Source organism: Leptosomus discolor, chromosome 12 (assembly GCF_034619465.1).
Source record: "Leptosomus discolor isolate bLepDis1 chromosome 12, bLepDis1.hap2, whole genome shotgun sequence".
NCBI classification, from domain to species: Eukaryota; Metazoa; Chordata; class Aves; order Leptosomiformes; family Leptosomidae; genus Leptosomus; species Leptosomus discolor.
In genome coordinates this window covers 7995626-8067424 of record NC_141402.1, presented here as the reverse complement: position 1 = coordinate 8067424, position 71799 = coordinate 7995626, and the positions used below count along the sequence as shown (strand labels likewise).

General features: G+C 39.2%; 2 protein-coding genes and 1 non-coding gene across 4 annotated transcripts; 2 read left to right on the top strand and 1 right to left on the bottom strand.

Moving 5' to 3' along the window:
* Positions 1 to 17791: 17791 nt before the first annotated feature.
* On the top strand, positions 17792 to 30179 carry EIF4G2 (eukaryotic translation initiation factor 4 gamma 2). The gene is made up of 22 exons (XM_086472464.1): positions 17792 to 17938; positions 20100 to 20164; positions 20323 to 20388; positions 20794 to 20919; positions 21302 to 21404; positions 22076 to 22207; positions 22301 to 22367; positions 22447 to 22598; positions 23035 to 23145; positions 23740 to 23823; positions 23904 to 24002; positions 24250 to 24391; positions 24482 to 24642; positions 25067 to 25180; positions 25952 to 26077; positions 26298 to 26402; positions 26484 to 26699; positions 27011 to 27269; positions 27494 to 27698; positions 28150 to 28361; positions 28480 to 28601; positions 28901 to 30179. The coding sequence occupies exons 1-22, from the start codon at positions 17792 to 17794 to the stop codon at positions 28964 to 28966; spliced, it is 2880 nt and encodes a 959-aa protein (XP_086328590.1). The 3' UTR covers positions 28967 to 30179.
* LOC147414609 (small nucleolar RNA SNORD97) lies at positions 25222 to 25379 on the top strand. Its single transcript, XR_015183861.1, has one exon. It is a non-coding gene; the product is annotated as a small nucleolar RNA SNORD97 (small nucleolar RNA).
* Positions 30180 to 47786: 17607 nt separating the features above from the next.
* CTR9 (CTR9 component of Paf1/RNA polymerase II complex) lies at positions 47787 to 69125 on the bottom strand. 2 transcript variants are annotated; one of them, XM_086471946.1, is made up of 25 exons: positions 69048 to 69125; positions 66892 to 66990; positions 66063 to 66302; positions 65513 to 65630; positions 64785 to 64874; positions 63326 to 63474; positions 60612 to 60719; positions 60074 to 60181; positions 59734 to 59970; positions 58800 to 58889; positions 58567 to 58695; positions 58280 to 58463; positions 57173 to 57261; positions 56722 to 56907; positions 56454 to 56541; positions 56056 to 56204; positions 53716 to 53832; positions 53393 to 53538; positions 51792 to 51863; positions 51151 to 51286; positions 50464 to 50610; positions 49884 to 50041; positions 49500 to 49596; positions 49074 to 49186; positions 47787 to 48820 (listed from the first exon to the last, which is right to left on the bottom strand). In XM_086471946.1, the coding sequence occupies exons 1-25, from the start codon at positions 69090 to 69092 to the stop codon at positions 48412 to 48414; spliced, it is 3504 nt and encodes a 1167-aa protein (XP_086328072.1). In that variant the 5' UTR covers positions 69093 to 69125; the 3' UTR covers positions 47787 to 48411. The 2 variants fall into 2 exon arrangements, with proteins under 2 accessions (XP_086328072.1, XP_086328073.1); XM_086471947.1 differs by lacking the exon at positions 51792 to 51863.
* Positions 69126 to 71799: the final 2674 nt, after the last annotated feature.

The following is a 71799-nucleotide window of genomic DNA, read 5'->3' as shown; positions in this document are numbered from 1 at the left end:
GGGAGAAGGTACTAATTCCCTACAATCTGTCTAAATATGTTACCAAACCATCCAGTCAATGGAAGCATCTACATGAGTGTTCAACTTAAGATCAGGAGTACACTTTTGAAGTGAATCTCCTGTTCATTCCCTCTTACCTTGTTTCACACAGCACAGATCAGAGAGTACAGATGGATAACCCCCAAATGAAACAAAGGGGAAAGATGCACTCTACAGAGCATCTAAGGTGTTCCAACAACTAATGGACTTTCAGTTCACAGGAGCAAACTGCAGCTAGTTCAAAGCAGATGCCCTTCATTCCCCGCCTCACATATAATGTGGATGTCAGGTTCTCAGCACCAACTATAGATTGGCTCTCACTGCACAATACTAGTTGCTAATGTAGGCATGGACAATGTTAACTCAGGGCAGTGGAGAGGCTGGAGCCAAATTTTGCACAGGAGGATGTATTTCCTTCTTCCATCTCAGCTTTCCTCTTAATAAAATTTCCTTTGATGAAATTATTTTAAAAATAGATCTTTTTGTTTGTATAGGTGGAATGGATGCAAGTTAGATTCACGTATGTCAGGAAGTTCAAGATGGAAACTCCAAGTTCTATCAATCACAGCCTGGCGTGTTACATGCATGTACATGTGGTTTACATAGTTCTTTTTATCATGTTTAGAATCTTCTATCATGTTTATCCTGTGACTCCAACATATTTTACCTGAAGTTTAAAAGCCTATATACTTATTTCAGAATATTTTGTGGCAAACAGCTTCATGTCTCCATTGAAGCACTGTAAAAAAATGCAAGGTTGGAAATCACAGCTATCTAAATCAGTGAGAGAGAACTAAGAAATCTGATAGATTAATAAAATGCATGTATCTAGTCTGGATATGAACTCAAGATTGAGATGAGTTTTGCTATTTTTGAAGCAGCAGCATGAAAAGGCTGAGGAGGGTGGATGAACTAGCTCTATCAGAAGACTGAATTGTTTTTTGAAAATAATCCAAATTTTTCTGTCAAACAAAATGAAAAAGAAATGTACTAGAATAGAATAGAATAGAATAGAATAGAATAGAATAGAATAGAATAGAATAGAATAGAATAGAACAGAATAGACAATTTCAGTTGGAAGGGACCTACAACGATCATCTAGTCCAACTATCCGGCCCCTTCAGGGCTGAACAAAAGTTAAAGCATGGCATTAAGGGCATTGTCCAAATGTCTCTTAAACACTGACAGGCTTGGGGCATCAACTACCTCTCTAGGAAGCCTGTTCCAATTATATCTTCACAGAATCTTAGTCCATAGAAAATGTAGATACAAGTTTTTATAATCTAGAGATTTGGTGGTGTAGGTTAAGAAAAGTGTCCTATAGGAAACCAAAACCAACAGGGTTTTTTTAGTGAAATCAAGATAAAGTCACAAAAATATAGGATTTTTTTATGGCATAAAGTATAAAAATATCATTAACGTTGCAGGTGTTATTTGTAATTATTTAATAATATTGTTTTCATGCTTTCATCTAACATCTTAGAATTAGCTACTCTGCAACAGAAATCTCCTATTACAGGGAAAAAAAAATAAATGGCTAGAATCAGTAAGAGAAAATAGCCAGTGTATAAGTATAATGTAATACTATATTAAGAACAGTATTTATAGTAGATACAGCTTGCTTGGACGTAGCAACTTGGGATTTAAACCAAAATCTATAACTGTACAAACAATATGAAATACAACAACAATATTTTGTGGATATTGGACAGATTAGTGGATTCCTAATGGGAGGATGCAAGCCTTTCTTTAACCTGAAAGCTATTTGGCGGCTCATATGGAATATACATGCGTTGGTTTACATCTGAGATGATCCTTGAGGTCCCTTCCAACCTGATATTCTGTGATTCTATGATCACAACAGCCAGCATTAACTGTCACCTATCTTTGCAGTTCAAGGACGGGCTGATTGCTGCATAGGTATGCAAGAGTGAGATACTGTCTCCTCTTTAGAAGCGCTCTCTTCACTTTAAATTGGCAGAAATGGAGGGAGAAACTTACACTATTTCCATGCTCTGTGTCCTCTGCTACACAGTCTGCCTTCTTTGTGCACTCAGAAAACTGATACATGATGACCACAAATTGTCACGTGGGCCAGCCTGAGCCATCACTGCCGCCAGCACACCATGAGTGCCCACTCAGCCCCATCAGCCTGTGTTTCCTCCCAGTCATGAAAACCAACAATATCTCTTGCAGTACAAACACCTGAGTCTATGCGTACTTCCAAGAGGGCAAGACTGGGAGGGCTTTGGCATCTCCCTTCCAATCCCCCACATCCTCAGCACAGCTGACAGCACCACTAAAATACTACGTATAGTGCAGACCTACAGTTTTTCTCCATCTCCTCAACTGTACTTGTCAGATTGCCTCAGTTCCTCAATACAGCAAGTGAGATTGAAGAGGTGAGAAAAGCAGTGGTGCTGTGTGAGAAATGCAAATAACAGCAGTGCTATGACAGCAAAGCAGAAAAAAGGGTTTACACCCTACCTCCACCTGAAGCGCCATTCCATGGGATCACCCACAGCATGCGATCATTTCTAATTTTAAATGCTATATTTTCTAACATGAGTCAGTTACCAATCTATTTCTGATCTGAACAGGAAGGATAGCGGAACAACTTTAATCACAGCTGAACCAAAATTAGAACAGAAAATGGATCAGTTTATATTAACTAACTTTAGGTGTACCTATATGAATCAGTCAGAATAAAAAAGAGTACCCATAAGCTCCTTCTGTAGATACTGAGGATCAGAAGTTGGTTCAAAGTGTACTTCAAAACACAGAACTGCATATTGGAAAGGGCCTGTTCTCTCCACAGCTTTTACTTAGAAAGCTGGCTAAGTAATTTAGCCAGCTAAATTAAGTGATCATCCAAGGGGTGGTGACAGTGGCATGTCTAAGCAATTCCTGCAAGATTCACCTCTCCATCACCTTGGTTTCATTATGGTGTTTGTGCAGATCCAAGCACGCTGAGGCCCCAACAGAGATGTGAGCTTCTGAACACCTGTACAGAAGAGGGCAGCAAGTTGAATGTGAGTCAGCAATGCACTTCTGCAGTGATGATGGCAAACCACGTACCCAAGTACATTAGCACATGCATAGCTAGCATACTGGGGGAAGCTGTTATTCCCCTTTGCTCTGCACTTCTGAGGCCACATCCAGACTACCCTTTACTGGAATATTTTGCACTCAATATAGGAAAGAGAAAGACAAACTGGAAGGAGTCCAGAGGCAGCCTCCCCCAATGGCTAGGAGACTGCAGCACATCACATGAGCTGTGACTAGGAGAACTGAGTTTGTTTAGCAAGTAAAAAAAAAAAGGCTGCAAGGAACCCAAATGCAGTTTTCTACCAGCTAGAGAGCAGTTACAGAAGAGACAAAAGCAGACTCTTCCCAGAAGTGTGCAGGGGAACAAAAGGCAATTCTGACTGTGCACAAGGAAAAGAATCTTCACCATGAGAGTGGCTAAGCACTGCAGCAAGACCCTGGAGAGGCTGTGTGAACTCCATCGGCGAAGATTTTCAAAACTGCACAGGACAAGGCCCTGAACCTCTGAAATCAACCATGCCTTGAGCAGGACTGTGAACTAGAAGACCTCCACACATCCCTTCTGACTTTAATTCTACAATTCTAAAACTGATGACTCACACATCACGCATACAAATATACATGTTAAATGCATGACATGAAGTGGTTAAAAATCAATATAAAATAGTTTACAAATAAAGGTCATGACAATGTTTGACATCAGAAGCCTTTTTCTCCATGGCAGAACGCTGATACTCTAGCTACAAAAATGCCTCTGAAGAAAATAAGAATAAATCCTTAGTAATAAGACTGTAATGTTATTGAGGACATCTTACTGTTAGATCTACAAAGCAAGATGGATGGCACTGGAAATGCAATCAAGCACCAAGATGGCAGATATGAACTCACTAAAATATTAAATGTACAAGCTTTTTTAAAACTGCAGAAAGACTGCTACCTGTACAATCTGCCGAAGCCCTGCTGTTGCTTTTTCAAACTAACTCATCCATCTCACAGTTCCTTTGGAAAACTTGCAAACAGAGAATTATAGTAACCAAAATCTTACAGAGACATTAACAAATATACGGAGGTATCCTGATATAAAAAGATATAGATTGTAGTGGTTAATGTATAAATAGCTCTTCTTTTAACAGCCCAAAAGACAGAGTAATTTTCAGCACCAAGGCTGCCCTTAAAGCTAGTTGTGTGAGGGAAACACATCTAAAAAGGGGGAGGGAAAAATCTGTCTTTTTCCAAGCTGTTTTGACTATTAACAACTCAGTTTCAAGATAAATTCAATATGCATAATATATGCAGCATGGTTACATTTGGCATTTACAGCTGCACTTAGGTAATTTTATAGATGTATATATAGATATGCATAGGGTCAGGCATGGATACAGCAAACTGCTTAATACAAAGATGAAGAGGCCTTGTTTGGTTACCTAGCAATAAGATCTGACTCCTGGAAGCTAACAAATACTAATCACAGAACGGAATAGAATTATTTAATGTATCTAACGTATCATACAAAAAGGAACGTAAGGCTATTGAAGAAAGGGAAATGCTAGGCCAGGAAAAATCAATTGTCTCCAGTGAAATCTGTTCACGAAATACGTGATACAAAGGAACTACAATATCCAAATCAAAGAATGCTTCAGTCTGTTCACTCTGTCAATATCTTTCACCGTTCTCCTTCCTTTAGCAGAAAGTTTAATTCCACCTTAGCTAATGGATCTGGCTTTTGAATTGCTGTGTTTAACTTTGCCCAGCCCCCTCAATAGTGTTCGGAAGTTGGAGAGAGAGAGAGATCTAAAAATTGAACCAGATGAACATGATGGCATTTCTCTTCTTGGAAAACACAGTATGACACTAATGGAAAGTTTGATGACATTTACTACACCGGTGGAGAGGCAAAAGTCCACACTTGTGTTTTATTTGTTATGAATTGCACTGATGCCTTTTAACACATTTATAAGGTCTCTTCTCTCAGTTCTTTCAATATTACAAATGTTTTTCTCTCAGTACTTCAGAGGTAGAGGTCACAAGCCAAGGACAGGTAGCATACTACAAGTCCAGCACAGATTAGAAGTACATACTTCTTGGAGCAGTACTGACATTGATCTTTTTCCCTTTTAATCTAAATTTAAATAGATTAGTCTACATTAAAACTGGGAAAACCAAGGCCACTGGATAGTATTCCAGCATTATAAGCAGTGTGGATCTGTAATGCACTATTCATGCATTATTTAAACTTGAAAGAGGACACGTGACTCCTCTTTCTGCTATTTCCAACCTTTCTTTAAAATATTATTCTTTAACAAAGCCTTTAAAACAGTACTTTCCAAGAGCTGCTCCTGTTGGAGCTATCACTTAACAGTATTCCATCTGCTTGGGACAGAAACAGTCATCAAATTTCTCTCGTACGTCCTGGTACACCCGCACAAATCTAGAGTAACTCCACAGATTTCCTGTGTGACGCACTTACTCAGGGTTGGTCTACACAAGGAAGTAAACGTAAAGGAAAACTAGCCTCAATTCAAAGCACAGTACCAACTCTGAATTAACCAGTATAAACATTCTTACCACACAGAAAGCAAAGACAGCTTTTCCCACTCTGAACATGGATTAAACTACTTTGAACAAAGACAATCCTAGTAAAACCCAAAGCTGTAATCACATCCACAATGCAGAGCTTTACAAAAATAAATTTTCAGTATCAGAAGCAGCATGTCTTCCATCTAGTGATTTACATCCTGCTTCTCAAACGTTCCTGAATTTAATTTAGGGGTAGTTTTAGATACTGTTCACAGCTTTCCATTTTGGCATGAAAATACCCTTTCACTGTCCATAACGTACATTTGTGCCAAATAGCCCATAACTTCGTACTTAAACAGCACTAATTTTTCCACAAAGACAATGCCTTTATTTCTTAATCTTCCTTCCCAAGTTGCGGAGACTGCTACACAGGCTAATTAACTACATCTTGATTTGGTCTTGTATTGTGGCTCCGTTATCCTTGTTACAACAGTGTGAAACACCCTTAAATGGCACATAAATTACATTTACTACATGAAAGGTCTTAATAAAACAGGAATTTACATTACTGATTTTTCTATGTTGTTCAACCACTATAGTGATAAAAACTACACAAATACCTAAAAAAGCAGAAGCAGGTAAAAATGAAGGACACACAAGTGAAGATTTTGACGTATGAATCATGGTACGTAATTCAACCAGTGTTAATTTACTGAGTTACAAATTGATTGGCTGTTTCATTACAGTACTTTCTGTATAACAGCAATTTACAGATTCCTAATAATTGAATCGCCTATGCTCCTACCACCTATATGCTAAAAAAGTTAACAGTACTTATATGCACACATCCCTTAGAAGACACTTCCTGTTCACAAAGATCTGTGAATAAAGAATAGATGGTCTGAGATGAAAAGCATTGTTCCTAGGTCTTTCTACACACATCTGCAATTTTGAGACTGTACAAAAATGTGCAGTCAAGCTTTTCAACCCATCTCTCTCACAGATCCCCAGAACAATCTGGCACTAGAGAAATCCATGTGGTCAACATAAAAAAACCCATAATCTCATTGGAAAAAAACTGTAGAGGTAGTAGAGACAGAGTTGGCTCTGATCTCTTGTTGATCCTCACAAGTTTCATACACATTCTGTGGTATAAACAGTGATTTCAGAGAGTTTCTGAAAAAGAACAAATTGGATAGAAACCTCGAAGGCAGAAGTAATTAGTTTCCTCACTTGGGGCAATGCTGTAACCTTTGAATCTGTTCTGCTATCTAAGTACAGAATCCAACTTTTTTCCCTATGTCATAAGAAATAATACCTTGAGCCAGTCACGTGCACCTGTAATTTGAGCTCTGCTCTTCACTCAATTTTTTTTATTTTGATCTCTCTCAAGAAGTCACAAGAAATCTAACCTATTGTTTGAACTCTTAATTCACTGTGAAAGTAGTACACTTTGTGAAGTACCCCACTGTCACATTTCCACATCACTATTGGCTTAAACAATATTCAAAGACCTGTGCCCAATTACATAGCAAAGATCATGTCTAATTTGTAAGATGAACGGAAAGGAACTGGTATTTATGAACACAAATGTCACAGAGGTGACAATTTTGCTTCCTGTATAAGAATGAACAGTTTGAAACATCAGTGCAAACCCTTTTAAGATCAGCTCTAGCAAGACTGAGGCGTGAGATTTTCTGACATCAGTTTTGTTTGTTTACCTTCCAGTAAAGTTTCTAGCTGCAAAAGCTTCTTTTGAATCCCAAGGTTCACTGATTCTGAGACCTTGCTGGCCTAGAGTATAAATACTGAAGGATTTTTTTCTTTTCTCTTTTTCCTGATAGCTGGCTAAACCTCAAAGGAAACAATGTATGCTTCTTAGTAATATTTACAGGGATTGAAAAGAAATAAATCCCATTTCATCAGATATAATAGTTAGATAATGTTCTTGATACTAATTCACATCTGAAAACATAAATACCATGGTGATGTTCTGCATTTCTTTAAAGAAGGCTGAAGACTTCTTTTAGATCCTTTCTGCCTAAAACATATAAATCAATGAAATAGCAGTTTGAGTAAAGGAGCAATAACTGACTGATGAAATTTTGCCACACCAACTAGGATGTGTTTTCTGTTGAAACATAATTGATCTTGATAAAGACTTGTAACTTGTGAAACCCATCTGCCCTGCAAAGATTTGTGGAAAAAATTCACTATCAGAATGGAGGAAGTCACCAATAAGTTTAATGTATGAGCAGCACAAGTATCAGCTCTATCCTCCTGCTGTATCCTCCTCAGAATTTCTGCAGTTCTGGGCAATCACTGGACCTGAACATGAATTACAGTTTCTTTTAAAGACTTTTTGTTCTTATTTCCAGTGAAAAGTGACAACAAACTCCAGCAAGTATAGTTACATTTCCTGTTCTGCTTTCACACAGGTGCTCAAGATAGGGTAAAGAGGCTGCACTGAACTAAACAAGATTAGACTCCAACCTTTGGAGGGCCTATGCAACTTCGATAAGAGGAGAGAAAGGACTTCACAAGAAGCATCCAAAACATAGCTGCTAGAAGGTAGAATACATGCCCAGTTGGGTTGGGGTTTTTTGCCTGTATTCCATCTGAAGTTTCTGTAGCAGCTACAATACAATTTGGGCAGCATGAAGTTTGTTGCAGATAAAAATCTGTCTTCTCTAACCTGGCCTCTACTGCTTTGCAACTTTTGCTAACATCATAAAGAAAAAACAGCAGAGAGCACTCTGCACCCGAAGTTCACCTCCAGTCAACTGAAATGGAGTATACTGTTCTTGGCATCTTTCTTTGCCTTGCCTCTTCATGTTGTACTGCTGCTACCTATTAATGGAGTGCAAAGCAATCATCAGTCCTGTTAAGCGTAGTCTTCTTAAAGAAAGTATCTTTTCTGCGAGTGACCCTCTTGGCAATGCATTATCTGTAGATAAAGTAGTGTGTTAAACAGGAAGAGTATAATGTTGATTGATTACAAGCACAGGGACAGATAATCTCTTATCCATAATATAATCTAGCTTTGTACTAGTTCTTCTTCATCTTAGTCAATTGATATGACTACACCTGTTGCCTACCAAGCTTCATTATCTATTCCCTGGAAAATGCTTATATTGAAGAAATTAATGGTTCTTGCTAGGAAAATACAGAGGTTAAGGATGGCACCCAAATCTGCTGTCAAAGAAACAAATGTGCATTATACTTTTACTATTAAAGGAAGGGCACAAATATGAAAACTAGGAAACTGCTTCTTTTGTTTATGAAGAAAATGTAAGTCAGGAAAAGACAAAAAAGACAAAATAAAAATGCAGTTTATGCTAAATAAAGCACAAATGATCTTTTTTCCATTTTTAGTACACTGAAACATTGTAGCCTATGTCACTAATATTTGTGCAGGAGCAACGTACTATTTGTTTTCCCTTTTGCAAATGTTAGTGCCACCAAACTAAGCATATTTGTTTCTGTACATATTCTACTTGAAATCAATCCCTTATGACTTCTGATTGTTATGAAAAGTGAAACTGGGAAACACGGCACAGAGTACTGAACAAGGAAAAGAGTTTTATAAAGACTCACAGAATATAGCTATTGTTTCACTCCACTTGAAAGGCAGACAGCTTTAGTCCTTACTTACCTATATGAGGTGAACTGCTTTGCTTAAATCCTTGGACTTTTCTCTGTGGCTTCTAGGTAGGTATACACAGGAAAAGTAATCTTAGTTATCTTTTTAAATTACCAGTTAAACTGCACTTCTAATCAGACATTCTTACGGCTCAAAATTAATTTAGTTTAACTGGGTTTTTTTAATTTACTTAGAAAGTGTTGTAATAATTTAATTGAAGACACCTGTCTGAAAGTATCCACGTTCTAATTTTAATTAATCCATGAACTCTGTGCCTTTGGACTCATCTTCCAGTGTGTTCTCTTGCTGACACATCCTCAGTCTTGTACTTTTCCTATTCATCACAGTGCTATCATGATTCTATATCTGTTTGGCTAACAGAGACAATCTGAGTATATTTGCAATGTGGTTGCTGGAAGCAAGATGAATCGGGAGCTGGCTAAGAATCTATTTATTACTTAAGAAAATCAGGACCAAGGCAGAGGAGGACAAGTGTAACGAACACCAGAAAGCTTTTACCAAGCTAACTGAGGATGGAAATACCCATTGGCAGGGCAGTTTTGACACCATTTGTATGTTTTGACTTCTCTAGGTACTTTAGCCCACTAGAGGAGTAAGAAGCTGTGCTCTTACTGAAGTTTTCTAGCTTCTAATCTGCAAAGGTGGACAAACCAAACTGCCTCCTTTAATCAGAACAGGCTTTAAACTTAAATTACTAACTCCTATTTTTCTTAAGCTTTTCCACCAATGTTACTTAGGAAACAACAGTAATAAATCTGTTATCTTCTAATGGAGCTTGATGAAAATGAGAGTTAGTATATTTGAGGCAAGCACCCTATAGCTCTGCTCTCAGGTAATTCTCTGAGAGCTGCTGCATTCAATAAATGAGTCAATAAATTATACAATATGGATAAAATGCAGAGTCAAATCCAACCCTGAGAAAACTAATATTAAGTCAGTATTACAAGGCTATGTCCTTTTGTGTTTGTTTAGGGCCTAAACAGAGTTGTACTTGCTAAAAATACAGCACTAAGAGTTCATAGAAGGAATAAAGGCTTTTGATTAGCCCAACAGTGGTTTTTATGGCACTCACGTAAATACTTCAATCCCAGCAAGCTCAGCTCTGACAGTCTCTGAATAATGGCTGAAACCAGAAATTATCTAGGAACACAATCTCTAGAAAATGTTGCAATTCAAACCAGTATCATCTCAATGTAGGAATCCAGCTATTTACATCTGAAATAAACACGTGTCTGTGGGCAGATGTGTTAACTTGGATTCACTGTAGGTGGGACTTCTGTTTTGGACACACAACATGTAAATGCTAAGCCTGAAAGCCTTGCAAAATTAAAATAATTTCATCAAACCATTTATACTAACCAGAATAGCTACCTTGTATGAAATTACGCTCACTTGTATTTTTTCCCTTAAAACAACCACAATAAAAACCAAAACCAATCAAACAAAAAATCCAGAAACAAACCCACTTCCTCTTCACCAAGGAAATCCAGGAAAAAATGCCCCTGTTGGAGATTCTTCTGATTACAGGTATTTTACAATAAGCATACAAACAGCTCACCTCCCCCTCCATTCCCCCATTCACCTTGCAACCCTTCATGAGATTGCTTACCAATCAAGGTGAGCAATCAAGGCCATACTAGCTCAGAACTTGCAAAAGAACTAAGTTTTCATAATCTTTTCTTTTCATACATTCCATTTTTACTCAAAAGTGCACAAGAGAGAATCCAGAGAAATGGGATCATGTTATTCAAATACATCTCTGAAGTCCTTTTTACCTTTTGTTAATGATTATTCATTTCCTAAGTTCACTAAACTCGTGAAGGTGGCTAACGGGAAATAATTCTGTGGTGCTGAAATGGCTTGTATTGCCCCAGAGAATTAAATATTTTCAATCTGGAGAACACATTTAACATTTTCATAGAATCATAGAATAGTTTGGGTTGGAAGGGACCTTTAAAGGTCATCTAGTCCAACCCCCCTGCAGGGAAATCTTCAACTAGATCAGGTTGCTCAGAGCCCCGTCAAACCTGACCTTGGATGTTTCCAGGGATGGGGCTTCTACCACCTCTCTGGGCAGCCTATTGTAGTCTCTCACCACCCTCATTGTAAAAAATTTCTTCTTTATACCTAGTCTGAATCTGCCCTTTTAGTTTAAAACCATTACCCCTTGTCCTATTGCTATAGGCCCTACTAAAAAGTCTGCCCTCATCTTTTTTAGAAGCCCCCTTTAAATATCGAAAGGCCATAATAAAGTCTCCCCAGAGCCTTCTCTTCTTCAGGCTAAACAACCTCAACTCTCTCAGCCTTTCCTCACAAGAGACATGTTTCATCCTTCTGATCATTTTTGTGGCCCTCCTCTGGACCTGTTTGTTTTACTGTATGACATAAAATTCATGTCACATGAAGCCAGAAATACCTCCTGGTTAGTAAAAGCTAGCTTCAGAGTCAGATCTAGCTTTTTTTTTTTAACATCTGAGAGTCTTCAGGTGTTTGTCCTGATTTAGGTCATGTTCTGATAGTGGTTTCAGTTCTCTTCCCCCATCTCTTTTCCCAAAGTAGGTATAAGCAACAATTTGAGTATAAATGGGAAAAAGCCTCCTTTATGCAACTTCTTTAGAAACCAACCTGATTTCACCAAAATAGGAAAAAAATACATAATTTCAATGAGTAGCTGCACTTGCTTTAAATGGATTAAGGACTACAGAATGCCAACATAAAAATACTCCACAGAAATGCAAAACAATTTTAACACACTGTAAGTAGACTGGATTTAATAAAGGCAACCACAGGTCAAACAATGAAAACGCTGTTTATTGTAATCTAATGACTTAATGTTCTTGAACCTATTTAAAAATACAGGTTTGTAATAACATGCTCATATGCACAAGTAATCATCTTTTTATATTAAGGAAAGGTTTTGAACTTTTCAGACAGTTAACAAGGGAAAACAGCACTTTACTGACTTCCAAAAGGTTAATATGGATTTATAAGTATTTGCCTGATTTCCCTGTATTTTTGCTTCCTCTTGATGACTAAAAATGCTAAGTAGCTTTTCGTCACCCTTTTTCTAGCTCAAGTGGATCTTTGATCTCTAAATAACAGAAAATCCGGCCCTTACAGAAACCTAACAGAGTATTAATGCTCCCTCCCTGGAAGTGTTCAAGGCCAGGCTGGATGTGGCTTTGAGCAACCTGGTCTAGTGGAAGGTGTCCCTGCCCATGGCAGGGGGGTTGGAACTAGATAGTCTTTAAGGTCCCTTCCAACCCAAACCATTCTGTGATTCTATGACTCTATCCTTTGTCATCAATAGAAATTACATTAACAGCAACCATCGATAATGTGAATATTACCTTCAACTGTAAGAAGATACGATACATTTCTGCCCATGGAAAAGTAAGTCAGAGAGCAAGGAATAGCTCACTACATTCAACAAAAGCCCTTTTCTACAAACAACTAGAAGTATATACATGATCTGTGGTGCATTCCTAGTGTTGCCTACACACGCAAACCATGACACAGCGTTTTCTGCAATGAAAAATATAAATTATTTTGATAACACCAAGTGCAGCGTTTTAATAACAGTAATTTCCTATCCATGCTTCTGAGTTCATCAATAATATATTTTCATAAAGATAAGAGTAATGCAATGCAGCTGTAGGACACTCTGATGCTCTTCCAACTCAATCAACTGTAATTTGTGTTTAGCTCCAGTAGCTGTTTACGAATATGGTAAGCAATTCATATACAAGATGACTGCCACAAAACCACCTAAGCAGGCAGACTACAATGGAATCAAGCCAATACATTTTACAACTCATACAAGGATTACTACTTCTTAAACACTGTACAATTAAACACAGAACTCACTAAGACATGATATCGGAAAGGCCTAAAAGGTGTCAAAATGACACATTGACATAGAAAATTGAAATACTAGTAACCATAAAAATCACAAATTATAGACATGCTTTAAGGTAATTCAAACAGGAAGTGAGAGTGGTTAGGAGAAAGAAAAGCTCTTCTCTTGGCAAATAGTGAAAATGATAAATTTTAAAGCTTTCTTACTTTACGGTAAAGCTGGTGCTAACCAATGTCAGAAAGAGAACATCATAGTACAGCACACTCACTCTGCTGATGCTAAAGAATATGAACAAAGTCTGTCATTTTAGAAGACTAGAGAACATAAAAATTTTGCATCTTACATGTTTCATTGAACTAGACCTGCTGAGAAGACAGTCACTGTCAGCTTGGGTTTTGTTTGTGGTTTGTTGGGTTTTTTTCTTAAACAATTCTGGGAATACGTATACAATCTTCCTCTTTGAAAGTGATGATGATTATGCATTAGTACAATTACATTGGCTAAGAATATCCACTGTTCTAAATAGGACTCTGAATGCAAAGCCAGCTGTACTGTTACGGGTACTGCCTCACTTTTCTTAGTTGCCTGTATAAACATTTACTGATGAAGTATCAATATTTCTGACACTTAAGTATTCCAGGCAGTTTTCACCGGCTCACACTATAAAGTCACACCCCAAATATCCTTCCAAATTTCTGACAAAGAACCACCATAAGAGTCCTGTGCAAATGTAACTGCCAGACAGCAATCCAGCAAGTCTTCACAGTCTTAAACAAAGAATAAGACTTTTAATATATTTTTTAAAGAGATCTAATAAAGTATAAAGGCCTGGTTCAGGAAATCCAGATGCTAAGTTGAGGCATAAGGAACATTTCAGAAGATAAATGGATGAAAGCAAAATCATTAATTTGATTAGATAGAAGACTCACTGAAATCTACTGCAAAGGATTTTCCAAAGAAAGGGAAGAGAAGCGACCACCCAAGCAGTTAGAAGTCCACCACCGTTTAAAAGGGTCGGAATGCTCTTGCCTCAGTGAGTAATGTTAAATCAGCCTCACTAAAAGTCATCTCCACAGATATTCAGAAGTTTAATATCAATATATAATCTGCAAATTAAAATCCTGTAGAGAACAACCACAAAGCCTTCTGCAACACCTTCACACCATCCATGCTACATTGTACAAATTAGACACATAACCAATATATTAGTGCATTTTTCCAAAAGACAGTGCAAACAATTCTTGGAATAGTACATCTGCACAGTATAAATAGGTTTGCTGTTAAGAGCAGCTTCAATAGAAGTGCCAAAAAATTGTTTAAATGAAAAATATAAGCGTGTTTTTCAGTTTGGGTTTGTTTGTTTTTTTTTTCCCCAGGCCTTTTTTCTATAGTACAGCTCTCCCTGAGATAGACTTCTATCACAGGAAAAACTATGAGTACATTTGGTTAAATGTTCATGCCAGCTGCTTTATTCATGGGGTGCATCAGGAACTATACATACATGGCTTTGGAGAAAAATGAGGCTCACTTGAAAAGGCAGGCAGAAAAGCTGTTTGGAAAGTAAGAAGGTGCAGGAGGCAATTATATTGGTGGTATTAGCATGGAGTAACGAGGGTGTGAATTTTCAGTAAATTACTTTGCAGCAATTCTTTACATGGATGCTTTGGTTCATATTATATGCATGTCTATACTACATTAATGGGAGACTGCATAAAACCCAACCTAGCTAGATCCACAACCAGTACAGTGATGAGATGCAATGTTTACTGGAGATGGTACAGTACCACACTGCTACCTCTACCCTGTCATCAGCACTCCCTCTGGAATCTCCACCCAGCAGCAGGGCTCAGCTTTGTAATCACTGCAATGCAACCTATTACACAGGATAAGTCATGGTGATTCCAGCTCAGCAATAGCAAGGAAAACCTCCCAGTTCTGCAAAGCTCCTTTCCCACATTTTGTGGGTTGTTTCAGTAGACGACAGCAGCCAGTCCAGGTTCTGAGCTGTGCCATATGTGCAGCAAGAGGCATTCCTCTTCCTCTCAGCCAGATGCTGCATCTGTGGTAGCAGCTCCTGTTTCTGTGCCACACAGCCTGCAACACAGTAAGTTGCTCATGATACTTTACAGACAACCATCTCCTCCAAATAACCAGTGGCAGTGCACTCAAGTTGGAATTATGCATAGATTCTGCAAGTTCAGACTTGCAGAAACAAATCCAGAACCACCACTATGTCACTTGTAAAAAAGCTTATTTGAATTCAAGCATCACTGCTGTTCAGGGCAAGTGGAAGAGAGAAAGGGGGAAAATACAAATGCAGGGGGCAGTTTCCTTCCACTGAACCTGATAGCTACTAAATTCCATTTTTAATTTTTTTTTTGGTGAAGTCAAGGGGACAAATTGAAAAAATTCTTTAGGTAAATTTGTTACTGAATAATCATATAAATAATTGGGCTGCTACATTCTCAGACATGAATAATGCTGTCTTCAACATTAGTTTATGGAATTTAATAAGTAGGTGAGATGTATAAAACAGAAGACATTTCACAATCTTTTTTGTCCTCTGTACTACAGTTCATTGCCTTCATCAATTGTACTGGTGCAGCTGGTCTATGAGGCTGATAAAGTGTGGCACAGACACGGAGGAAAGCTATGAGCAGCCAAGCACAGAAACTTTCTTGTTCCCACCTGCCAAAGTCAGCATGAGCTACAGAATAGCATATATCCTGCTGGTCTTAATATAATGCAGGATTGAGTCCTAAAAAACCAATCACAGTCTTAAGAAAATAGTGATATTCATTGCTATTCTCTTACTGACCAAATGTTGGGTTTTATCCTGTTGTTATGGTAATATATATTTTATAGTGTGCTTTAAAATAAACTAAAAAAAAAAGGTGATACTTTAGTCTGTTAATATGTACCTACCAAATTTTGCAGGTTTTCCATTTTCTCTCTTCACTCTCCATCCACCTCACACACCCCCCCAAAAAAAGATAATTTCTCCTTAATTTTCAATTATGGTCTCTGCCCTAAACAGTGTTGGAATGTTTATGCTGGAAACAATGCATGAGAATATTCTGCCATCCAATGCGAAACAAAATCCTTGCTTTCACTTCTGTTTTTAAGATTTACATTTACTTTTATTATTTTTTCTTACTTTTTATTACTTACTACCTTTTACTCTGAGAACATGTATTTCAATACTAATAACTGTTTTTAATATTAGTTTAAACCTTGTTGATTTTGCTGTTGCCTCTGTGCCCATTGACCCCTTCTTTCAAATTGCATTCCATTGATTCCAATGGAGTTCTGCACAGTTCTGTTCTTGCAGATTCACATATGAGGTCCAAGCTCTTGCACTAATATGACTACTGTTAAATGCAGGAAAGTGTCATTATATAAAAATTCTGGTACAACCTGTAACTGTCACAGTTATGTTCACCCTTATGCAACACTTACGTGCTCAAAACTTACTTTCACAGTTATGGAAGATATTCCATAACACAATCTGATAAGTAAACTGTCCTTCATGCTTACGGGTACGAGATGGGTAAACCTATCTTGAACAAACTTCATCTGAGATAAGACGCAACGTAAGAACTCCTGTATGACAGCACCCTTTAGGCCTTATACAACCCTTGGGACATTGTGGCACACTGTTGAAAGCATTAGGAACGAGGTTGGCTCTGGGAAACTGGAAGTTCTCCAATATCATTTGTTTGGACTTGCCATCTATATGGTTCAAGAGTTATTACATGTATCACTTTCTCTCAGTCATCTGAATTATGAGTCATACAAACCAAAAGCAGAAGGTGTATGTGTGAACAAAGCAGATATGGATGTTTGTGGAGTTTGTTGTCAGGTTTACTTAGCTCTCGTTTTCTGTCCTGCCCCATCTAGGACAAAGAAGTTCAAATCTTTGTCAAGTCCAGGTAGCTGCTACCTCAGTGACAATCTGGGACTAAGACCTAACTGTTAAAGGATAAAACCTCACAGACTGCTAAGTCTCTGGAAGTCCCGTGACTCAAACTTTCACCTCCAGCTAAAAGCCTGTCCATCTTTGTTTTGTTTAACTGAGCAGGAGCAAGAAAACCCCACCGGATTTTTGCTTAGCAGGATAAATACATAAAAATCTCTCAAGAATCCTGGTTGTCCATGGGTTGCCTGCCACAGACAGGCCAATTACTAGCTAAAAGTGCATGCAGATAGAAATAGATTCCAAACCCAGAAAGCAAACCTGAAATTGGATCCATACCGACAGGCTCTTGGGAGGTCAAAAGGCCAGCCTCCTCCTTCAGATCTGATTGCAAGCTCAGGACTACAGTCTATAACCCGCTCATCTTTTACCTCAACCAAATTTGAAATGTGGTCTGACTGAAGGGAAACCTAGGCTTAAATAAACTTATTAAATAATAAAACAAAACAAACCTCATGAAAATACATATATATTAAACTATCCTTCTATGAACGTGACAGAATCAACTGTAACTCACACTATAGGCCTCTAAAACTGGGGCTCTGTGACGGCTGAAGCACAGGAGCAAACATCGAAGGAATGAGGCAGCCAAGCTACCGCCATTAACCGGGTACGCCACTTGCGCAAATTTCCCTTCCCCCTAGGCCCTACCGCCAACCATGTCGCGTAACGGCTTTCGCGAATACGGATGCTGCACTGCGGCGATGGCACAGTTCAACCAAACCTCCTCCCTCCTCCGCCTACTTCGACGTTAAGGCCACCCCCTTTCTGGGTTGTGATTGGCAGGACGGGCGGAGCGGTTCGCGGCGATTGGCGGCTTCTGGCGGGAGGTGGGGTAGGTTGCGTGAAGGGTAATAAAGTTAGTGGGGCTGCCTCGGTGCGCTTTAGACGCGGCAGCGAGTCGGCTCTCTATGGAGGTGGCGGAGGGAAGTGTTGGGCCGTTGCTGTTCCTGCTGTGGTGACTCGGAGACTCGCCCTGTCTGGCGCGCTCCCCCCTTCCCCTCCCCAGCCCCGGTCCCCGGCTCCCTTCCCCTTCCCCCTCCCCTTTTCTTGCCTTTTCCCCTGCCCTTGGTAGCCGCCGGGACCCGGGGAAGCTGACAAGGCCTTAGGGAAGGTGAGAAATGCGGGAGTGGCGGGAGACTGATACGGGGCCGAGAGGGAACGGGTACTGTTGCCGCTGCCGCTTAAAATGGCGGCTGCCCGAAGTGGCCGCCATTTTCTCGTCGGCTTCTTCTCGCTTTCTTATGCACAAAATGGCGGCTCGGGTCCATGGTCGCTCCTGCTGTCGGCCTTCCCATTGCTGTGGATGCTAAGCGAAGGGATAGAGGAGATGGGCGGCCCCCGCTAGGCGTGGAAGGGAAGGTGACCAGAAGCATTTGAGGTTAGAGCCGCAATATCTGCAGCGAGGGAGATGGGGTCCGGTCGCGCCGCTTCGTAGCTCTGCTTTCGGGGGATCGGATCGGCTGCAGGATCCTAGTCTCTGGGGACCCCGGGTGCCCGAGAGGTTTGCCCTTGGATGGGAGTAGCCTCGGTACACGTAGAGGGCTGTGGTCTTAATGTTTTAGGATCTGCATTGCTCGGGGGGGGCGGGGTGGACGAAGTTGTCTGTTCTGGAGAGTCGGTGGCGAGAGCATTTTTTTTTTTAATTTTTTTTCGTTCATTTACTTCTGCCTCTGTTCCTCTGGAAGGGAGAGCGGACTACCGAGAAGCCGTGTCTGTCGGTAGCAGTCTCGCCTCGCCCATGTTTCCTGTTCAGGCTTGGGCGGCGAGTAAATGGAAGGCGCTGCTTGAGCGGGGGCGGCGGTGCGGGGGCAGACCGACTGCTTCCCCCTCCCCCCCCTTTCCGGGCGGACCGGGGCGGGTGCCGCGAGTGGCGGGCGCCGTTTTCCGCCGGCGGCGAAGGAGCGGAGCCCGCTCACCTCCCTCGCGGAGAACAAAGAGCCGGTCGGGCTCCTGGCGGCCCCTGAGCTTGGAAACGGGCGGCGCCCGGTGGGGGAAGGGGAGGCGGCTCGGTGCGCCCGGAGCCGCCAGCTCCATGCGGTAGGGTAGCGCCTGCCTCCTGCGGGGGGCGCCCCTCCCGCTCCCGCAGCCCTTTTGTTCGGCGGCAGCCATGTTGGGAGCCGTTCCTCGTGCCCGCGCTGGCTCGAGCGGGCGGTGGCGGAGGGGGCTGCTGGGGCGCTGCGCTGACGGGGGGAGGTGCGTTCCCTTGGGCGTTTCTCGGGCTGGCTTTCCGAGGAGGTGGCTGTGTGCTCAGTACACCAGTGTCTCGGAGCAGATCTGTGATGGAGCCTCAAAATGCCTGTCGGTTTTGGTGGTGGTTTTTTGCGTGCTCCCCAAGCATTTCTGTCTCCGTGATTAGCTTTCTGTTACTTGAGCCGTGCGGTGAAATTTTCCTTCCTGCTCCTGTCTTGCAAGCTGAAATTTGAGGTGGGGAGGGCCGGTATTTTTTCATTATTTAGTAGCTTAATTGGCCGTTTGGACTTGGATGTAGAATATATCCCTTCTACTTCATTAGTGTGCGTTTTGTGATCTGGTACTACTCGCTTTGAAACTTGACTACTTTGCCATAATTAGTCATAGTTTGCAAAGCATATCAATAAAGGATTAATTTAATTATACTCTGCTAGCAGAAAACTAGCTAAAAACCCTTTTTTTCTGCAAGTGCTTTTGGGGGGTTGACAGGGTAAATCTGAGGCTTTTACTTTCTCAGTCCATGATTCCCTTACCTCTCCTCCTTCATCCCCATTAGAAAACATGACTATAATGATAAAATTTGCCTTTCTGTGAGTATCCAGTATCCAGTGCATAAATAAGAGCATTTGTAGCTTTTACAAAGTTCAGTGTTTGAGGGTTCCTGTTCTCTAATAAATGTTTGTACTTGTGTTGTAAGTTAGATACTATGGCTGTTAGTAAAACAACTATAATATGAATGCTTGATTTGTCTTTCTAGGTTTTGTTTTTCCCCACCCCGTCAATTTAATTTTATTCTTTTGAAGATTCTTCGTTGTCAAGCCGCCAAAGTGGAGAGTGCGATTGCAGAAGGGGGTGCTTCTCGTTTCAGGTACTACTGCTTTTTGTTGTTGAGTCATGAACACTTGGCAGTGGAAGCTGTCCTTTGAGGAGGACTTAGATTTGTCTTGTGTTTATACCAAAACTGACATGTAATTAAAAGCATTGGAATTTTGAACTTACACAAGGTTACGTGGTTGTCTTTAACAGTGCTTCTTCAGGCGGAGGAGGTGGTAGGGGTGCACCTCAGCACTATCCCAAGACTGCCAGCAACAGGTATGTTACCTTGCCTTTTGATTTGGCATGATTTTAAAGGCAAACAATGCTTGATGGTGAACACAGAGTTGAAAATGGAGTATTCGTGAGTTCATGACGTGTTAATGTTCTCCAGTCTGGCAGGATAGCATACAGTCTGTTGAAGGTGTGGGTCATGAATGATAAAAGGTGCACAGACCTTCTCATGCATTTTACTTAAAGTTCAGAGGATTTTCTTGGGTATGTGTCTTTATTGTTGAGTGAATACTTTACTGTGTAACAGATGTTGCAGTGTTCGTAGGGGTAAATGCGTGTTCTTAACAAAATTAGTAACAACCTAGTGTAAGGCAATACTGAAAGGTTAAAAGTACGTTACTTCAAATTGTTTGTTTCTGTTTAACAATGGTATTCTTAAAACTTTTGCAGCGAGTTCCTGGGGAAAACCCCAGGGCAAAACGCTCAGAAATGGATTCCTTCACGAAGCACTAGACGAGATGACGACTCCGCAAATGACAAAGAACGACATGATGCAATCTTCAGGAAAGTAAGAGGGTAAGTTCTTCATAAGATTATTTTTTCTTTCCTTACTGTTGTCTTTGGCAATATCCATCTCTAATAAATGGGCTGGAGGAAAGAAGATGTGGGTCTTGAGTTCTGTGGGGGCTGTATGTGGGGGTGTGGTTCCCTTTGGAGAAAAGGAGGCAGAAACTGATAGGGCCAGCAGCAGCAAACACTTAAGTAGTTCTTGTGAGATGATTAGTCTTTTCAGTAATACTTTATATTCTAAAGTTTACCCAGAAGAAAGTTGAATGGAAAATTACACTTCCTGTTGTTGTTCAGTAGACTTAAGTAAAGGTAAACTTGGATCTAAAATTACTTGTAGCATGCTTACAGTATCTGATCTGGATTTTTATTTTTGTTTGTTCCTCTTCAGCATACTAAATAAGCTTACTCCTGAAAAGTTTGACAAGCTATGCCTTGAGCTCCTCAATGTGGGTGTAGAATCTAAGCTCATCCTAAAAGGGGTCATACTGCTGGTAAGCTGGTTGCATTTATTTTTAACATGCAAGAAAGCTGTAGTTAAAAGAAACAGGGTGGCTGTTTTTATGGAATACTGAAGTAACATGGCTAATACAGTGTTTGATAATCCAAACATACAGAAATACCATTCCTGCTTTTTGTGTAAAAAGCATATACTGGGGAGGAAGTAGACTTAATGCTGTAACTTCATAGTTTAGAAGTCTCAAGAATCACTAAATGTGATTAGGGATTCTTTTGTTTGTTTTTATAATCTATAAGATTCTAGTTAGCAGTCTTACTTTCCTGGCCCCCTGTCTCCTTTTCCTGTTTTGCTGACAAACCAAATAGTCTTGGAGAAACTGCCACAGGTGAGCTCTTGGTACACTGATTTAACTCATGTCACTGTTTAATTTGAGATCAGATTGGCAATACTAATGTCAGTGTTTTGATGATGAACTTCAAATTTGTCCCATTCGTTGGCTGAGGATTATAGAAGTTCATTGGTAGCATGGAGTTGGTTTTGTCCTTTGCTACCACATTAAGACTAGTGTTAAACAAAATCTATTTTTTCTGTATGTTTGAAACATCAAAAAATAGTTAAATGTTGTAGATCCATTGTGTGTATTGCAGTTCAGTTCTCTAATAATGTTTGTATTTACTACATGCTACCTTACTTAAATTTATTTAGATCGTAGACAAAGCCCTTGAAGAGCCAAAGTATAGCTCACTGTATGCTCAACTATGTCTGCGACTGGCAGAAGATGCACCCAACTTTGATGGCCCATCAGCAGAGAGTCATCCAGGACAGAAGCAAAGCACAGTGAGTCTATCTCTGAATCTGAAATGATAAATTTTGCTTGCATGTATAGTTGCACTGATTAACTTAATTGTTTTGTTTGTTTTCTGTTCTTAGACATTCAGACGCCTCCTAATATCTAAACTTCAAGATGAATTTGAAAACCGAACCAGAAATGTTGATAGTAAGCTTTAAAACCACTTTAATGCAGAATTTATCATTTTTTTCTGCAGTTGTGTTAAACAGGGTTCTTTGTTTTCCAGTCTATGATAAGCATGATGGTCCCCTCCTCCCTGAGGAGGAGGAACAGAGAGCGATTGCCAAGATCAAGATGCTGGGGAACATCAAATTCATTGGAGAACTTGGCAAGCTTGATCTTATTCATGAATCTATCCTTCATAAGTGCATCAAAACAGTGAGTATTCAGATGGGGTGGGGGCTGAGAGTAAAATAAGACTTATCGATGAAAAAATGCAAATGTTCATGCTGCTTTGGGAATCTTGGAGCATAAAATACCACAAAAATGTTTCCTGTCAATTATCTAACCTTTGCTGTTTGAAATAAACAGTCTTTTGGTGTGATTAAAAAGTAAAATTGGCTCTGCTTAAAGCCATGGGAATAGTCTTCCAGTGAAGATGAAGTTTGGCCTAGACAGAAATACCACAGGTACTTCAAAGTACACACACTTAGAGGTAATAAGTACTTCAATTAGCAGTTCTTAAAAAAATAATTCTGAGTCTGTTTGTCTTCAGAACAAGATGAAATGTTTCTACATGTGCCAGTGTACAAAGTTGTCACTTATTTCAACAAATGACAAACTTATAATACCTGATTCCCTTTTAATATTTCAGCTTTTGGAAAAGAAGAAGAGAGTCCAACTCAAAGATATGGGGGAGGATTTGGAGTGCCTCTGTCAGATAATGAGGACAGTGGGACCTAGATTAGACCATGCAAAAGCCAAGGTATGTACCTATCCACTACAGTCATTAAACTAGTTAAATTCTATGGCTAAGACTTTTACTTGCCTGAACCTTCTGTATTCAGTGTTGGTTTTGTAAGTACAAAACTGTTGTCTGCCTTTCAGAGAGCAACAGTGCCAACTGTTGTTCCCCCATCAAATCTCTTGAAAGCAAATGGAGCCAATCTTTGAAGTGGTTTTAAATGTCTTTCCAGAGTGAAGTTGGGGTCGTTAGGAAGTCACAAAAATGAGAATTGTTTCTCTAAATGCTACTTGAAAAGGTGTGGCGAGGAACTCTAGTCTAAACACAACTATAGGTGATCTGACAAATGTATTTGATTTGCGCTGAACGTAAGCTTGAAACGGTATCGTAGTAGTGAGAACTTTGTCAGGTTTTAATCTTTGGCTCGGGTGAGCGGTCTTGATGCATGAGCTTTCATTAAGTTCTACTGCTATCAAGGAGATTGAGATGGCAGGAAAGGGCATTGTCTTCTGTTACTTGATCTTAGATGTTGTGAATGTGGTCACTTTTCCTGAAAATACTCAAGACACTGATAGAATGAGCCCTCACTTGTAATATCGTTTGTGTTCCTCCCAGTCCTTAATGGATCAGTACTTTGCCCGTATGCGCTCCTTGATGTCAAGTAAGGAATTGCCAGCAAGGATTCGTTTCCTGCTGCAGGTATGATGATAAAATGGCTTACTGCTTCCTTTTTCTTAAAGTTGTTTGAATCCTTTGCTAATAATTCATTGTTTTCCAAGGATACTGTGGAGTTGAGAGAACACAACTGGGTTCCTCGCAAAGCTTTTCTTGACAATGGACCAAAGACTATCAATCAAATCCGTCAAGATGCAGTAAAAGTAAGTGTCGTACGTAAAGTCTTGTGCTTGGCTTTTGCCTGAGTGTGAAAAGGGATGCTTAGGCTGTTTACTCCATGTCACAAAACTTAGGCTGTGCATTTACTTACAGGTAGTTCTTGCAGCAGTATGTGACAATAAGGGGTTATGGATTAAAACCAGATGGACTTCTAGGGGGTTCAGGGCTAAACTTTCACTTTCTCAGGGACTATTACTCCAGCTGACAAATTTTATGATTCCTGTTTTAAAGGATCTGGGAGTTTTTATTCCTGCTCCGATGTCTCAAGGGATGAGAAGCGACTTCTTTCTGGAGGGACCCTTTATGCCACCCAGGATGAAACTTGACAGGGACCCACTTGGAGGGCTTGCTGATATGTTTGGACAAATGCCAGGTACGCTGAAACAGCAAGGCCGATGTGATGACGGCAGCTGTACTGATTGAACAAGAACTGAACTTGGTTTTTGTCTCCTTACTAATACAGGTAGCGGAATTGGTACTGGTCCAGGGGTTATTCAGGATAGATTTTCACCCACCATGGGACGCCATCGTTCAAACCAACTTTTCAATGGCCATGGGGGTCACCTCATGCCTTCTGCTCAATCCCAGTTTGGAGAACTAGGCAAATCTTTTCTGAAAAGTCAGGTAAGGAAGATGTTGTTCACAGGGTGGCTTCAGCTTGTTTAGAAGCTCTTCTACAGATGCGTATGTTATAGATTATAGTCTGCTTATGTTGAAAGACTTTCAGATTTGGTCCTGATAAGAACTGATGCTCAGCTGATACAAAAATTCTAAACCATGTTTTAAATTCTGCAAGAGATGCAAGGAATACACTTTTTTACTGCAAGAAAAGGTGCATGTGGCTTTGGTGGGTCAGAATGGTGTGTTTTATTTAAGATAGCCCTGTTTTTAGGGATAGATGCTACTCTCCCACCACCCCTGCTCCTCCTTTCTCCCTTCCTGGCAAACAGAATCTTTGTTCCTCTGGTCCCTCTGGTACTACTTGCCATATGATGTACGCCACTCCATCATCTGCACTTCTTTCTCTATATCTCCCTTTCTGAAATAGGGGCAAAGCCAGCTCTACCATAACCAGAATCAGGGACTCTTATCCCAGCAACAAGGACAGTCGAAGGATATGCCACCTCGGTTTTCTAAGAAAGGACAGCTTAATGCAGATGAGGTACATTACATGCCTACATTACTTAAAGCCTATTCTAAATATTGCCCAATGATTATAGCAAGACGCGTTATTATGAGGACTAATGCTGGAACTCTTCTTTCCCCCCCCCCTTCTTCTTTGTCCCTTCCTCTTTCACCTTACCCCTCACTTTCCTTAGGGTATCCAGCGTCCTATGAGCAAGACTGAGATATGAGGGCAATTACTTGGGGGTGTCTCTTCCTTCCCCCATACCTTCCCCAGAACACTACTCTGACATCAGTTCCCATGCATCATATTGATAACAATACACTTAATTAAAACTCCAGAAAATACTGAACTTTAGAAACCCTGAAGTGCTGGACCAGGCTAAATTTTTTTTCTTTTTTTAGAACTGGCTAATAGGCAAAAGGTCAAATGCAAAGTAAACTGCATTGTTTTGAGTGTTAACCAGACTCGTATCCTGATCTCTGAGCAATTGGTACAGTTTTATCTTTACTGTAAAATACATTAGCGAAGTATCTTCTTGGGTCTCTAACATACTGCATCTAAAAGGAGCAATTCCAGATCTTGTTACCAATGGAACAAATACCAGTAACTTGCAGCAAGATGTGATTCGTGAAGTTGTGCTTTTGGGGGAATTTCAGTACCCAGGTGGCTTAATCTGTATTTGAGTGTTAACATCGTAGAAATGGAAAAGTTATGCTTCAGCGGGATCATTTGGTGTGAGTCCGCGACTGTGTGTTCCTCAGAATACTTGAAACAGTTTGAGTTTTTTCTGACGTCTGTTTACAGATTAGCCTGAGACCTGCTCAGTCTTTTCTAATGAACAAAAACCAAGTGCCAAAGCTTCAGCCCCAGATAACTATGATTCCTCCCAGTGCTCAACCACCACGCACTCAGACACCACCCTTGGGACAGGTAAATACAAAAATTACTGTATATTGATGGCTACACTGAATTTCTTCCTGTGTAAAACTTAAAGCCAGTTTCTTCCATTGCACAGAGCAGGGTATATAACAAGAATGCATGAAAACCTAATTTTACTTTCACCTGCCTGTGTATATATTTAGTGTTCTTAAACTTGATGTAAATGTAGGCAGATGTACTGCAAAGAAACAAATTCTGGTATCTTTTGCAGCCTCCTCAACTTGGTCTTAAAACAAATCCACCACTTATACAAGAAAAGCCTGCAAAGACCACCAAGAAACCACCTCCTTCTAAAGAAGAGCTACTTAAACAAACTGTAAGTATGTAATAGTGTTTCTTGCAGCCTTGTCTATGTTCTTTAAAAATGGATGTTTAACTGTACTTTTTTTTTCTTTAGGAAGCTGTTGTGACTGAGTATCTGAACAATGGGAATGCTAATGATGCTGTCAATACTGTGAGAGAAATGAGAGCTCCGAAACACTTCATTCCTGAGATGTTGAGCAAAGTAATCATTCAATCCCTAGATCGATCAGATGAAGACAAAGAGAAAGCAAGTACTTTGATCAGCTTGCTCAAGCAGGAGGGAATAGCCACAAGTGACAACTTCATGCAGGTACTGCAGCCTGAGAGACTCATAGCCCTGGTTCTTGGCTGTTCCTGGTATTTAGCTTGTGTAAAGGCAATGTGCAAATCTTTCTAAGTCCTGTTGATCTGATGGAGGTAAAAATAATGCATAAATCTGTGAGGGGCATAAGAAGTGATGAAAGGTAGAAATGTGGGTACAGGATTTCAGGAACTGGAGGTGGGGAACACCTTTGCAAGTGATTCAGTACAGAAAGGAAATGAGACCCCTATGTAGTTAGAGTATCACTGCACAAAACCAAAATTGCTTCAGCATTTCAACTTCTGTTTACTGTTTCTTAGGCTTTCCTGAACGTATTGGACCAGTGCCCCAAACTGGAGGTGGACATCCCATTGGTGAAATCCTACTTAGCACAGTTCGCAGCCCGTGCCATTATTTCAGAACTGGTGAGCATTTCAGAACTGGCTCAACCACTGGAAAGTGGCACCCATTTCCCTCTCTTCCTGCTTTGCCTTCAGCAGTTAGCTAAGTTACAGGATCGTGAATGGCTAACAGAATTGTTCCAACAAAGCAAAGTGAACATGCAGAAAATGTTACCAGGTAAGAGTTACCACATAGCTTTCATGACACCTTATGTTAGTGTATGCAAGATGTTTTACTCTAGTTTAAAAAACTAGAAGTAAACATAATGTACAAGGCTATTCTGATGCAGTCAACTTGTGATGAAGAATGGTAGTTCTTAAGAGGCGGTTATAATGATCTGTGAACTGTTGATGACAGCTTTTGAGTAGCTCCAGCACTTAAGTGTCTGTCTGTCTTGTCAGAAATTGACCAGAACAAGGACCGCATGCTGGAGATCTTGGAAGGGAAGGGGCTTAGCTTCTTGTTCCCGCTTCTGAAACTGGAGAAGGAACTGCTAAAGCAAATAAAATCGGATCCATCCCCTCAAGCCATCTATAAGTGGATTAAAGATAACATTTCACCCAAACTTCATGTAGATAAGGGATTTGTGAATATATTGATGACCAGGTGAGGTGCTCTCTTGATACTCTATAGGCACATGTTTTGTTAAGCTGGTAATGTGACTAACTCCGTTAAGGCTGACGTGTAGCCCTGTGCAGAAAAAGATAAAGTACATGGGGAGATTAATCTCCCCTGTATTAAACACCCATTGTATTTGAGAAGAAAAGCAAGTCTGCAGGCTTCCATCAGTGTGAAGTGTTGCTTTTCCTTGAGAAGAGGTCTAGATCTGTGTGTTATATTTCTAAAATGTTTGAGCCCTAACAGAAGCAGAACTAGGATCTTTGTAGTGTGTGGTCAGCCATCATACTAATCCACAGTGCGTGTGCTTAACAGCTGATAGAAGCAGAAGGATATTTCTAGTAATAGCTAGCAAACTGACCTTGAGATTACTTGTCTTATGGTTTTGGAACATAAAAATCTAGCTGCTATATCTTTGTTCATGACTTCTTTTGTCCAGTTTCTTGCAGTATATTTCTAGTGAAGTAAACCCACCTAGTGACGAATCGGATTCTTCATCTGCTCCATCTAAAGAGCAGCTAGAGCAGGAAAAACAACTGCTTCTTTCCTTCAAGCCAGTAATGCAGAAGTTCCTCCATGACCATGTTGATCTGCAAGTGAGCGCTTTATATGCGCTCCAGGTGCACTGCTACAACAATAACTTTCCGAAAGGTATGTGCATTAAGATCTGACCCAAAACTCGTGCCTGTGCATGGCTTGTTGCCACACTTCTTGGAGTAAGCTGTTCAGAAGGTCGTAAAGCTAATGAGGCTTAAATTTACTTCCATAGGCATGTTACTGCGCTTCTTTGTTCATTTCTATGACATGGAGATCATCGAAGAAGAAGCCTTCTTGGCATGGAAAGAAGATATTACTCAAGAGTTTCCAGGGAAAGGCAAAGCTTTATTCCAGGTAGACTTGCTAATATTAGAGGTTTGTCTTTGACCTCTGCTGCACTGGAGTGTTTGGGAACATGTTCAAACAGTGTTTAAGACTTGTTAATATCTAGAAACTTAATGGAGTATTTCACGGGGCAGGAGTGAGGCAAGAGTCACTAAATCCTATTCCATTACTAGAGACTTAAATTTAGTACAAAGTGTGGCTGAAGGATTTTCCTTTAAAATGACTTGGAGGGGAAAAAAGCAGTGCTGTGCAGAAGTACATAGTGGGAATTATTCCTGCTCCCTTAAACCAATTTTATGTAACTGCAGGTAAACCAGTGGCTAACCTGGCTGGAAACTGCTGAAGAAGAAGAATCTGAAGAAGAAGCTGACTAAAGAACCAGCCAAAGCCTTAAGTTGTGCAAACATACTGTTGCTATGATGTAACTGCATTTGACCTAACCACTGCGAAAATTCATTCCGCTGTAATGTTTCACAATATTTAAAGCAGAAGTGTGTCAATAGGATATTCTCTGCAAAAGGTTTTTGTAGTATGTCTTAATAGTCTACAATAAAAATATTTTAGAGTACCTTTAATGTTTAGATAACAGTGTATTAGCAGCATGCAATAATTACATCATAAGTTCTCGAGCAGAAGCAGTCTGTTGCAAGGGGTCTTCTTTGCTGCCAGTTATCATAGGCTGTTTTTAAGTTAGAAAACTGAATAGCAACACTGAATACTGTAGAAATGCACTTTGCTCAGTGTAATACTTGAGTTGTTGCAATATTTGATTATCCATTTGGTTGTTACAGAGAATCCTTAACTGTAATCAATGGTTGTTGCCGTAATAGTATATTGCCTGTATTTCTACCTCTAGTAATGGGCTTTATGTGCTAGGTTTTAATATCCTTGAGCCTGGGCAAGTGCACAAGTCTTTTTAAAAGAAACAGTTTACTTGCACAAAAATTGATCAGCTGAAGAGATGGTTTAATGCCCTTTGGAAGAGGTTTTTGTGGGTGTGAAACACAACATGGTGAGAAATTTGAATTGGTCCCTCTACTATAGTGCTGAAATTAAGTCTACTTAATTTATAGAGACATGTTCATGCCCTGATTTTATATACTTGTATCTATCAATAAACATTGTGATACTTGACTTGTTTCTGAATCTCTCCCAGTAGAAAAGCTTTGACTGACAAGTAGTTCTACTTAATGGAAGGAAACAGCAGTGGGAGTTGACTTAGACTGGGACCATCTTAATATCCTTTTTATAATAATTGTCTTACCATGCAAATGAATTCTAAATGAGGTCATGGACAAGATTAAACACTACAAATCTGCTGTGACAGGAGAGAAATTAAGAAATTTTGCTGAAGAAATGGTAGGAGTTTGGTTGTGGTCCAGTGTATGCTTTATCAGTGAGTGTGTGCTTTTTAACTTCCTAATGCTTTGAACTTTTACCAGGTCACATGCATGTGTGTTAAGTGGCACTGACTATTAGCTGCCTGTTCCTCAAATCTGCAAATACCCATGAAAGGGTTTAACAATGTTGCATTGTACAGGCTTGAAATGTCATTATTAAATGCTCAACATAACTTACTTCCTAGAACCTTGTCCCTAGTGGAATTTTTTTCCCCATTGATGCTCAGACTTTGTGTTGTGTTGGAAGGTGATGTATTGTTAATGGCAAGACAGTAGTGGTGCTGTGACTGAAACCTGGTTCTGCCAGCAATGGAAATGCTCTAGACTACATACTGTCATCTGTGTGTGGGAGACAAACGTGGAGTATGAGAGAACTACTCACTGGCTTGCTTTGAGGGGTGGGATAGTTTGTGTTTCTGTACCTTAAAGTGCTGGGACTGGGGCACTGGGTCTGGTTCTCACTTAGCTGGCACTTTGCTGTGGAAGGCGGGTGTCCCAACCTCCAGCTATGAGTGGTGGCCTCTTGTGTACTGGTGAGTTGGATTCCTTCAGTGGGTTTCTTCGGGTGTCTGTCAGCTGCTGTACAAGGTGTAACCCAGTAAGCCAAGGTACTGTGGTTCTGTAAACCAAGTGGCGTTCACAAGGGGGATTGAGGTTCTTGGGTTGTTAATGAAAATTCTGTGATGTGTCAACACTGTCTGCGTGTCAGATGTGTGGTGTATGTAGCAGTAAACGGGAGTATTTCTGTGGACTCTAGGTCAAGTGAGACAGGGAAGTGCTGACTACACTCACACAGCCTGATGTTGGGAGCTGGCTGCTCTTGATGTAGCTGCAGCCTCTGTGTAACAACTTGCACAGTGACCGTGAGTCACGTTTGTGAGCAGTGACATCGCGGGGCCTCCAAAAAAGTTTATAATGGTAGGTTGTTCCAGTCATGACACAGACTAATCTTTAGTTTAGGAAAGCATTCCCTGTTTGGAGAGTAGTATGGTTGATACTGGATCTACAGGGGCTGCAGGCTTCACCTCTCACTGTGTCCATTCTTGGGTAGCTGGAGGCTTCTCAAAAAGGATGTTGTCTGTCCTGATTAAGGTTCTGCAGTTAAGGACACTTGAGTGGGAAAGGGGAACACCATTACAGTTTCAGTGTTCATTTACTCCTAATGAATTCCAAATTCTGTTTCAGAATTGCAGTTTGAGTGTAGTGAGGTGCAATGCAGTGAAACATAGCACTGTTTCAGTAACAGGGTTGTGTTTTTCCAAATCTATTGTTAGTTTCTTTTGTGCTTAAGCCTGGCTGTTGCAGCTGATCAATGTAGTGGCTCATGGCACTACAATGCTACTGGTGTACTTCAGTTCCAGGTTACCCGGTGAGCCATGTGCTTCATTCCCATATGCTACAAAGCTGAAGATTGGGAGGAACCACAAGTCAGGAAAGAACTGTTGTAGCCAGTAGTTTCCAACTAAGTTTACTGTAGAGGTAAGAAAAGGATGATAGAAGTGCAAGTAAAATGATTCTTGGTCAGACCTTCAGGAGAGTAGAACCAAAACCTGCAACTAATTCTTTTGCCAGAGTTCTGGAGAAGGTTAAGGTGGTGGCTGTAGACTGTTGGAATAGTGTAAGCCTTGTATTCTTGCCCAGTCCAAAATGTAACTACTACAGTCTTATGTACTTGTGCATGGAGGCTTTTCTGCTTGGCTTGTTTCTAACTAGTCACTGAGTCAGGAAGTCTGTTAGGGAAGAGTAAAGAGGATAGAACCATGACCAAAAATGTGGACAACAACATAGGCAGTAGAAAAGGGCACTAAACTGTAGAACTACACTCCATGGTGAGCACTGCTGTAAACAGATCTGGTGTCTTGAAATGGGTATAAGAAGGACTCTAAATGGCAGTGCATACATGAAAATGGGATCTCCACAGATAGGAAAGGAGCATTTTGATCTTCAACTCGTTTTTAGTGTTTGACTGCGGTGCTTATGAGCAAGTCCAGTCTGGAAAAGGGGATGGCTGTTCAGTTGATGTGACTTCTGTGGCTTTTAACTCTGAGTTGCATTGTACTTCAAATGTAAATGGAGCATATTGCACTTTGAATAGTGAAGTCACAGTCAAAATTAAACCAATATGACTGATCAATGATAATGGCTTTTACTAGTATTAATTCTGTTAAATGTTAGGTAAAACATAAGTACACTCACAGGAAGACTGGAAAAAAAACTGCCTATTAAACACATTTTGTACCAGTTAGTCATAAAGCTTACTCTGAAATACTGGTGAAACTTCATTTCTGTGTGCAAGAGCTGCTTCGTGTAGCTGGCAGCAAAGTGCTGAAAAGCCTGTTTAAATGAGCCGATCTGGATCAGGTTTAAAGGCTCACACAAGAGGAGTTAGGGGTTGACTGTGGAAAGTGAGCAGTCACTGAATTCTCACCTTTTCCAAGAAACAGTCAGTGTAACATGGGTTAACTGTTGCTTGCACCATGGTGGTGGTGTGCCCTTGTCCTGTGTGCAGGGGGGCTGAGTATGTGGCACTGCCCATGTCACAATATTCCCCTAACCTAGAATAAATCGGGAGGTGGTCAATACTTTGGAAGCTAATCAATAGCAATAGTGCAACTCCTGCAATTCCCCTTGTCCTCTGTTCCACCACCCCCTGGGGGGCAGTGATCTGGGCAGCAGCTGAAGGGCTGCTTGGGGCAGGGCCCCACACTCAGCTAGGGGGGCAAGGGTGGGTGTTTGGGAAAGAAGAAAGCAGCAGTAAGTGCTCCATGACCCCCCTGGAAGGAGGGGACAGCCTATAGAGGAAAAGGAGTGGGATGGGGTCTGCCACACTGCTGAAACCACGCAGGATTGCCAAGGTATAAACCCATGCTATGGTTACAGCAGGGCCTGGGCTCAAGTAGGATTTTTCAGTCTTGCAGTGTAAGACCCATAAGTTAATGTTGAAGAGTTACTTAAGTAATTAGGTTTCACTGCATCAAGCCAGCTTTGAAGCCAGTGACTTCATAATTTTATGACTTGAACAAATATGGAAAACTAAAACTGGAATGTGAGACCAGTGGCAGAATGTGTCAAGATGTCACATTAAGACACTCAATTAACAGATGCACTAGGGTGATGCTACTTTCTCCCTCACCTCATGTAAATTGCTGTATCTTCTTGTAACTTTACTGTTGCTTTTTATCTTAAATGATGTTGGCCAGAGACCAGAAGTCCTCAGCAGTTGTCTTGTCTCTACAGGCAGATACAGTATCAGTTCAGGGGCAGATACAGTATCAGTTCAGGGGCAGATACAGTATCAGTTCAGGGGCAGATACAGTATCAGTTCAGGGGCAGATACAGTATCAGTTCAGGGGCAGATACAGTATCAGTTCAGGGGCAGATACAGTATCAGTTCAGGGGCAGATACAGTATCAGTTCAGGGGCAAAGTCTGGTGACAGGCATATCTATCAGCTGGCACAGTTACTCAGATGTATCTTCAAAAGGAAAACAGAAATAACCATACACAGCAGAGATTGAAGCTGCTTACTGCAACAGGGAAGGAGAGAGTGAGCTCTACAGCAGGTCTACAGTTGTAGGTATTAGGGTTTAATAGCACTAGTAATTTAAATGAGATGGTATCAACATGGCTTTGAGATTTCTGCAGAGTTCCTTGGCTCTGCTTTCAGAACAAGCCCGGCATGAAAGCAAGCTTCCCCTGCTTCAGAAATAGCTGTGTGGAAAACCTTTGCTCTCGAGCAGGATACAAACCAGTTGCAGTATCTCCCTGGATCCCCTCCTATCCCTGTGTTACAGAACAAGCCTCACTTCTAAATGACCAAGACTTCTCTGGAGCAAAATCAGGCCTTTTCCTCTGAGGAAAGATCTGTTGGGTAGGAGTTCCTTAAACAGCGCAGCTTTCAATGTGGTGATGTTGAAGTGATACAGGCCCATCTGGATCCATTTTATAGAGCCTACCTCCACCTCCTCTAACATGGCAACTGAGGGGGATTTTTATCTTCAAATATTTTGAAGTTTGTAACAATATAAATCTTACATTTAGTTTTTGTTTGTTAGCAGTGACTGCCTGAAGGATCTGATGTGCAAAGTAGTCCTAGCATTTTATTATTTAAGAAGCTATGCAAAATACTTAAGTTGGTGAAAGGAAAAGGGGTCTTAAACTGGTTTGATCCAGTATGTGGAGAATGAAGAATTTATATAATTTGTTCTGTTATAGGAGTTTCTTTTCAGTAGGATGAAGTGGAAGTTGAGAAATTAAGGGTAAGTTAGCAAGAATATTAGAGTTGAAACACAGGTGAAGGCTTGATTAGCACTTCTCTGGTGATTTTGTTTAACCCTTTAAGGAATGATTGCATATTGTGTCAGACTTCACAGACGGACAGTTGAAGATTTAATTACTTCAGGCTGTAGCATACTGGGTGACTGGCCTTTCTTACTTGCAGATTTGAATTAAATACTCAAAATAATACTAAATTCCACTGAAGTTAGAGTTCAGTGGGGTAGAGGCTTGCTTTGTTTCTGCTGTTAGCCAGGGCTGGTCCAGTCATCTGCATCAGCTCAGGGACCCATGGTATGATCAGGTACTTGGAAAAATACATTTAATTAGAAATTACCATATCCTATATATTAGTCAAATCATCAACCCAAAGGCATATTAGACTTTGGGTTGGGAATTTACATTCTGAGGAAATGAACTTTGCAGATTCCTGTGATACTACACTGCCATTATGATTCAGTGATGAGGTGACATCATACAAATCCAAGTCTGGAAAATGAGTTCACTGCTGCTCTCCACAGCAAAGTGATAAACAAGGCAGGAAGCATCTGTGTTAGGCCATCTCTGTGTTCCTTCTAAGCCAGACACAGCAGGAGAAGTAGCTGAGGCCTGGGGTTTTTGGAATGTATAGAAGTATATTTTGTATATGTACATTATATACATATTACATATCCCCATTTATTTGTATTGCTTTTGTTCCTCTGAGACAAATACCATTCAGTTACTCAATTATTTTAAGCTATATTGCTTGCTAAGTTAATATTTCAGATTCTGATTAATAGTAGCAGCATTAACATTAATCTCCCTTCCCACTATTGACCCAACAAAACACCAGGACCTGCTTGCTCTTGGGTACCTTAAATGTTCTCAAAACACATAGCGCAGTGAGCCAATCTGAGGCGCATAGAACTGTCTCAATTTCATACAAAGAAAACCATTTCAAAGTAGAGCTGGAGGAAGTGCCAGGCATGACAGTCATGAGAGTGAGGGTAGGTGTTGCACTTCTTGCAGGAGGGTGTAGATCCCTGTGCCTACTCACTGGATCAATACATCTGTTTCCTTTCCTGCTCCAGTGAACATGTCCACAGTGACCTGCAATTTCGCACAGTTTCCAGCTATAGAATTGATGTAATGGCAGTACAAACTCTTAGTAGCTTTCAGGACTATGCTGACATATTTAGATATGATGAAAAGCCATTTGGAAATTCACTCAGATAAAGAGCTTGGCAGAATTACAGTGTTGGTAGGGATCATAATGCAATAAGAGCCAAAAAAGATGTCTGCGCTTTGGCACCTAGCTTCAATAGGTTAAACCTGGGGAGGCTCAGTGGCTGCAGTATGTCTGGTAAAATACATCAGTAGTAGAAGCCTTACATAAGCATACTTAATATAGAAGTATATTAAAGAATATGTTACTCTATCAGCTATCCTTACTGAATTCTTGTCAGTGCGAATTCCATAGTAATCATCATAAAGGACTGAAAAAACTCAGAAAGTGGGCCAACATGCAAATAACTTAATTATTTTACATATTCTCCTACAAGACTGCACCCTTAATCTGGCTTGTAAGAGGACATTTCATTGATTCACATTCTTCCTTTCCCTCTTGCTTTTATAGACTGCTTCTTGGTCAAACAATACAAATTCAGGTAATACTGTTACTTCTGACATCACACAAGCTTTGGATTTCATCTTTAAATAGGGAACATTCAAGACAGTAAAAAAGATTTAGTTGAATTTTGGTAATCCACCTATTACCTGAGCAGTAAAATACATAACCAGTAGCTGAGAAATTAAACACTGCCCCCTGTCAATACTGGAATAAGCACAGGCTTTCCCTAGAACAGCTCAGTCTTGACACCTGTGGCACCAGTACATACACCCACAGAGGGAGCCCCCACTCACTGCAACACCATAACTTTGGGTAAGTTATACAGGATGGTCTTTGGGTACTTACCATAAGACTTGTGAGAGTTCCACCTTGATTTCTCGGATGCTAATTTGTTAAGATACTTTCACAGATGCACAAGGTGTAATTCTTAAGTTTAGCTGACACTATGAGAAGCAGCTTGCTGTTGGCATTTATTGAAATAGCAAACCTAAAATACAACTTGGAAAAAAACCTAAATGTCACCAAAAAAAAATTCATGAAAGCCAAAATATGAAGGGAAATGATAGACAGATACCAAATGTATGCAAGCCTGTCTTGGAAATCTCCCTTCAGAGTGTGATCAAAGCTCACATAAACTTGATCCTACCCAATTGTTCTTGGGAGGAAGGAGCAGGGTAAATTATGCCTAAAATTGGAAACCAATTCAAATGAATAACAGAGATAGTGTCTGAGCTACTGTTTTGCTGGGTTGGATTCCTCTCAAATTTAACTATCCAAATAGGAGTGTCTAGACATATATACACTCCCCAGGCAACAGACAGAAACAGGTTCCTCAGAAAGTGATTCATTCCACCTACCTTAGGTAATTACCTTAGGATAGGATGATCGGCCCTCTGGCGATGCCAGCCCATGGGCCTGCACAAGGCATCCAGACTGCCAATTTTCAGATGTCTGAAGATAAGGTACATTCATCTAAATCACCTGGCCATATAACACTGAAATTAAATTTGTCGTAATTCCGTATTAGCAAGCAATTGCACTGTACACAACCCGTGTGCTGTCCCCCTGCTCTGCCATGATCAGGCAGCCCCATGTTCCAACACCTGCTGACAGCATAGCACAACATGAGCGTTAAGAGGTTCCTGGTGGTTCAGCACAACTAAGTTTTTAAAAAGATATTCATTGTGTTTTGATGGGACAAAATAAAATGTGAGAACATAATGGGGAAGAACATAGATGGAAACCCAGTTTAAAACTGTATTGGCAGAACCAGCTAAAACTCCTGTTTCTAGCAGTGTTCCAGAAATACAAATGTCTAGATTCCTAGAACTGCTAGAAGTTCAATTTGTTTGAGTCAATCCACTTGGCTAATAAACAGAAGTTATCGTTTGCTTTAAAGTTTGTGCCCCAGAAAACCTAAGCCCCTCTGGGGACTAGCTGGGAACACCTGAGACTTTCATACTTTGGCAATCTCCACCAATTTTCAAATTACTTTCATTATCAAAAATTCACACCTTATTTAAATGAAGTTATCTTCAACTTTTAGCCACTAAATCTTGTCTTGCCTTTGTTAGTAGAGGAAAATTTAGGAATCTGATTGATCCAACCCTAATTTTCTCTTCTTTTTTCTGATCACAGTCTTAGGTTGACTCCTCTTTGGGAAAGAAACTTGAAAATCAACATGGGAATTTTCTCTACACAGCATTTACAGTAACCCATTTAATTAGCATTTTAAATTTAGATATGTGACCTGTGAGAAAAATGAGATGCAGGAAATACATACATCTACAGGAGAAAAAGAAAAAAAGCAATACACATAAAGAAAATCTTGACCATACTGTCCTTCAAGGTCTCTAAAATTGATACTTTTAAGTATCTCCTTTCAAATGCTCATTTACTGGATTGGTAATCATTACATACAGATTTGTTTTGTCTTTCTGTTTTTCCTTCTTGATTTTTCTTCTGTAGTTTCTCAAAAAAGCTGTGTTTCTGCATCTATAACCCACACTCATTCCCCTTCTCTTCTCTGCCACATTCAAGTTTCTGCCTTTCAGCCCCTAGCTTTCTCTACAGCCTCTTCGGCTGCTGCAGCCCTGTATCTTTGGCATAGCTCTCCAAGTCCAAGGGAGACAATTATTATGAAATTCAGAATCGCCATAAAGGAAAAGAAATCCATGCATACTTCTCCATGCATCACCCCGTATATGTGCTATCTCCCTCCTCCTCTCTCATTTTCAATCCCAACCATTCAAAAACATGAGATGGGTCCATCAGAACCTAAATCTAGAAGGCTTGAATTAGAAATCCTGAGACATAGTAAAGACTGGTTTGGTTTTATTTGCTTTTCCAGTTTGGTGTCTCTGGAGGACCTCACTTCAGACATTTAAACTTGACACTGCAACCACAAGGGCTAAATACTAAAAAAAAAAAAAAAAAAAAAACCAAACCCCAAAATAAAAGCCAAAACCACCACAACCCAAACCAAACCCCACAACACCAGAGTGCTAGCAGCTTTTGTTATTCTTGCAGGTGGGGTTTAGAGAAAGCATCGAGTAAAACAAGAATCAGGATCAAACAAGCTCGATGCTCTGTTTCTCAGGTACAACTGTTTTAATCAAAACTCCTGTGAAGATGGCAGTAGGTAAAGAATTGTAATCTGACAAAAATCACTAGATTGATACCTTTTAATTAAGAAACTTACTTCACTTTAAATTTAGAATTGTCCTCCCTTGATTCTTTCAGCTGGATTTTTATCGTATTATTTTCATGCTCTACACGACTGTTCTTTAATTACTTTTTTCATGGTTATTCCGTGCAACTCCCAACTTGTTTTCAGAAGAATTCCACTTGGAATTACAACCACGATTAATGTCTTTAACGAAGGTGACAAGAGCATTCCCTTCTACATCTCTAAACTTCATAGGTTAATATGAAATTATATAGTAGCAATTTAGTTGTCAAATCACTGTTACTGCTTTTGTTAAAAAAAAAAATCACCCATTAACAAGTTTCTAAATGTCATTCCCAAGATTAAGCACAGTTACCGTATTTACTACCAGGGCTACAGCACTCTCCGTCTCTCGAGGCCGCGTGCACGTGAAAGGGAAGCGGCTTAACCAGCACGTGTCTTCCTCCAACCTCCTCCTGCCTTTGCTCCCTCAAAAGAAAACCTGCAGCTGAATTCTGCTCAGTATCTTGATTTTTTAGTTGGCTGGTTGTAGTTTTCAGTTTATACATATGCATGAGCTACTTGGACCACATACAAGAAAGTACATTTCATATGTTAATCAAAATTGTCATCCCTATCCAATAGACACAAATCTGAGGGATCGCTGCTTTTGGGGGGGGGGGAAATCTGTCTGCTATGGAGTAACCAGCCTTGCTGTCTCTCTTCTCCTATACCCCAAAAGTTACAACACTAGCTCATTTTAGTCATATCAGATTTACTAAAGACCTCTTAGAAAGAGATGACAAAAATGCATCCTCTGAACTATTACCAGAAATGACATCTGCATTTGTAGCAATTAAGAGCATCATAAGACAGTTCCCCAGTGGTTTCACAGCAAAGATTACACCTGGGTGCTAAACTAAATCAAATTGGAACGCAGAGGGAAGGATACTAAATATTGGGATAAGCCTGTAAATCCAGGGATACTACTGCTTACTACGCTGCATCTACCGCAGTTCCAATCCACTGGTTATGACACCAGCTGTGAACTTGCACGTTTGTCTAATGACACTTCTCCAGACAATCCACATGTCAGGACTGACCAGTTGTTTGAAAGTAAAGTATTCCTGATGTGAAGTCTACACCTTCCTTTAAACTGTCTCAAGCACAGCTTTAAAAGAGAAAAAGCCTCCTTTTTCTCTTGACATTGCTGCTCCTGGTCATGAGCTTCTACCCAGGGTTTCTCTGCCCCTGCTAGAGCCAGAGATGCCTCCTACTGGAGGCACAGACCTGCTTTCTGCTGGGAAGCAATAGCTTTGGCCTCAGCTGTCAGAGGGCCAAAAAAGAAATGAACACTTACATAACCCAGCCCAAAGCACAACTCAAATACCAAGACCTTTCCTAGACAGCTGTTTAGTTGGGTGGCTCCTTCAAGAAATTCTGACAGAAACATCTAAGCTGAAACTTGTCTCTCATGTCCCCTGCTGTCAGGGAATGACAGTTACTCAGGTATGACTGGAACTCTTTGTGCTACCCAACTCTGAAGTGATCCAGAGCACCACAGGTGCTGATACCAGCGAAACTGGAACCTTAGAAGTCGTAGTTACCTCAGGCACCACATAAGGCATAAGGCTCAGTATGCTTCAGGCACCAGGAAAGTAGCTTCTCTTTCCCCAATACACTGGAAAAGCTAACTACAGCATGATAATTCTGTTATAGTTAGCTGTCAGTCTTCCAGTGATATACAAGCCATCCACTTCTACTCACCTGGGTTTTGGGACGGTTTTTTGTTGGTTTTTGGTTCCATGTCACATGTCCCACTGCCACACCACTGCCCATGCTTTCTGGGGTTTTTTTGGTGGTGGTGGGTTTTTCTGTTTTGTTTTTAAACAAATCATCACAGGAAGTTTCCACAAACAAATTAAACACATGTGATTATTTGGCCGCTTCAGTGATTGTGCAACTATAACCATAGCCTATGTTGAAGCTTTCCAGAAGATACCGATTAATTGCCTACAGAAAATACCCTGTAAAAGCAAAGCAGCTTTGTAGCAGTTTAGTTAAGACTGGAATTGAATCAAGGCATGCCTGGCTCAAAACCTACCTCTTCAACATGCAGATGAACAATGAAGATTAGCTTTTAGCAATAAAGGTTTAATTCTGTAAGCAATTCTGGCCCTAATTTGTTTGCAAGTCATACTCTTGGCCAGGACTTCAACCTTTCTAATAGTAATATTATGCCTCTATATTCTTCTCTTTTTAAATTAAACTATTCAAAACCAAACCCCGATGATTTTCACTAGTCTTTCTACTACAAAGGAGGAGAAAGAGGCTGTTGTGCATGTTGGAGATAGTACCCTATTATTAATCAAGCTACAATGCTTGCTATTTTATAATCAAGTAAGATACATTTATGCTCCTAGGACCTGACATGAATTATACGAGATTCTATTCTCTGGTTGTGAGTTAATGACTAAAAAAGGGTAAGTTATCTCAGAATCTGAGTGAAAAACATTGACCCAATCTGTATTCTATTTTTTTTTAAGTGATTTTTTTTTTTTGCCACAGTAATTACAAAACATTCTTTCAATAATAGTCTAATTAAATACAAGAAAATAAAATGGTTACAAACAGTACAAAAGTTTAGCAAAATACATTATTGCATTATTATTAAAAACAACCACCATAAAAGTTAATAAATATGATTTTAAAACAGCAGGTGGAGATCTGAACAAGTTTGGTTTCAGTATTTTAGGTACTGTACAACTCAGGAAGAAATCATCCTGGCCCAAAGCAGCTTAAATTCTATTCAAGTCACACACATTGTGAAAGGGGCAAAAAGACTGAGTGATTGTTCCTCCACACAGAGGTATCAGTGAGAACATACTACATGAAATCCAGGTCTCCTGATGTATGATTTGTAGCCCACCTCTTTGTCCACTACGGTTTCTTACATATTTCTTAAAAGTAACATCACAGACGTGAAAACAGCAAGAAACACGACATCACTTCAGCTGGAAGGAAGGAATGGACATTCTGCAAAAGTACAACTGCAGGTAACTGCTAACGTTTGTAGGCAATTTAGTCCCAAGACAGCGAGCAATTTAAAATTTGCATGTGTTTTTACTGAGAACCATCTCTATATAAATACTATAGGTATCACCAACCTTTCTTTTATGTACAAGCTTGCATTGCAGCCAGCTGAGGTGAGCCTTGGGTTCTTCTTGGATCACAGCACAATTTGGTGGAACTGGACAAACCAGCTTAGACCCCTGATGTAGATATAACATGGCAGTTAACAGAGGTGGTCGAGGCGTGTTTTTCTCTGCATGGTCCATTCAAACTTAACTTGCCATTAGGAATGCATGTAACTCCACGTGATGATGCTGCTTATACAAGGAAGTACCTCTGCAACCGCAACCATGGAGTGCTGTTCTTATATGTGAATGACTTCCTGGCTCTAGAGTATGCCTTTCGTGATTTTTTTTTTCCTATTTTTATGTACATTTTGCTTGATTTTACTGTTACAATTTCCACACTCTAGTTTTACAGCAGATCAATAGCTCTTGCATATGCACTGAAAAACAATATCCTTTCCTGTGCACTGGTTAAAACCAATAGAAACTGGAACACTCACGGGCAAAGCAAGTGTCTTTTGGGGCATTAATTATGAATAAGTGAGTGCGGAGCAAAAGAAAGCCAAAATAGAAGATCCAAGTTAGACCTTTGGAGACCCATGTAATTAAGTAGCAAGATCATAAATAATACCTATTTTAAGCACTAATCGGACACAAGTCCCCTTGTTTCTTTCAGTTTCTTTCCTTTCTTGTCCCTTCCAGTAACACCATTTTGTTTACATGGCAACACCTAATCACCTTATATCCATAAGTCAGTTAATGCCTGTAAGGCTCTTTTGCCTTGCAAAAAGCGTGAACAGCCTAAAGGCTGAAGAAAGAAACAATGAATACTCCAAGAAAGAGTTATGGGTTAAGACTCCTGCAAGACACATCAATTCCCCTGATGCAGTGACCAAAAAAACCCACAAAACAGATACATGAAGATCAGGGACTAGTCTGTATGAATACTAGGTGGAAAACCCAGTGCATCCAGGTACATGTCTAGGGAAATGCTTTTTACTGTCTAACCCACAGAGTCTTCTACAAGGAGCATTTAATAGAAACTCAGCTAAGTGATAATAATGTGAAAGAGATAAGGTCAGTAGCTCTGATACAGAGACAAATTCCAACTTCTTGTAGCTCATCAGGAGAGTGAATGCGTACATCAGTTAGGACATCATCAAAAGCAGACAAATATGCCCCAGAAGCAGTCTGTACCCACCATGAAGTACAAGTATTCTTAACAAGTACATCCTTGCTGAAATTCAGAAATAGGTATGCTGGTGGTTAAAAATGTACATGCCTCGAAAGTCAAGACCATTTTGACTAAAATCACCAACTTGAATTTGTGCATGAACATGCTTAGCTCCTGCAAACCCAAACATAATTCCTCGTTCCTTCTAAATGCTAGAAAACAGCTGCTGACAACAGTTATTCCTCTACAGCTGGTCCAGGATAGCTTCCCACAAGAAAAAAAGAATGCTACCTTTTCCCTAGACAGCTTCCCGTGAGACTGGGACATGTACTAGACACATTTTAGGACAGCATGGCAGATACAGACAGCAGAGCTTGTTTAAAGCAGTTCAAACTCTACCAAAAGTTCAAATTAAACAGTTATCGGTCTTGAAAGAGTGGAGGGGGATGAAGAGATGTTTCATTCTCTGATGCATCTTGAAAGTTGGTAGTAAACTGTCACCAATACAAGGAAAGTCAAGACTGGTTATTTATTAGTATCTTGCCTCTGCTTGAAAGAGCCCTGCTTAAAGCACTCTGTTGATTTAGCAGTGCCTCTATAGCCAGAACCTTCAGGTGCAAATGTGAGAAGACGCCAAAGATAATTTTCACTGAACAGATTTGTGGAAACAGCCAGAAGGAATATAGTAATGCAAGAGATTCTTCTTAAGCTACGACTTCCTCTATCCTGTTGTTACAGAATGAGCAGCTAGCAAAGATTAAGTTCTCTACTACTAGCTCTGTGACTCAAACTAGAAAGTCACTTGCACATCAGAAAATAGGTTAAGCTAGAACATTCCAGACTGTATCTGTCACTGAAGGTGTTGTGTGACCACTGAACTGCCTGTTTGACAGGAGGCCAGTGATCCGAGCCCTAAAAACCAGAGGGGACCTATGACATTCCTGAACACATCCGAGAATGCTTTGGCTGTTGCAATTAGCATATGGTATTTGCACAGCCTTAAAGAGAGACAAGAAAGATTCATCTGCTAAGAACTATGAAGGGTTCAAAACGTTTAAAGAGCCAAAGCATTGCTTGGACCTTTTAAGGCAACAAAACCCACACCACTGTAGTCACTGCCACATGATACTAACTCTAAAGTGCTAAACAGAAACTGATTCTCTGGCTAAAGCAACTTTAATTTGTACTTTAATCAACCACGTGGGTGGGAAGGTATGAGACTCTTGTATGCTACTGAGCTAAGCACAGCACATCTGGAGTTCAAGCAACGCCATAACAATGCCAGGTGCATCTCCGGTCAGATACAGGGACATGCATAAGACAAGGATGACACGTATGTAGGAGCAGCAATACAGACTCTTCAGCATGTATCATTTCGAACGGAGCTGTAAGAAAAAGGTAAACAATCAAGTGTGCCAATATGACACAGTTTGCAGGTCAAATACTTAGCCAGTCCCAAGCTCTGGAGCTTTCATAAAAAGGAGGAGTTTTTGCCCAAGGGTAAAAGAAAAATTAAAAAGAGGAAGAGAAGAACCCAGAGGGAGAGGTCAGTCCCTGACAACAAAATAAGCTCCATTCAAAGAGTATTAACTATGATGAGCGTGTTCTTAACCTCTCTAGTAGTTACAGACCAAAGGAAAAAAAGACGACATTACAAGCTGCATGACTATACAACCGTACCTTCTATAGGTTCTGCCAAGACTAAAAAATCCTAACTAAAGTTCCAAGTATTTCTAGTATAAACTGCACAAAGTTTGAGTGGATGTGGACGGGAATTCACAGATAGGATAGAAACACTACACATTTTCAGCATGCTTACTTTGCATTTCTCTCCTAAGTATTCCCATATTTGGTATTTCCTTGGATTCTGTCTCCAATTCAAATCCTATTCTGTAGAGCAACAAGTGTTTAACTAAATAATAAAAGACTATTATTAGCAAAGTGGCAAGTACCACTAGCTATGAGAAGAACAAGTATTTGGTTACAGACACTTTTTCATATCCATTTGTCAATTTGTTTTGTTACCCATAATAATACTGAATTTGTCCTTGCTGACTGCAGCTCCAGCCGTAGGAATTTTTCCGGGTAACTTCTGAATTCAAGATTCATTTACTGTAAGTTAGCTACTACTGTCAAGCAAGCAGCTCATCAGAGCACTACACTGTAAGAGCAAAGAAACTGCACAAAACAAAGTAGGGAGGAAACTTGTTTCAGAAAGCCTGCAAGTTTTAATATAAGATGTCAGCAGTATTAATCAACCCCTAGCGTAACAGTTTAAAACTGCCCAGGAGGAAAAGGCCTTGCTACAACAAACATTGCTCTAAATAGTGAAACATTTAAAATGGAAAGCAACTTATTCCCAGAAAAAGGACATTCCTTATAAAAGGAACTGATATAATTTTAGCAGTAGTGCTGCTACCATAGGTCGTGCCTTGTCCAAAGCATTTCTTGGCAGCACATTCCCAAATATATTCCTGCACCTTGTTTCTATGCAGATATAGACTACTGTTGTTTTCAGAGTTAAAAAAAACAGCAGAAGTGGGCATGTAGAAAGATAATGAATCAATTTACATGCAGATGCCTTGTTATTCAGCAGTGACAGTTACTCCTTCCCACCAAGTACTAACCTGGAGAAGTTTCTGACCATGAAAGGTTGAGTAGGTGGATTAAAAATACCAAAACAAAAACAAATGCCAAAACAACTCAGCAACTTTATTTAAGTTACTTTTGAAGTGTTTGTTCTGTGAAGGGCCTAGTCTATAAAATTCAGGGACAATTTTTTTTTTTCCCCCTGAAATCAACTGCTTGCTCATAGCAAACTCTACACAATCCTTTTCTACTGTATTCTAGAGAAGATGTGCTCACATGCGAGGAGAGCAAAATGCTAAGCTGCAAGAGCTCTTTCCATACAGTCATGCAACTTGTTAGTGGATGCGTAACAGAAACTAAGAATAAAACACTTCTACAGCAATGCAGTATTACACTTCTACCTCCCTGCATTTTATTCTGGAATAGATTACTGCTATAAATAAAGGAATTTAATAGCTGCAAGCCAACCACCTACTTCAGAAGGCAAGGAACGCTGCCAAGAGAGCACTGGAACAGGCTGCCCAGAGAATTTGTGGACTTTCCTTCTCTGGAGACATTCAAAACCTGCCTGGATGCAGTCCTGTGTGACCTACTCTAGGTGGTCCTGTTCTGGCAGGGGGTTGGACTAGATGATCTTTCGAGGTCCCTCCCAACCCCTAACGTTCTGTGATTCTGTGAAAAGAGAACGACAGCAACATTATCCCACTACTGCACTAACACACAGCTTTCTCTCTGATTACAGCAACATATGACTTTTTAATCTAACTTTAATCCTCCCATTAACACTCCTAATCAAAGGGAAATAAAAAAAGTTGACTCCTGGTTTTTGTTTTGTTTCTTTTTTTTTTTTCCGCCTTTTGCTCAGTAAAAGTAGGGGAAGAGAGAAGCAAAAGCATCCCCAGTCCCCTTTCTGCTGATAGGCCTCTCCTGTATCATGCATTTCAAGCCCTTTCAAGTCACAACCTCTTCTTACAAGCCTCCTTTCTGATTGTGGAAAGCTCAAAAATGCACTTACTCCTCAGACATTAAATGTATGGAAACTGCTTTTATTTTACACTTACTGAAAATATTTCTCTCCAACTGGCTGCTAGATCTGAAGACCCACTCAGCACTTTATCTAGAGCTAACTTTTACCTACAGAAAATATATTTTGCTACATAAAGCACCAAACCAAGACCTTCAGACCTTTCATAAGACAGATACAATTAATAACATGACAGAGAAGGCTATGATAGCAGAGTATGAGGCAGAAGAAAGTTTCTAAGATCCCACAGTAAGTGCTGTACGTTTTCTTTTTCCTTCTTATTGCTACTCACATACTTGCCCTTGCTGCCAGCACTCCATTTGTTTCACCTTGCATGTATCATCAGATTTTCTTAGTTGCATTAAATTCTTCACACTTCTTCGTAGCTTTGTAAGTGAAGCAGTGTGACATCAAGCGTACATATTTCATCTCATCTATCTGTTTCTTCCTTATGATTCTTAAAGAGGTGAGCACCTGGGTCATGACTCCCTTGATAGGAGAATCATTTCCTACAAGGGCCACAAATTTTCCTCAGGTTCATGTTTTCAAAGCTATCTAGCTTCCAGGCTTGGACTGTTGCAAATCTTCCACCTAAGCGACCGTATCGACCGTATCAACAAGAAGACTGAGTTAAGATTCAGTTTTGCTCTAAGCCAACAAGCACGATAGCTCTTCTTCTACTCTGAACGGTACCAAGCATGCAAGTTTTACGTGAAACCACACAAAGAAACTGAGCCACAAAGAGATCTCAACTGTTCTACATTCTGCTTTGTCTGCTATGGTTACCAACAGCCCATAAACACATTAAAAACCCCATACACAATGAGAACAGCTAACGCTCACAGCAAACCAGAAATAGCAGCATGGGAAACTTAACTTTCAGTTAGTACTTGAAGTGAACTATCAGTAGTGACAATCCAGGCCTTCTAAAAACAAAGCAACACAGTTTAGGCTATACAGTCTATTAAAAACAGTAGTAATACACTATCTAGTTCTACATAATCTTCTCTTAGCAAATGCTTAACACAGGACTTTATGACCACTGAAAAAAGTTAGAAAAAACATTTTTTCTGGAGTGCTGCAAAATACTGTTTTTTTTTCCAGAACCCCAGGGAGAAACCAGATTCATTTTAGTTACAACACAGCAATTTTTCATTGTTGTTCCTGAACACATTATATTAATACTAAAAGCCGTCTACTTAAGCTAAAATAAAATTAAGACTACTTCCTCAAAACAGATTCCTCTGCCAAAATTTAACATTTTCAGGTTTTCTGCTTCTACCTTTTAAGGGGCAAAATAAATTACTCCAAGCAAATAAGCAGGAACAGTTTATTGTGACACTTGCAGCTTTACCTTTCTCAAGCAATGGAGCACTCTAAATTTTCTTTTAACCTGTCAATTTAAGTATTTCATCTACATCTGCATCTTTTCACCTGATTTAACACAAAAACAGAAGCAAAAGAACAAACTCTTGGAAACATAAGGAGCTGCATCATGGCAAATGTATTCTTTAATAGAAAGAAAACCTCCTACTGACCTTTATTCAGAATAAGGAACAAGGTAAATATCCACAGCTCTTTGTTCCATTTGGTAGGATTTTAAGATCCATCTATGCATGTGTAAGACACAGTGGAATCACCTAAACAGAGATTTTATGTTCCATCATTTTTACATGCATTCCATCCTTGGTGTGCTGCTTATAGTACAGGGATTCTGTTCTTCATCTACAGCAGTTTCAATTTAAGAATACACCATAAGCCAACTTAAAAGAAACATCCATTAGTTGCTAATAGGAAGAGTCACAGGAAGGTCTCACAACAGTTTACTAAAACATCAAGGTTTTTTTTTAAATCACAGTTTTAAAATATAAAAATTGGACTTTCCCTGTAACTGAAATATATTTACATAAACATTTTAAAAAGATGGTCTGTAACTTAGATCTAATCACTGTCATCTGAACCACCTTCAGACCCATCATCATTGGATCCTTCTGGTTCAGATTCGTTACCAGATCCTCTGCCAGAACCCTCATTGTCAGACCCTCTCTCAGAATCCCTGTCTGAGTCAGCACTGCGAGAAGCTGGGCGAGATTCGTTTTCTGAACCACCAGAACGACTTCTCCCCGACTGTACGGACTCGTTGTCAGACTGCTCCGAATCTGACCGCCTCCTTTTTCTAGCCGACCTGTCACTGTCAGAATCTTCCTCAGATGGGTGGACGCTGGACCTCCTCGGACTACCTGCCTCGCTACCAGATTTGTTTCTGTTATCAGAATCGCTATCAGAAACAATGCGTTTACTGTGCTGCTGTTCCCCATCATCTGAATCACTGTTGCTATTCCTAGCATGTCTGTAAAGAAAAGAAAAAAAAAAACAACCCAATATTAAAAGATGCTATCCTTAGCTTAAGAAAATGAGACACCAGGATTTGAGTAATGATAGCGTTATCAGAATGAGAAGAATGAGTGGAATTACTTTGCAATGGAAAGTGATGTTGAGTACAATGAAAGGCTTCACATGGTCTCATTATTATTAGCACTGTAGTTTCTCTTGAAAGCATGTGCTGAAACTTCAGTACATGCAAAGTTAATTAAGGTTCTTACCCATCATCAGCAATTTTCAGTTTATCCTCATCAGAAGAATCATCACTTGATGAAATGATGGCTTTTGATTTGATCTTTCCTTTCATTGAAGGAGGCAGACGTTCTGGTTTGGGCTGTATAGGGGAAAAACAGAGTGTTGCTTGTTCACGTGGCTGGTTTAAAGCCTAGTGCCCAAATGTAGAAACATATTCAGAAAAACAGACTTGCTTTTGAAAAATTTTCCATTTACCATCACTTAATTCTAGATGGCTTTGGAAATACCCTTTTCGTCCTTGAAGCAGCAATAGCAACAGGGGAGGAGGATAAAAATAAGCTCAAAGGCAGTTTGCTACAGGACAGACATTAATAAATCGCTCTTCACTACGGAAATGCTGAACTCCAAATGCATATTTAGAAAGTGATGCAGTTATTCAGAGTTGAACTTACAGCCTTCTTTTTCTCTGCTTTGGGTGGACGTCGTTTTTTAGGTCTTGGACCATTTTCATGTTCCTCATCATCACTCCCCTCATCTGCCTTCGGGGGTCTTAAACAGAAATGTATTTTACATAACGTAAAGCATAACATCGCAAAGAAACTTAACGCATGCAAAGCTATCGGTCTCAAGAAATGTCCAGTTTAATCAAATGTTACTCACACTCCTTTTACAGAGTGGCTGTTTAAGTCTTATAATGTACATATGTAAATAAAACTTAATCATGTGACCTCTTGACAATGGCTCATTTTTTTAAACTGTTATGAAAGACTGCACGAGAATATATTTAAAAGCCATACTATTTCTCAGGAAAGTCTAATATTAAAAGTATCAGTTACCTCCTCCTCTTCTTCTTCTTTCTCTCCCCCTCCTCCTCTTCCCCATCTTGTTCACTACCACTGCCCTTCCTCTTCTTTTTCTTTCTAGACATGGGCAGATCTTCATCACTGTCATCGTTGACAAACTCATCAAATTCACCTGCTCCTTTTTTGGAACGCTACAATACATAAAAGCCCCACGATATAGCCTATTATTCACCCTCCAGTTAAAAAGCTACCAGAAAACAATTCAAAATGTAAACTTGAACTCGTTTTCAAAGATATGAAAACACAGACCATCTTCTGCCAACTTTCCCATAATCTCTAGATTGGTATCATTTAGAAACAGATTCCAAGTTTGCATATTAAAAAAAAAATCTTTGTTATTTTAACAATTGATTAGGACAGATTTTGGTGATACTACCATGCTTGGAACTTGTTAAATATTAGCCTCCAATTTTTACATTTGAGTACTAAACCTGTGCAATTTCACTCAGTGGAGCCTATGAGCTTGAAATTAAAAACTTGTGCTACTGCAAGAGATCATATATCAAAAGAGAAAATTAAGGAGATTTAAAAAAATAATAAAATTCTGTTCTACCCTGCCTCCACCACCACCACGTTTTTTCTCCTTTGATCCTTCTACTTCTCCAGTGAACATCAGAATATTCTTGGTTTTCTCCACATATTGAGCTCTTTGCTCCAGAAGTTTCTTCTGTTCTTCTTTTTCTCTTAGGCGCTTCTCTTCCTGAAACAGAAAACTAACCATTACTACTGTATTTGCAGCGTCACAGCAATTATAATCACAGGTATATAAATGATTCGCTGGCAAGAAACTGGAAAATTGACTTTTGACAGTCTATGTGACAGCAAAAGGTTCACATGACCAAAAAAAAGTTTTCTACACACCTATGCTACAGTAGGCAAAAGTCAAAAAAATTACTGCATCAAGTGCTTCCTCATCCAGCCTATCAGTACAGAATTTGATGGCAGACCTTCTGGGATGCCAATTTTATGTCATTATAAAAATAAGAATCTATTTCTGAGACTATAGGGAAGAAAGACTGAGTATCACCTGTTAACTATAACATTTTCTGCTACCTCTTACCATAACTAAGAAAAACAGCTATGAGACATTAGCATATAGATTATAAATAGCTACTAGACATTAGTAACACCAGGTACACTACAAAGCAACAGGAGCATACATATTGTTGATATGTATACCTTTTAAAAATAAAATACAGGGGTTTTAAAATGTAATACACAGAATGTAATAGAATAAAACCTGTTCTTTCAGTAGTTTTTGGCGAAGCAGCTCTTTTTCTTGCTCTTGCTTCGCACGCAGCTCCCTCTCTTCTTCATCCTGCTTGCGTGCCCGAGCCACATGATACTGGGCTTGACTCAGTAAGTCCGAACACTGCCTGTAACATGCAATGATTTCAAGTAAAGGAAGGTGGCAGACACACTACAAGAAGAAACAGTTTTATAAAGGGCCTCCATCACAACACTGTTTGTATCACTGACAAGAAAAAAAGCTAATTGAAAGAGCCTAATAGAAGAGTACAGTAGTACGGATTTTTGAGTAAACTAAAGCACTTTCTAGTAAGCTAATTTATCTTGCAATATACAATTTGAGAACATACTGCTTCACACTTAAAATTTAGCCAATTCATATAGAAAAAACCCCGCATGAACATAAAAGGAATCATCCAAACTCATTTGGACAGTTTCAGAAGTATGGTTAATAAGAATTTGTTTTTAAAAACAACATACCAACCTAACTGGAAAGGCAGGTAGAAATACTATCTTAAAAAAACTCAATTGTGCAAGAGTTAAGACTACATAAAGTGTTCAGTCTCATGAAACGTTAAAGCAAGGTGCTTTTAGTACCCTCCCAGTTTGTTTGTTTGTAGTGGGTTTTTTTACCTAGCTTCCGTAGCAGCAAGTGCCAAGTCAAATCTCATCTTATCACCTACTTTACTCAAGTAACTGAAGTACCTGGAGGAAAAAACAACAAACAAAAATGAGCAAATATGGCATTACTTACACATTTACTGTAATTGTGCTTTAAAACAAAGCATTTAGTCCTGAATCACAATCCTATAGAACTCACAGATGAGGAAACTCCACCAGTTCTCTGTGTGCAGCCCCTTTTAATACAACGGTATAAAAGTACATTTAGAGTTCTCCAAATTTAAAATGTTCTAAAACCACTCTAGAGCAGAGTAAAAACCCAGAAAAACTCTAAAGAGAGTTCTACAATTTCATTTACTGGCTCCGAGCAGTCAGTACATTGCTGACCCCAGTAGATTTATTCCTTATCTGTCACAGCTTAAGTGCTTGAAACCAGCATAAGGAAAACCTATTTTTAAAAACTCCTTCCAGAACAGCCTCCTTGAACCTAGCTGACAGGCCCCTGCAAATACAACAAACGGTCAAGTCGATGGGTAAGCTATGATGACCAGCGTTTTCAAAACAGTTTCTCCGATTCATTTAAAGGAAAACAACTTTCTAACTTTCAAGGTTGCCACAGTTTCTTCCCATAGTCCACCACAAGCATTTTAAATGAAGTGGCTTTGTGCTAGACTGAACTCAAATTCTTGTGCATATGATGAAAGTAATTCCCTGCTCAAGTTTTAGATTATAGAAAATATCTTCCAAAATGTGACAGATATGTGGATTTTCAATTAATGGGTAAAAATAAAGGCTTTAATGCAACTTTCTGAAGACAATAAATAACAAGCTTCTAACTGAATTTAAGTCAGACTTTGTGTTCAAATATTTAGTTTGCATTATGCAAAGCACTAGAAGTATGAAATGCTTGCTTGTATGAAAGGCTTGTTTCAGTTGACAAAATCACTGAAAGGCAACATCTACCCTTGAAACAGCAGAGCTAGGAATGCATAAAACAAGCACAGCTACACCAGCAATACCTAGGAGCAGAATAAATGGTTGAAAGCTTTCTATGACAACAATTGGATCAGGTTATTTACACTGTTTTCTGCCCAGATTTTTTTTTTTTTATTAGGAGAACTGAAAGATCTCAAATGCACTTAAGAAACTGCTTCTGTTCCAAAGCCACGAGAGTACTTAGGCTTTACTTGCCAACAGCAGGATGAATTAGTTTTCAAGGACTACCAGTCATTAACTAGGTTTATATTATATAAATAATTTCGTTTTGAGCCTTATAAGAAACAGTCAAAAAAAGTATTAATTCGTAGAATAATTTTCAACATTTTTTTCAAGTATGCTCTTCCAGGAAGAAGTGTATCTTTGTCAGAGTAATACAAAGCCCTTTGAGAAAAACATATTGGCCATCTGGCCAAACAAAGCTGGGTCTGGAGCAATGTCTGCACATGTAGTTTTGTCAAGCCCAATCTTTGGTTTCCTACTAGAAACTCTAGAATTACATGCAGTGCTTCATAGGAGACGATTGCTCTTCTAACCAGATTTGTGACCTATACTGCAGATTTACTATAAGGGAACAATAAAACAGGTTATAATGACTAGAAATAAATCGTCTTTACCTGTGGGCTAGTTCCAGTTCTTTCACAGCGTTAAGCACCTCCTTTAGGTTGCTTTTTTCATCTTTCAGGACAGAGGTAGCTAGTCTTTGTAGCACTAAAGCCACATTAAACATAAGGACTGTATCACTTGGTGCTACGTGCCTTGCCTGTAAATAAAAAGCATGTTTTTAAGACACACTACAATGCGACAGAGGTATACTGAAGTGACATACAGAGAATAAGCACCATTATTTCAATCCCAGACTACTGAATATAAAGAGACACAAACATGCATCAACTTACAGTAATTTTGACTTGTGATACATGATGTTTTATATTCATACCTTTAACAAAGTTTGTTTGCATTCCTGTAATTTGCCACATTTGAAGAGTGCCCGGGCCAAATACAACAATACTTCAGTATTTTGATGCTTATAGAACTTTCTGAGGCAGTTTTCATACTAAAATGGGAAAAAAAAAAAAAAATAAAAAAAAAAATCAAATCAAGAGGTGACAAAGGTTAGCTATTTTTGTTAGCTAATATCGACAAATGTTTATATTCCTAAAAAGCATTACTGCCAATATGTCTTTTGGGTGGTGGTGGTTTTTTGGTTGGTTGGTTTTTGTTTGGGGTGTTGTTTTTTTGTGGTGTTTGGTTTTTTGTTGGGTTTTTTTTAGTTTGTTTGTTCGGTTTGGTTTGTTTTTTTTTTTTTTGGTTTTGTTTTTCTTTTTTTAAGTGTGTCATGCTACATGGATGCCTCCTTTTCGCTGATCAGAAAATTCTCTCAACTATTCCATAGCAAGTACATGATTGTTCTGGAAACTGGCAGCACTCCAGGAGGCTCTGTAGGTCTTAAAATACAACCGAATGCTTTGCAAGTACCATCTATTGTAACAAAGTCCAACAAACATAACACATTTTAAGAGCACTCAATTATTCTTTGCAGTACGGGGAGGGAGTAGGGATCTATTTTCTTTATTCATACAAGGTATTTTACAAATTAAAATATGTTTAATGTAGCAATTCCATATATCTGAAGCAATTGGTTAAAAAAATTCACTACTTTTAGATACCTCAACATCAAATTTGTTCTGTTCACCTAGCTGAAAACTTGGCATGCCAAGGGATATCTAGTTGTTCTAAAGTGTGAAAGATGACTTGTTACTATTGGTCTTGTGGGTCTAGAATTAAAGCTTCAAACAGTTATAAAACTTATCCTTTTCAGTAGTGAGTGCCTTTTGTTTGACATACTCTTTTCTCAAGGAATCACTCATCCTTTCTAAACCTCCAAAATAGTAAGAAATACGAAGCAATTTTTATTTCCAGCTCAAATACAGAAACTGCCCTGAACTTTAATGGCTGAAGTCACTACTCTTGGATTGCACCATGTTGTGAATGCCCATTTTTCACTCACCTTTGGAGTCACAGGTTTTGTATTTAGCTTAAGTCTGCCTCAGATTTGTATGCTTTATGGTAGAGAACTCACTCGAATAATTGCTATGGCTGCAATAAGCTAGGCTATTAAATCAAATTCATCTCCCTTTGGGACCAACGTCACATATTTCAGACTATGGCTTGTACCGACTGCATAGTAGAACCCAGGAAACAATAAAACACCTCAGTAAAACACATTTCCACTAACAGCTTTACTTAAATATATTAGCAAATGACCACAACATTTTTCTGATAACTCCAAAGGTGAAAACGATTCCCAGTTTCCCACTGCAATTCACTGCTTAAACAATGGCTAAAAATGAGATTTTCATTAGGCTTTTTGTCATTAAAAACAGATAAGGCGTTAAAAAGACAACAAACCCCATTCAAGCACAACAGAAGAATCTGACCATGTTACCAAAGCTTTTTAACAGTAGTTCATTGGAGGATAGCAACTACTGAGGTCTTGATCATGCAAAAAAGGCCCAGTATCACTTCCTTACAACCATCACAAAAAGTTTCAGGTTTCAGGATAGTTCTGAATTCAGTAATTTTGAGCCACAACATGGACTTGATCTTACTGAAACGTTTGTTCTGAGCTTCTGTCCTGTCCAATACAGGCTTTTTTTCTAGCTTACTTGTATGACTTGATCAACTAATCAAGTCAATTCAGTTAGAATACGCTGGATACTTGGAAGTTATCTTGCTTGAGCAGGTTGAGCTAGATGACCTCAACAGATTTCTTCCAACATGAATTACCTTGTGATGTTAACTGTGGTGAAAGAAATCATGGCACAGTCTGCTTTTGAGACAGCTCTGATTGCTATTTATTGTCATTTGCAAGAACGAAGTGCATTTGCAAAAATACAAAGTGTTGATATTAGAAAAACCCCAGCAGCAAATTGCATTTACTTACTGAAGTAACATCTGAATGTAAGTCACATACAGCAACTACACACTGACTGAAACCTCTGTGACTAAAAATTAACGCCAAGACCAAAATTCTAACTGAATTATGTTTTAACTCTGCTACCAAAAAAGTGTACAAGTTGGTAGGTGCTTTGTTACCCCTTACCCACATTTGGCAGTTTGTTTTTAAATCTAGACTTGACAGCCAACAGCATGCTAGAAATAGACCCATAAGTTGTTAAAATATTATTCAGAAACTTTTGCAGCTGCTATGGCAGCAGAGAAACATCCAGAAGTCATCTACCCCAACACGTTATGTAGTTCAATTTGAAGATGTTACCATCTGCACAGCACTGATGTATTGTTTCTGTTCTACGTAGATATGTGCCAAATTCAGCCACACATCACTGATATCTGCTGTTGCCTCTCTCACTTGGGCAAAAACATCACGAGCTTCGCGGAAATATCCTTTATGCGCCAAGACAGCTCCTAAGAGGAAAGGAATATGCACAGTATAAGCTTCCAGGTTCATGTACTATGTAGTCCTACCAAAGAAAACAAAATACTGCCTGAACAAAGTTCCTCATTACAAACTAAGTGACGCAGCTGCCATATGAAAGCTATTCTTTCCTGTGCTCCACTACACAGCACTCAGGCCCTGCAAGAACAATTGTATATTAAAGCATGAAACATAAGAACACCATCATCTATGAAGGAAAATTAAAGCCCAATATTCACCTATGCCATTAGCAGCGTACAAGTTCTTTGGATCATTTCTGAGCACTTGCTTGTAGATCGCTAATGCACGGTCTTGATGACGCTTCTCCTGCAGAAAGAAGTATCCCAATTGATCACTCATTTCCATAATGGAGTATTAAAGGATCTACCCAGAAGTTTTATGGACTATAAGATGCCAGACAGGCATTAAGAAAAGGCTCTGAGTAGCTAAGAGCATAAAAAAACCAAATAAATAAAGCCACACATATGACAGACAGATGCCCATTACCTTTTCTCTGTCTCTTGTGGGTTGATGTAGAGTCTGCAACCAGACATTGCCAAGAGCCAGCATGGAATAAGTATCATTTTGTGTGGAGGGCTGTTTCAATATTCTTTCAAATTTCTTCTGTCCTGGACCCCACTCTTGTTTAGCCAAATGAAGATTACCAATCAGAGACCAAGCATCCGGATGGTCCTAAATAAAAATTCACTGTAAGTTTCAAAAGCATCATTTTCCCTTTCAAGGTTACCTTTTCAAGAATAAAATGCTGTTTTTCTTAAACAGAATTCCATATTTAAAAAAACCCAACAAATAAAACACAGAGCAGATTACAGTAGTTCTCTCTTCTTCCCCTAGTTTATGTGAATGAACAACAAAATAAAAATGCAAGAAAAGGAAAATAAAATTTTAAGTTAGTATTTCAAACATTTTAGCTTTAAACACTCAAAGGGATACAAACCTGATTTATTTGAAGTGCTTCTTTAAACCAATCAGAAGCCTCATAAAAATTTCCTTTATCCCTAGCCATAGCTCCCAAGCGCAAGTAGCCTACAAATAAAAATAGAAAATAAAATAAAAATCAGGAAACAGGTTAAAGTCATCTCAAACAAAGAAAATATAGGCCATGCATGAATTTCGAAAGCAATCTTTTTCTTGATTTGCTAAGGACAGCAAACATTAAGACACCTTTCATATTCTGCGTGCAATAAGACACACCATGTGAAGAGGAACGTCCATCCACAATGGCAATACAGAAATTGCAGATTTCTAACAGTTAAAGTAATGTAAATGTTTTTAACTGGTTTCATAAGTTAAAGACAACTGAGAAACCTCAAAGAAAGAAGGATACATCAGTTACGTAACTCTCCTCCCTCCACTTTAAACAGATGTCCCGTCTCTGCAAACTTTGGGAAAAGTATCAGTTAGCAGGTGACAATTGAAAACAAGTAGGAAAAAGGCTACAGACTACGCTGGGGCATGCTGCGTACTGCAGCTTGCTAAGCAAGGGCTACCACCTTGCCTTTGCAGCAAATATCACAGCTCAGCTATTTGGGTGCAAGAGGAAGAGCAGAGTGAGAAGAAAAAACAGGATGTGCCATAGAAGCTGTGCTAACACCCTCAACAGCCCTTCTTCCCTGGAGGAAGGCCAAGGTCCAAGATAAAGTGTTTCTCCCAAAGGATCTCTGTTTCCACCCACATAGGTAGAGTTGCAGAGCCTGGACATATCAAGTGGATGGCCCTGATTGTACCTGAGTGCTGAGGTGCTAAGGCTTTGGTGTGGGTGGGAAGCAAGTGAGCAAAGGCATGCAAGTCTAGATAAGCTAATCTCGCTAGACTTTGAGTACGGTATGTTTTACCAGTAATTAGAAGGGTTAAAGCTGGAGATCAAACTCTAAGGAGGCCTTAAAAAAAGAAAAAGGTAAGGAAAACAGCAGGTAGGGAAGCAGGCCCCAAAACTACTATGAAAAGAAGTGAAAACAGATATAAGGAGACCAGAAGACACTGTAAATGGGAAGATCTTTGGTATTATAAGGACTGTGGAACTAAAATACCAAACGTTTCTTACAATCAACGTAATTAGGATGTTCTCTTAAAATGTTTTTATACAGCTTTTCCGCTTCATGAAATTCACACATCGCCTCATATAGTCTGGCAAGGTTATAGGACGTTGTTACAGAGATAGCATTGTAATAATGCTCATCATGTTCAGCTTCTGCTTTTGCACGATCCAGTGATGCCAAAAAATATTTCTAAAGTATAAAAAGAAAAAAGGAATAAAGCAATCCAGAATATTCTCAGAGGAAAACTTCTGGGTGATCAAGAAACTCAATTAAACCTTGACTAATTACATACCTTTGCTTCTCCTAGATTTCCCAGCCTAAAGTGCAGAGCACCCACATTATTCAAAATCTCTGGTGGGACATCAGCCTGTACTTTCTCTTGCAGAATGCGTGTGGCTGTACCATAGGCTGACAGTGCACCCTTTACAAAGGAATAAGAAGTGGATCAAAGTAGTAAGAGAATGAGCTCTACGTGCTTTTATGAAAAGCACACACATAATTCACCTAAGTGTAAATTAGTAATACCTGTATATCAGTCTGTTCCAGAATTTGGGCTAGCTCAATCCATGCCTCTACATCATCAGGATACTGTTCTGTGACCTTCTTTAGATGTCCCTGAAAAACAGTAGAAAATAATTATGCCTCTCTGTGGACATACAAACTTTTTAAAACAAATAAAGAAAAGAAAGAGTGAAGGTATTAACACTAGAAAGATACATCATACTGCAAAAGAAAACATCCTAAAGATCTGCACAATTTGGCCACAAAATAAACTGCACTAGTTTCATTCCTTCATTATTGCATTTTTCTGTAGAATGTAACAGCTGCTTAAAAGTCTTAGAAAAGCAGAAATTATTATACCAATACAATAAGGTAGAAAAAGGTCTAATATTTTCTGCATTTATTTACCCAACATCACACTTAAAATCCCTTTCATTTAAACCAAAAAAAAACCAACACCCCCCCCCGACACACGCCCCCCCCCCCCCCCCCCCCAAACAACAACAACAACAAACCCAACAAAGCAAAACAAAAAAACCCAAACAAACAAAAACCCATAACATTGTCCTTCCAGATAAGCCAAGACAAGCGTTTTCTGGAAATCAGTAGCTACTTTGCTGTCTTTAGGAAATCACTAGCTTACCCTCTTCAGATAATTTTAACATACATGGGAAGAATCCTGCCCTTTTCATAGTACCACATATAAACTGAGGCTGGGGCTCCTCTAAATTCCTGGACTTGTTTTAGCTAAAGTCCAGCAGGAATCTCAGTTCTGTCCAGAAGCTGTGACCCTCCACAGTTAGGAGGATCTCTCATGACAGCCAATATTAACTATTCTAGACCTACAGCCAAGTAACCCACAGTTTCATGCAACTTAAGGTACAGTCTGATTTCAAGTCTGATTTTCAAGTTGTACTCTTGTATGTAGAAGTAGGATATGGGCAGAAGCAAAACCTACCTTTGCAATATCCCGTTTCTCCTGGTCTTCCGAAGCCGCATAAAGAGATCCAAGGATTTTCATAGTCTCATAATTGTTAGGATAGGCTTTCAAAACTTTTTCAAAGCATTGTGATGCATTCTCTTTGTCCCCTCGATAAATGTACATTTGACCCAATCCAAAAAATGGAAGTACAAAAGAAGATGAGGCAAACTGAGTGGCCTGGTAATAATACTGGAAAGCTTGATCATAATCTTCCTAATTAAAAAGAAATAAATAAAGAACAAGTAAGCTTTGTATGAACTTCTGTAACAAGATTTTTAAGTGTAATCTCAAAGAGGGCTTTTAAAAACTGCCCTACCTGCACATGAAAAGACCTAGCCAGCTGGTAACAACTCTCTGCCTGCATTGCTTCAACTTCGGTATTATGGAAAGCATGAAGAGCCAAGTGCTGTACTTTACCATAGTCCTGAAAAAAAAAGGAAGTTAAACTGAATTTGAAAGCCTTCACTTTACTTATGGTCAAGAGATTTATTATTTAAACAAGGGTAGCTGGAAAATACAAGAAAGCTTTAGCCATAGCACTGACTAAATTAATAACAGATTCAGTTTTGGCAGTTACCGTTCTTTTCTCTAATTCATATTTTAAAGCATGGAAGAGGGGGAAAGAGGAAAAAAAAAAAAACAACACCAAAACGCCTTCAGGACACAAAGGTGACCTTGACTTAAGAAATAAGCGTACACAAAGTTAAAGCAAAACATTACACATGTCCACCTAGATTAACGGTCCCATATTAGGCACCACTTAGCCTGATGAAATGAGGTTGAATCTAACACCAGAATCCTTGCTGTTCAGATGTTATCGAGTATTTAACTGCAAAATTCGACAGACCTCTTACCTTCTTGAAGAAGAAGTGATTAGCCAAGTGATTCAACACCATTGGATTACTGGGATCAATTGTGTAAGCCCTAGAAAGGAGTTGAACACCATTCTTGATGGAATCAGCCTAAATGAAACATTGACAGGTATCAGCAGCATCTCAATAGCTGTATCTTATTAACATCTTCAAAACTATTCTTCAGTCCACGCTGCTGCAGGAACTCTGACAAAACCTTGCTGCGCTCACAGAAACAAGTAAATTCAGCTACTAGTTTTCCTCCCTGCAGCATACAGATGGAAAATGGGAAGTGAAGCCACCACACAGGGATGGAAAAAAAGCAGAGCAGGACTTTCTAGGAAAAAAAAAATTAATACTTAGTCTAGGTGTCCTTTGACATTTCAAACTCACACCCTAATACCCTTCCTTCTACTATTCAATGTCAGCAGTTCGTGTTTGGTTTAGGTTTCAACCTTTTACACAATTTGTTCAGCAGTGAAATGAAGATATTTTCATGTTCAAATTCTAAACAAGAACTTCAGATCTTGAATTAAAAGAGCTACTAGAACTTAAGTTCTCAATTTCAAAAACCGTAGAAGTTTGCAGTGTCTACATAGGGATACCATTTTATCAACTTACTCATTTCTAAAGAAACTTAACAGTTTAAAGAAAGTTTTCCATGGGTACAAATTTTACTTACCTGTAAGTTAAAATCCCTAACTGATAAAACAATTGCTCTTTATTTGGGACACCCATGAGATCTATATCACAAGTACATCAACTTAAATCCGTACTTATTTCTGAACAGAAACACCAAGAATGGTATCTAGTAATCATGTAACATCTGTGCTTTACTTTGCAATTATTATCATCAGAAAGCTATCTTACTGAACAGCTTAAGTTTTATGAGGTTGAGACATAAAATGAAGTTCAACAGGCAGCTAAAAAACAGTTCCACTTTGAAAAGACACTATCTTTCCAAACCTAGCATAACAACACACCTTGATTAGAAGAAATTGAATCATTCTTCATTTCATTTTCAAAGGCAAAGAGGTTTTCTTTGGGAAAAAACCCCACCATCACACTATGTATACGTCTGAGTTTTCTGATAATTTGAGTCTCATGTCCAATTTCAACAAATCCAATAGATGTTTAGAGGTATCAAAGCTCCTAAGCACTTTGATTAAAGAAAACCAGAGATAAAACAGACCTCAATGACAACACAGTGTAATCTCAACCCTGATTTGACATCATAGCACCTTCTAGGAGGGCGAAACATCAGAAATATCTAAGCACAGAAAAAACGTCAATTAGTTGTTTGCAACTCAGAATCTTTTCCCCAGAGAAAGTGTTCTCCCTCCCCCATGTCAACTCTTTGATGTTAAACTAACTTTGCAGTGCAAGTTGTAAAAACAGTTTGAAGGAAAGCACAGATGATACATTTCTTACAGAGAACAAAAACCGTACTTGAATTGGTCAGCTTTTAATCACAGCTTTTTGAAGTTTAAGGTGAATGGACTCATGCCTTGGATTTGGTCAAAAGGCCTTCAGGAAAAAAAGAAAGGAAGATACCAGGTTTCATTAGTTAGTCGCCCATGGAATTACTTATTAAAATTTGACTTCAGAATATTTTTGGTTGTGTCTGCAGTTTTCCAAAAGAAAACTCTTGTGCCCACATTTTTTGAAATTCTTCATGGAAGTCTTCCCATTTTTTTTTTCCTGTGATGTAGTAAACTAAGTTACTTTCAGACATTCTGTACTAACAGATCTTTCTAGGGAGCTATGTGTTCTACAGACAGCATAACACTAAATTTCAGTAACATGCAATTAAGTAACAATTTCTTCTTCTTTTTTTTTTTTTTAAACACTTAAAGGTCCCATCCTCCACTGATAACCTCCTTAGCATAGATTAACCATCTCAGATCTTACGATCCCAAATAAGGTATATGAGCATATGCATCTTTCTAGTGATACAACACCTAGAGAGAGGTAGGATCACCACTTCATCATAATTTCATCAGCCTAGTTAATTTTTTTTTTCTTGCCTACTCTTTCGTTTACCATGTGACAAGCATGCCAAGGCAGCTTGAGTATGGCTTTAACATTTGTTTGAGAGCTTCTGTTCCTTGAAGCCCGGGACTAATCTCCTGGGGCCACACCTTTTACTTTGACCTTCATGTTAGCATGATGCTCTTTCAAAAAAAAAAAAATCCCTGATGCTCTGGAATAGAGCTGCCACTGCAAGTGAGGTCTCCAATTAGTTGAGGACTTTCAGAGCATCCTGAGTGCAAACTGATATAGTTAACCTTCAGAGTCACAAATTACTAAGTAAGGCTGCCTATTATACATATTATAACTACTGCTCATTAAAGTAAGATTTTGAAATCAACAATTTTGGGTTTAAGTGACTGGACATGCATTCACACATCTTGACGCGGATTTTTATTATTTTAATTAAAATAGTTAACCTAACACTGTTTTTCTGTACTTGACACATCTATAAGCAGCAGAGTTGAAGATTTTTAACAATAGAAGAAAGTTATTCAGCATGTGCTGCTCACACCACAAGCACATAACTATAGTATCATTCAATAGTGACACAGACTTAAAATGATTTAACCACAAAAGTTATTACCCCTTTTAAAAACCGGACTACCTTTCAAAGGATAAAACGTTTGCTTTTTCAGGTAAGAAGAAAGTAAACCGAGTATGGATTCTTGTTAAGTCAGACTCACCTCTTTATTATTGAGTTCCAGAACAGCCAATCCAACCAAAGCCCCTACGCATTTCGAATTTAGCTCCAGAGCCCTGCTGAACGCTAAGCGAGCTTTTTCTAACTTGTTCAGTTTCACGAAGCAGTGGCCCATACCCAATCGAACCTCAGCTAGAGAACAAGATGACACCATTCAGAATCCCAAAATTTCAACTTCATGGCTTGTTTTACATTCTAGACATCAATTAAAGTGAAAGCAAAATTTTTAATGTTTCTTTAAAACCTGTAAAGCCATCTAACAATTTGCTGGTTTTAAAGGTAGCCTCCCACACTTGGCAGCAAAACTAACTTTAACAGATTAGTAAGGCTTTATTTCTTCATACACCCCAGTTTATTGGTCTGTATCTCCAAAATACTCTAATACTAAACAAATTAAAAATTATTTATGGAAATGTATTAAAATTAATAAAGGCATAAAAAATTGCCAGATGAAAAAGCTGGAAATTTCTTAAGCAGAGTAAGTTCACCTGAGACTAGCAGGCCTTCAGAAAACACAGATGAATAAACAAATTAACTAGACATTTCTCCCCAGATGATCAACTGATTCACTGCTAACAAAATTCTGTTTATCATCCACTAACTTCTGTGATCATGTACAGATGAACTAATACACAGAAGTCACATCATAATGCCCTTTCAGACTACCTGTGAATGAAGAATATGGAGACATTTAGATACAGCAAAATGTGAAAAAGCTGTGTGAGCAAAAGATGTTTGTTTAAAAGGCTGGCTTATGTTTCTAAATCCACTTTTGCAGCAATGATTCTTACGCTAAACCAGACTACAGAATACACATCAACTTCATAACAATGAATTCTTTCTCAGATAGGTTATGACAAAGTACACCACATTTCTCAAGAGACTTTTAAGAGTATTTATGTTCCTAATGCAAATACCCTGAACTACTATCTTTAAATCAGTTTTTCAGACCTTATTGATAGCTTTCCCAGATTTTTACACTAAGAAAAAATCATACAACACCAGGAAAACTCAAATCATGCATAATAGGTAGAATTTTACTTTTCATGTCTTGTTTCATTATTAACGCTAATACATCATTTTCTTCACCTTTCTTCCAAGAGCTCACAGATAGGTTCTGCAACAGTCTTGAACAGTTCCTGTCTCCCCATACAATTTTAACTTCTCTTATATGCAACTTCTCATTTTCTAATAGCTCTTTAAAAGGTAGTAAATTAGAAAAAAAAAAAAAAAAGAGAAGTATTTTCCTAAACATAGTTTCCCTTGCTAATAATTAAAGAACACTTCAAGTCAACAAATACTCGAACTCCTCTATAATAAGGCCTGGGGATTTTTTGACAGATATAGATGACAAAAAAGCCCTCAGGTATTTGAATTAGGGAGACTTGAGTTAGTTTGCAAGTACAGCAAATACTTCCACTAGCAAATACTTTCTGTTTTACCTGGGCAGCCGGGATTGGTACGTAATGCTTTCTTGTAGTAGGCAAGGGCTCCTCTATAATCTTTCTTGTTGAAAGAAATGCATGCTTTACCTGTTACAACACACCAGTTACAAATAAATCAGAAATATAAACAAACCAGTTATAAATCAGAAGCTTATAAGTATTATTTGGTAAAATTGCACTGTGCTAATTTTCAGAAGTTAGTTAAAGACCAACAGAAAATTCGGACAACTACAACTTTTATTATCTTTGATGATGTCAAACACATGGGAAAAAAAAATCAACACAGTAAATTTAGTTTCATGGTTTTCTGCAGAAACTTAATTCTTTCCTGGTGCAGAGGAAAGACATTTACTAAGACTGGATTAATTAGCAAACAAATTAAAATACAAGCGTTACAGCCCGCTGACCCCTCACTACTGGTTATCTTCACCTTTGACAGAGTACACAGCTTCATTAGCATCATCAGGGAAATATAAGTACTGGGACTGGATGTCAGCCCACAGGTCTTAGATGCTAGCTAGCACCATACTTCTTCCTAGCTCTTCCACCTACATATACTTCTCAAGTTCAAAGTAATCTCTGTCGTGTTCCTAGTGAAAAGTGCTCACTGCTTTACCACATTCTTTCTCTCTACTCACAGACACACTCTCTTCTTAAGCATATAATTCATTCCAAAACTCAACTGGAGAAACCAGGATTTTACACAAATATCCATAAACTCATACCGAGAAGGGCAGGAATATTATTTGGAGACTGGTTGAGCACAAAGTGGAATTGTGCATCAGCCTGGTCCATCTTATCACCTTCAAGCAGACAAAAGCAAGCTCTTCCCAACAAGTGATTCTAGAAAAAAAAAAATTCCGATGTATTTAGCTTTGTAAAATGCAAGTATTAGACTGTGTGAAAGATTAACTGGCTATGCTATAATGCTTTCTAAGATTCATTTATTTCTCTTACATCATGGAGAATACTAAAACAAAAAGTACACAGCTGAAGTTCACATACTGTCAGCTAAGAAAGTAACAACCAATCCTTCCTTCCCAGCCCCCAAAAGCTGACTGACATAGTTCTATCAGGTGTCCCAAGCTAGAGGTAGTTATTCCCGGTGGCTCTGCACACATTTCAGATACTTACAAGTTTTGCTTACATGTACTACACTAACAGACTTTAAAGCCTGAGCAGTTTCTATTTTCCCTGTAGTGAATCAAGACTTGTATTCTTCACAATCACTAAGTAATTTACAATTAGGGATTTCTGAACAGCTTTTGGTTTTACCTGATCATACATGATAATCTTGTCAGCCATAGTATACAACAAGGTAGCTTGTGTAATGAGCTCCTTCTTGTTATCTTTGTTCTTCTCCTTTCGAGCCTGCTGTACATAGTACGCTGCCAGAGTATCCAGACATGTCATCTGATCTTTTTCATGGTCTCTATAGTCCAAGTTACCATCTATGCGTGCAGCTTCCAACAGCTTCACAAAGTCTTCTGTTTTTCCTTGTTTGTAGTATTCCAGCTATAAACCAGAAATTTTTAACAGACAATACTACCGCAGTGAGTAAGTAATGTATCAAGATGATGCTTTAGATGTCACACAGATTCTTTTTCCAGAATGTAGGAATAAATCAGACACAAATGTAGGGATAATCAGACAAAGACATTGCAATACCGCCAAATATTTTTGTCATCATCCCAACTTAGTATTTTTACATTAAACCACAAGTCTTACAGCTATTTAAGTGAAGAATCAACTCTTTTCTGCTGAACTTTAACTTTTTGTACATTTCACCATACTTTCTATAGTACAGATACTGTCCCCTCCTTTTTTACGAAGCGCATAATCAAAGGCACAAACCACGAGAACAACAGATTGAGGAAAAAAACAACTTAGAAAGTAGGCCTCAGGCAGCATTGTTTCATGAAAAAAAGATTAAATTTAAATCTTAATATGCATATGTCAAATCAGAAATATCTGGCCTAGAATCATTAACCCCATTAAGTTCCTGTTCTGAACTCAGTTATCCCTGGTCATAAAAGTCAGGAAGTAGAAATTATTTGATTATCTGAATATAATATTTAAATGTACAATTTGTATATATACTAACCGCTAAGGCAATCCATATGTGCAGTTGAGTGTGTTCCTGTTTCAATATACTTATAACTTCATCACCCTCTGGTAACTGATCAAAGTCAAGCTCGATAACCTAGAACCAAACAATAGAGATTTCCTTTTCACAAAGCATTAACAATGTTATCTATCATAGAGTTCAAAGGAAGCTGGACATTTCAGAGCACAAAACACAAATAATTATTTGTGTTTAAACAAGGTTATGGACAAAGAAAGAAATTATAACGTATTGTATTCTGTACAGGGATACTAGTCAGGGAGAATAAGTAGAGATGTTAACTTCTTTCACTTTAGACTTCAGGCTCAGAATTTTTAAAGTTCACCCAATAACCAACTTGACTGCACGTTGTTGAATTTCTGAAAGTTTTCTTACAGGTAACAGAAAGTTCTAGGATACAACCAAAATCTTCCAAGTAATCAAGTGTCAGAGTATCAATACCCAAGACTTATCTCAGAGCCCTGAAATTTTGTAAAGTCATCTTTACACCCAAGAAAAGTAAGAGATTATTGAAGTAGCAAACATTATAAAGAATGGGATAAATTTCTGAATATTAACAACTGTAGTCATCATGAGCAAATGACATCAACAACTTTCCATCACACAAGCATTATTTTGCAAATACTGTTTTCCCATGTTGAACTGCACTTCTGATACAGAAAATGAGGAAAATAGAACAGATATTCTCAAGTGAACACAATTTAACTGCCTGTTAGTTCACTTGCTATCAGTTGTGCTGCCTTTAGTATTAGTCATCTACGTTACAATTTAATTTTACAGCAAGGGAGAAGTGTAGTTGTTGTACCCAGGCTTGTACTCTCCTTACCAACGCAGGGACTCTTTCTCTGAAGACTGGACCAGAGCAACCCAGTTTATAAGGGCTCATAGTTTTGACTACGCAAAACTTGACATTAACAGCAAAAATATGTCTCCTACTATTGTTATTTTTAGTTCGAATTTATCTTGCACAGTACCTCCTGTTTGACAGATAATATTTTTAAATCTGGGCAACCCTCATCTACAAACTAAAGTAGTTAATATTGAGAAACAGATATTAGCAACAGAGCAAATAAATACAGAAGTAAAACAGGGCATTAAAAAAAAAAAATGTATTTTATAGCAATCCTTAGTAACTAATCCAGAACTTGAGGATCCAAGTAGCCCTAGCCATAACTGGAACAGCAGCACCAAAATCAACTATTCACATTGACATCTCAGACAGAAATTTGTCACAGAGCAAAAAGCCCTCCAACATGTAATCTACAGAGAGCAAAGTACCTTTGTGAGACTTAGAAACTGAATGGTAGTAGTATAGAAGTCTGTTAGAATACAGATACATATGTTCACAAAAAACATTCTTCAACCTTAAGCAATATGTTTCAGTATCTTATTCAGTTATGGTATTAATTTAGTATCTGCTATGGAATGATTTAACCTCAAACTTTGTAATACCCTGTAAGTTTTCAAATACTTCTCTTCAATCTTTTTAACCTTGGCATGTGTCAGCCTACCTTAAATTAAGAAGAGTTAAATTTCTAAACCCACATCGAAACAACTTCACAGAGTGGATGCACTGCCCCACCTGTGTCTATATGCCGATTTAGGAACATGCACACTGTTTACAAACCAGGGCAGTCGGAAAAATCAGCGTCTAACGAACTAAGAGAATTTAGCTGGACAAGACCACCGTACACCGGCACAAACGAAGCATCAGATACTGCTCCCAGCAGGATCTTCACTCCTGAGGGCTGCATATCCTCAAAGCACGTATTGCTGGAGAAGAGGCTGCGCCCCCTTCACAGAGGTGTGGCACGGCAGGACCCCGCACAGATGCCTGGCTGTCCCCAGCAAGCCACCAGGCAAGGGCAGGGAGGTTACAGCCAGCAGCGGGCACACACCGCTCACCGACAGGCACTGGCGAAGGCAGGTTTGGGTTTCTTTCCCCAAAGCGACACCCCTGTGACCCCAGCAACTCATTCCGCTGAGGGAAGCCAGCGACACTCCCCCTCAAGCCCGGGACAAAACTACGAGAGGAAGCGACAAACGCCCGCGCCCCGGCACGCACGGCAGAGCGCACCCCTTCCATCCACCCCCCAGCACCAGGCCGCGCCGCCGCCTCCCAGCCCCCGACTCGCCTCATCGGTGTCCCGAAGAGGGATCTCTATAGACCCCCGCGACATGATGGCGACAGCGCTGTCTGCCGAGCAGCGAGCACGCAGCGGCCGCCCCTCGCGCACTTCCCCTCACAAACACCGACTGACCCGGACGTGCTCGGGCAAAGGGCGGGGGAGGCGGGATGGGCCTGCCCCCGAGGCGCAACGAGCCAATCCCAGCGACGCACGAGCCCGGAGAGCCGCCTCGCGTCCGTGCGTGAGGAGAAGGGCGGGATTCGCGGCGGGGCGCGCGCGGCCCTGTTGCTGCGGTAACGGCGGTCTCGCGGGCGCCCCTCAGCGAGCGGCGCGGCAGCGGCGGGCCGGGCAGCGGGCGGGCGGCGGGAGCCGCCATCTGCCAGCTCTGTCCCTGTCCCTGTCCTGTTCCCACCCGGAGCTCTGCGCGTTGCGCTGCGTGTCCTCCCGGCGGCTGCTCACGGCGGTCTCCCGCATGGCAGCCTTTTAAACGTGAGCGGGCTCCTCAGGACAGAGTGAGGGTTTACTGGGGCCTTGCAGGCAGGTATCAGGCCCACTAATCTATACATATATATCACGTACTTAGCTACAGAAATATGTAGATGTAATACCAAGAGGTAACGCTGTGTTATTTATATGCGCGGACAAATCAAATAGGTTTGCACCTGGTTGCTCTCTGGCCTTCAGACCACGGCTCCCTCAGGCTATGCCTCTTCTCACCTGATTTTAAAACGGTTAAAGATTTCCAACCAAGTACATTAAAATGTGTGGATTTTCCCTACCTTTGTGGGGGAAAAAAAGTGTAAATACAAATACATATTATCTGACTAGCTTAGGTTGTGTAGTACATACTTAAAATTTCTTACCCACAGCTTGGCCAAGTGTTTTCAAATTATCTAAGTGTTTTTAATTACAAATACTGAAACTGATAAAATCCTGAATCCTGAACCCAGGCCCTGATCCTGGAACTTGTTTTGTGTGAGGCATTCAGCCACAGAGGTGCATGAGTAAAGAAGAAATTATGAAATGGGGTTCCTAATTTTTTTTTTTTTTTCCAATTATGATGGTAGATGCACTGATGTATTTGGATAAAACACAGCATGCCAAGTAACTGAAGACCAATCTCAGTTATTTTTGCAGCTGCACCAAGGGGAAAAAAAAAAGACTGAAAGGTCCTCTGGCACATTTCTACTAAGAAGATTAAAAGAAAAAAAACCCTCACATGTTATTTACACAACCTATTAAACCCTAAAGCAAACTTGATTTTGTCCTATGCCTAACCATCCACAGAATACAGAATTTTGATTTAATTGATAGTTACTATAAAGCATTAAATTACTAAATTTTAATTTTAAAATTGTGAGTTACTATAGTAATATATACTATAGTAGTAACAACTAGCTTACTTGCAGTGTAACCTGTTCTCTGAAGCCAAAGCAAGTAGTGTTTTTAATTACTTAACATTTTGAATCTCAACTTTTGATTTTTCATTTACACAGTAATTATTCTGAACTGAGTTACCTGGTCCAATGAAGTGTAACTAGTATTTCTCCTACTCATCTAGGTCTTTGAGTAAGTTTGTGCCATAAATACCTTTTGTAGAGAATCTTCTACATGTGTCAAGAAAGCAGAGTGACACTGAAATTAATGGGAGTGAAATTGGTTTTTTCATTAAAAACATGCCAAAACCAACATTATGCAGAGCAAGATGCTAATTAATAGTGTTCTTAAGTCTACTTTTCTGATTTATAGGGTCATTTTTCAGAAATAACCTACTTTTTATATATTTCAATTAATGTTGGAGCAATTTGGACTGAAAAGGCAATGTGTTCCTGAGGTATTTGTTCACCAGTTAGTGTCTGTAGTAAACAAGCTGTCCTCATGGGAAAAAAAAACAACGTAGTTTAAATGAAAGATTTTAGAGGGTCAGGCCTTAAGAATAAAACCAAAGTTAAAGCAGGGAAACAATTCTTGCTTTCTGGTATAAACCTACTAGAAACATTCTAAGTTGTTTAAAATTTTCTTACTATACTATGCACACTGTTTGCTTTTAAATTGTTTGGAGCAGGAAGACTCCTTTTTTCCATATACACTGATAACAATAAATGACTATTGGGTACATAGAACCTCTTTATTGTGTAAAATACTGTTCTAGTGAGAAGAGGGTTGTTTGTTGTTTTTTTAGTTGGAGCGCTTAGGAACATTTAAAGAAGAAAGACTTGGTTTATCTTGCTGTCTTCTGTTTTTATTGAATTGAAACTTATGAAAAGTTAAATTACTACTTTAAAACTTATATTGTTATCCAAATGAGAAATACTGATATAGACAGAAAGTAATCTATAGCAAATTGAACTTCCACTTGTGGTGTGTTATATACAGTGAAAAATAATATTTAAAAATTTCATTACCAAATGTAATTATATGCCTTTTTCAGGAATTAAAATTGAGCTTAACTAAGCTGCTTCAATAACATAATCAAAAAGGTCTCAACCTGCCTGGCTGCTACTCTTTACAAGCAAATTACCATTTATGTTTGAGGTGTATGTGCTTAAATAAGTAAGTGTCCATTTAGAAGAGTTGGGTGGTCAGCCCAGGGTATTTCAGTAGCAAAGTTTTTTTAATTTTAATTGTTAGAATAAAAAACTTTTTTGTTTTATCTTTATGGTAAAAATAGGTATGGTTTTAGAAATCTTCAGAGCGAAAATTAATTCCATTCTAATAGTGTGAACCGTCACTCTAGTAGACGCTTGTTGCCCTTTCC

Bases quoted from the DNA above. Each gene is read 5' to 3' on its own strand.
- EIF4G2 (XM_086472464.1), top strand. From the start codon at position 17,792: ATGCTGCACTGCGGCGATGGCACAGTTCAACCAAACCTCCTCCCTCCT. The intron at 20,165-20,322 runs GTACTACTGCTT...TGTCTTTAACAG, and splicing joins GGGGGTGCTTCTCGTTTCAG to TGCTTCTTCAGGCGGAGGAG. The intron at 28,602-28,900 runs GTAGACTTGCTA...ATGTAACTGCAG, and splicing joins AAGGCAAAGCTTTATTCCAG to GTAAACCAGTGGCTAACCTG.
- CTR9 (XM_086471946.1), bottom strand. From the start codon at position 69,092: ATGTCGCGGGGGTCTATAGAGATCCCTCTTCGGGACACCGATGAG. The intron at 56,542-56,721 runs GTAATGGGCATC...TTCTTTCTGCAG, and splicing joins CCACAAGAGACAGAGAAAAG to GAGAAGCGTCATCAAGACCG. The intron at 53,539-53,715 runs GTATGAATATAA...TTTTATTTACAG, and splicing joins GCAAACAAACTTTGTTAAAG to GCAAGGCACGTAGCACCAAG.